This window comes from Rhipicephalus microplus, chromosome 3, assembly GCF_043290135.1.
Source record: "Rhipicephalus microplus isolate Deutch F79 chromosome 3, USDA_Rmic, whole genome shotgun sequence".
Taxonomy (NCBI): Eukaryota; Metazoa; Arthropoda; class Arachnida; order Ixodida; family Ixodidae; genus Rhipicephalus; species Rhipicephalus microplus.
Genome location: NC_134702.1, coordinates 94,832,159 through 94,904,247, shown reverse-complemented (window position 1 = coordinate 94,904,247; position 72,089 = coordinate 94,832,159). Strand labels below are relative to the sequence as shown.

The following is a 72,089-nucleotide window of genomic DNA, read 5'->3' as shown; positions in this document are numbered from 1 at the left end:
TCGGACTGGCCCTGGACACGAGGTGAGCTGGGCTGATGTAGCCTCCCCTGAAAGCTCCATTCAAAAGCAGCTCACACTATTGCAGGATGAGACGGCTAAATTGAGGGCAGAAAATGCAAAACTACGCCTAAAGCTTCAGTCCTTCAAACAACCATCTACCTCCCCACACCTCCCCGCCTCATCTTTCACCCCTAAGCCTATCTCACCAGCACCAGCTCCTCTCTTAACCACCCCTATAGCTAGGCACCCCGCTCAACCATCTGCGCAAAAACGAAAAGTCTGGACTCCCACATTGTCATTCGATGGGCGAGTAGACCAAGTCGAAGCGAAACTAGAGAAGGTTGACAAAGAGAAAGAAAAAGTAACCAAACTTGCGGAAAAACTAGACAATTTTATTACCTTCTCCACAGGTTCCTTGCAGAAGCTACATGAGTCCGTGGCCTCGATACAACAAGCCATGTTACCGATGCAACAAACCCAAGATAGAGTCACGCAGTGGATCGACGCGATCCACGCTAACCATCCAGAGCTTGCCCAACCTAAGCCAAATCAACTTAGCGAAAATGGCTCCTCGTAAAGGCACTGAACTTTGCGTATGGCAATGGAACTGCAGGGGGTTTCACCGAAAAAAGGCAAACCTCCTGCAGTACATCAAATCACAAACTACCTCGCCCCCAATTATTGCGTTACAAGAAACAAATGATGTAGTGCAGCTGCCGGGTTATAGAACGCATCAAAACGCGGCCGATGCCAAACCAAACACTGCTGTCTTAACTCAGAAGCACCTCACAGTTACCTATTCAAAATTTCCTGACATTGACATTGAGCACGACTTTTTCCAAATACTACCTGATAAACTTAACTCGCCATTCTTAAACATTCTTACCGTATACAGTAGACCACTAGAGCAAAGGGACCACTTCGATTCCTTATTTGCCCGAGCTACATCCTCGGCATGCAAACACACCCTCCTCATAGTGGGGGGTTTCAACGCCTCCCACCCAGCGTGGGGTTACACCGCATCTACACCGAAAGGTAGAGCCCTCTGGTCCCATATTAAGGCACATCGTTTTACGCTAAACAACGACTCGAATGAGCCTACTCGTTTGGGGAACAGTGTGAACAAATATACATCCCCCGATCTTACCCTCCCTCACAATGCCCCCACAATGGTTTGGACTTACACCCAAACTTATCTTGGCAGTGGTCATTACATTATTAGCATTACTTTACAACTCAAACACAGACCCATTGCACCTAAACCACTGATGCTCACAGAATGGGACAAATTTAGAGAGACCCGCAGCAGCACCGCTCCCTCACGTATTGCGGGCTTTACCGAGTGGACTCAACAGCTTCAAAAAGATGTTGAAATTCACACGAGAACTCTACACCCCGACACCCCGATAACTACTCTCGACTCCAAGCTTCTCTATATGTGGGAAGCAAAGCAGTCACTTCTGCGACGGTGGAAACACCAGCGCCCCAACAGGAAACTCCGTATTAGGATATCGAAGCTAGACCAACAAATCGAGCGATACACGACTCAATTGGTGGCAAAACAATGGGGTAAGCTTTGTGAAGGAATGCATGACCACCTCAGTAATAAACGAACGTGGCAACTTTCTAGACATCTGCTAGACCCCAGCTCTTCTCACGCACGACGCTCTCACGCTATCACTAAACTGTTACACGAGCACAATGACCATTTAGGACAGCTGTTCGATAACTTCCGCACGTTGCATTTACCTCAATTATGTAAGGATTCTATACCATCTTACACAGGGAAACCTAATGAGTCATTAGATGCGCAGATAACGGAAGCGGAAGTTAGGCACGCCCTCGTAACACTCTGTACCACGTCGGCTTCAGGCCCCGACCGCGTTAACAAGAAATTATTTAGAAATCTTGACCCTATTTCTAATAAAGCTTTGACTGAGCACTTTAATGACTGTTTTCACACGGGCACCCTTCCACCTTCGTGGAAAGATGCCGGAGCCATATTTATACCTAAACCGAACAAATCTTCCTTGGTAGAAAAGCTGAGGCCCATTTCCTTAACATCGTGTCTCAGAAAGACTATGGAGCATGTTGTGCTTGAACGCCTCCAGAGACACGTGGAGGATAATGGACTACTGCCTCCAGAAATGATTGGTTTTAGGGCCTCATTTTCAGCGCAAGATGCGATGCTTCGCCTTCAACACGACATCACAACTCCTAACCAGAGAGAGGATACTCAGGCAATCCTTGGTCTGCACATACATGGAGCATTCAATAGCGTAGCCCACTCGGCTATATATGCTGGCCTCGACTGCATTTCTTGTGGCGCTAAAATGTACTCTTACATCAAAATCTTCCTCACAGACTGCACAGCTACATTTACATTAGCACCAGAACATTCCTCGCCCTATACACTAGGCAGCTTCGGAACACCTCAATGGTCAGTGCTCTTTCCAATTCATTTTAACCTGGTACCGATACCCAACGCTCTTCAACGTATCCCTGACTTGAACTTCTCCAGCTATGCCGATGATATCACCTTATGGGTGAAAGGAGGCTGAGATAAACACATTCAAGACACCCTACAAAGAGCTGTAAATATAATAACATCACTAACATCTCAGATCAATCTCTATTGTACCCCGAGTAAATCAGAGTTACTCCTTCTAACAGCTCATCGTGGGAACAAACACGTTCCAATGATTGAAAGTTAACATAAAGGGTTGCCTTATTTCTAGAGTATCACGCATTCGTGTGCTAGGTTTACTTATCCAAAACAACCGACTTAATACGCACACACTCGAAGCTTTACGTAATACCGTTGAAAACACCCTAAGAATGATAGGAAGAATCTCAGGGAAAAATGGAGGGCTCCGAGAGTCAGAGCTACTTCGCATAATACAAGATTTTGCGATTAGTAAAATCACATATACCCTCCCTTACCTTCACCTTAAATTAGCAGAGGAGGAATCGGTAACACCCTCCTCTGCAGAGTTTACAAATACGCGCTAGGCCTTTCAATCAATAGCTCTAACGCACTACTCCACCAGACAGGAGTCATAAATACCCTATGTGAAATTCGTGAAGCCCATTTAACAGCTCAATACGCAAGGCTCGCGGCCACTAGCGCAGGTCGCCACATTTTATCGTCTACCTGAATTAACTTCACCTCACTCACCAACGCTAAATACAACATTCCCCAAAACATACGCAAACAAGTACTCATACCGTCTCTTCCTGAAAACATGCATCCAACATATTACAATAAGTGTACAATCCAAAGAGCAAAATCTGTTCAGAAAAAATTGCATGGAGCCAATGACGTGCTCTATGTCGATGCGGCAGAATACCCATCCTCCTCATCCTATGCCCTCTCTGCTGTTGACTATAACGGCAACGCGCTCACAACGGCATCCGTCACTGTCAACTCTTCGGAGGAGGCAGAGGAGGCTGCCATCGCTCTAGGTCTATCCATCCCCAATATCACTATGATTGTAAGTGACTCCAAAACTGCCATACGCAACTTCAGCGCAGGTCGCATCTCATCAACTGCCCCTTAAATTCTTAAGAAACATCCTCCCACGCAAGACGTTGCTCTCATAAGGACGCCCGCGCATGTGGTTGAGTGGCAATGAGGCAGTTCATACCTGTGCTCGAGGAATGACCAGCCGAGCGCAGGCCTCTGATGGCGCCTTAGACCACGCGGCCTTTTTCAGCGCGAGAGATTGTCTGTTGACTTTCCACAATATTACAAATCACTACCGCCTACAGCGCACTATATACCCCCCCCCTTACATCATCGAGCTTCGCGCTACCATGAAATACTATGACGCCAGTTACAGACCCGTACGTTTTCTACCCCATCTTTTCGCCATCTTATACACCCTGCAATATACCCCTCCCCTTTTTGCATTTTCTGTCAACAAAGAGTTAACCTAGATCATGTGGGGGTGTACTCGAAACGCACCAATTAATTCTCTACACATTAATAGTAAGGAGCAGTGGGAGGCTGCTATGTGCAGCTCGGCGCCCGAGGTCCAGGACCAGATCTTGGATCGGGCCAAGAGGGTAGCGGAGACCTAGGCTGGGTAGGCTCCTCAGCCACTCCACCACCTCATCTTTCCCTCTAGGGATAAAGTTTTTATCCTCCTCCTTTTAAAATTAGCACAACGTTATGAGATGGAGGTAAATGATGCCATGGCTTCCGTGTGATGATTATCATGTTTGGATGTGCCGTTTCTCTTCGTCATCTATTCACGTCCCGTGATACCAAATTTAGCATATGTGGAGCTATAGCGAAACGACCGCGACGACGCTACTAGCGTGGTATGTTGTCATGTCTTTACATGACACGCGTGTCATGATTATCTAGTTTCCACCAGTCAAATGCTTTGGTTATCCATTGATGTCACTTGACACTGAATTCAAAATATCTCGAGCTAGCAAAACAGCCGCGAGTGCATCATGAAGGGCCCAATATACTCCAAGGTAGCGTTGAAGCGTGCGCACGCTGCATGGGCCAGCGACGCTACTTTAGCGAAATGCGAGAGTGCACTCTATAGTCTGACGCCCGGCGCGACCGGCGCGACCGGCGTCCGTTTACGCGGCCCGACGGCAACTGGTGCGAATTGCGACATGCTGCATTTCGCGCCGATACGTTAGCCTGACAACACTGCGTTTCCCTTTTCTCGTGATGGAGGGACGCCGGACGCGCTGAAACGCGCATGCGTCAAAGCAACGCAGCGTGGCGCGTGCCCGGGAGTATATGGCAGGACCGGCGCCTGGCGTCGCAACGGCGGCGTCACACGTCGAAATGATTGCCGGTGAGCCCGCTCACCGCGCCACGTCTAAATGTATTGGCACCTTGACTGTGGCATGTAGTCATATTCTCACATGACACACATCTCATGATTATCATGTTTGCACTAGACACATACCTTCGTCATTCATTGACGTCACGTAATACTAAATTTGGCTTGTGTGTAGCTAGTGAAACGGCCGTTAGCGCATCATGAGTGTGGCATGTAGTCATGTTGTTACATGGCAAGCACATCGTGATTATCATGTTTGTATGTGTCATTTACCAATGTCGTCCATTCGCGTCGCGTACTACCGAGTTTGGTACATGTGAAGCTAGCGAAGCGGCCGCAAGCGCACCATGAGTGTAGCCTGTAGTCATGTTGTTACATGACACGCATCTCATGTTTGTCATGTTTGCACCAGTATCATACCTTCGTCATCCATTCACGTTCCGTAATGCCAAATTTGGTATATGTGAAGCTAGCGAAGCGGCCGCCAGCGCATCATTAGCGTGGCATGTAGCCATGTTACATAACACATATCTCACGATTTACATGTTTGCAGCAGTAACATACCTTCGTCATTCAATCACGTACCGCAATACCAAATTTCGTATAAGTGGAGCTAGCGAAACGGCCACCAGTGCATCATGAGCGTGGTATGTAGTCATGTTGTTATATGACCCGCGTGTCAAGAGTTTCATGTTACCGTCTGTCGCTTGCGTTCGCCATGCAATCACGTCATATCATACCAGTTTTGCAACATGCCATGGGAACTAAACCACCGCAAGAACAGCAAGACCATGAAATGTTAATCATGACATTCATGACATACAAGTCATGATTTTCATGCGATGACTAGTCTAGTATGCTCGTCATACGGTCATGTTATGTCGTACAAACTTTAGTGTCGATGCCATTATCGAAACGGCCAGGAGAGCTAAAGATCATAGGCGGATAGATAGATAGATAGATAGATAGATAGATAGATAGATAGATAGATAGATAGATAGATAGATAGATAGAAAGATAGATAGATAGATAGATAGATAGTTAGATAGATAGATAGATAGATAGATAGATAGATAGATAGATAGATAGATAGATAGATAGATAGATAGATAGATAGATAGATAGATAGATAGATAGATAGATAGATAGATAGATAGATAGATAGATAGATAGATACGCTCAAAGTCGCCGACGTTCGCTAAGAAATGCTTCGCATTTAAAAGGTACCACCCATCTCATGGCCACTCCGCCTCGGCATACTATATATTGCACCCGGTTCCTAAGGAACAGTTAACCAACCAACCAAATAAAGCAGCCCAGCTTCGCACTTCCTCCAGGCTAAACGCCTGAAGGAAGTGTGAAGTACAAAGGAGGTTTATATGATGATGGTGATCTTCGCGACACGGTGAAGCTGCCTTTTTCAAGACTTTAGTCTTTCTTGGGACCTTCGACGCAAAACTTTTGGTCTGTCTGTCTGTCTGTCTGTCTGTCTGTCTGTCTGTCTGTCTGTCTGTCTGTCTGTCTGTACAATTGTGTGTTTGTCCGCCCTTAACGGTACTGGATACTTTGGTGGTGGTGGTGGTTGTGGTGGTGGTGGTGGTGTTGCAGCAGGCGGGGTTAGCCTGGCCAGCATGGCCGGCAATTGTTCCGTCTGAGCATCTCCTGAATTTGGAAAATGTCACCACGTGTCAGACAACCCAGTGTCCCGCAGGAAGACCAACAAAAGTCGTTGCACGTTCCTCTTAGTTGCCGCGGGTCCTTCAGGAAAGATGACGTCATCAACTGTCCGGTGCCTATGACAGCCTTTTCGCAAGGTGCGAATCATCGCTGCTCTTTGCACATCAAACTGTGGGCAAAGCCAAATGAAATGTTCAATATCCCCGATGTCACCACAGAAGGCACAGAACGGAGAAGCGTATCTCCCAGTCTAGAATTACCACGCCGGGGTGTATGCGGAGCCGGTTTTAATGCGGTACGACAGCGTCGCTTCTTCACGAGAAAGTCCATGAATTACACATGCTTGGTGGGGAAACTTGTAGATCGCCTTGAAATGATTGCGTATCACATCTTTGTTGTTCTGGTAAGTCTTGGGAGTTCTTTCTTTTGGAAACGATGTACGTGCTTCGCATACAAGGGCATCAGCCTTTTCATTGCCCTCATTGCCAACGTGCGATGTGATCCACTGGAACTTTATATTAAAACTCTTGCCATTTAGGTGTTTGATTAGTGCCAGAGATTGCCTGGTGAACTTTTCTCTAGGTAGGCCACGATGCAGTCTTTGTAGCGCGGATTTGGAGTCCATCAGCACTACAACATCTCGTGCAGAAAAGGATCGCAATTTTCGCAAAGCCGCCGTGATTGCACCGCTTTCTACCATTGTGGTCGAAACCACGCGATCCAGGCGGCCCGACCATGATACGCCCAGGCAGGGTATGCAGAAAGCCGCTGCGCAGCTATCCGTCTGTGTGCACACTGATCCGTCGGTGTACACTTGTAGGTGGCCGCGGTACATGGTGCTCAAGTGGTCCAGCGCAAGAAACTTTGCTTCCGCGGCTTGAATGGTGCGCTTCGCTGGTAGATTGGGTACGCTGAAATTGCACGCAACATCCACAAAAGACCATGGTGGGTCCATAGGGCGCAGTTTAGGCAGTTTTAAGCCTAAATATTGAAATGTGTTTAGTGCCGCGTTGAAATGTGAGCCAGTTCTTGCTCTTAGCCACCGGAGAAGCGCCGTGCCTGCGAAGGACTCGCCCAGTCTCGACAGCTGCGTCAATAAGGCCTCAGACGCCAAAAGGCGGAGCGGAAGAGACTCGGCTTCATTGGTGACCTTCGTGTTTGAAGCCGCCTGAGGGACTCCCGTCGCCAAGCGAAGACCCTTTCTGTGCATTGCCTCTAGGCGTTCAAACTGGCTTGGTGATGGTGATATCAGGGGCAGCTGATAAAGAATGCGGCTTGTTATAAGCGCATCATTCAATTTGAGCATGGACAAAGGATTGTTGCCCCAACAGACCCCTGCCATTCGACGAAGAGCGTTGATCCTTTGCACTGATGCAGTGACTATACCATCAACCGCACGTCGCCATAATAGCTTGTTGTCGATGGTAATGCCCAGGAAGCAGACACTTGTTGCACAATGAATTGAGTGGCCTCGAATATTCAGCGACAGACGTGTTGACTTCCGTCGCGCTCCCGGGAACAGCATGAAGGCCGATTTTTCCGCTGATAAAGATAGGCCAAGTGTCAAAAAGTGACGCTCAATGTTTGAAATAGCGCTCTGTGCTATCCGGGCCAAACGTTTGTGCTGGTACCCTGAGATCCAAATGCAGATGTCATCGGTGTAGATAGATATTTCAACTGCTTTCAGAGCTAAGTGCAGAGTGTCGGGAAGGCTGGCCAAGGAAGCGTTAAAAAGCAAGGGAAATAGAACACTTCCTTGTTGGACACCGAAGGAAATGCGTCTCTTTTCGCTCATTACATTTTTAAGCTTAACACGGACACAGCGGTCTCTGAGTTCATGTGTGAACCGAAGAGCATTTCCCGACACACCCATGGCTTGGAGCCCGTTCACGATGCCTGCCTGAAGCACACGATCATATGCCTTGGCAACGTCCATGAAGACGGCGAGTGTCGAGAGTCCGCTGACGCGGTGGTGCTCGATCTGGCTTAATAGGTCCAAAACACTGTCCTGGGCACTCAGTCGTGGGCGAAATCCGGTTTTACACGATGGCAATCGTCTTCCTTGTTCAAGGTATCAAGTTATTCTTGTACCTAATCATCTTTCCATCAACTTAGATACGCATGATGTAAGAGATACCGGTCGATATGACGCAAGGCTCGCAGGATTCTTTCCGGACTTTAGGACTGGCACCACCCATGCTGTCTTCCAAACAAATGGGATCTCTCCCGTGCTCCAGACATGATTAAATAGGTCCAAAAGGGCCCTTTTTCGCTCATATGGTAGATTTGTCAGCATTTGATTGCTGATCAAATCAGGACCCACGGCACAGCGTCTTCTTAATTTGCTAAGTGTCTTATCCAGCTCTCGGAAGGTGAATGGCGTATCCATCGTGTGAAAAAACTGGGGTGACAGAGGGATCGCCGCTCCTGCTGATCTACCAGATATGTACACGTCTGCGAAATCCTCTGCAAGGGTTTGCAAATCTATCCCTTGTTTCAAAGCGAGTGCTTCGAATGACCTGTGTGTTCGGATCTTCCCAGAAAGACTATTTATTACTGTTCATATCTTTGTCAAGGGCGTAAAGGTTGATAAACTCTCACAGAAAGCGGCCCATTGATTTCGTCTTAATTTTTTGTATGACGAAGAATCGCAGCGTTTATCCTGTTATATTCGGTTTTCGCAGACGGGTTTCCTTTTGTTCTCATTATTTCTTGCTCCGCGTGTCGACGTGCTGCGCAGAGGTTCTTCAATTTCAAGTCAGGAGCAGGAAAATGGTCGGGCAGTATCAGCAATGAAGTTGCTCATCGCTTGCTTTGCAACATATCTGCGAACAGCTCACCAGTGGATTTGTCCAACACTTCTGTGTAGGTGTCCCTGCGTGTTAAATTGCAGAATGGTCGACCAGCAGTTCAAAATCCCCGGATATTGGTCAAGATGGGGAAATGGTTGCTGCCCATTTTGCCTGGAGCCATGGTCGATGATACCAGAAGGTACGTGGAGTGAAACGACAAGCTCTATTGCACTCCATGAATATGGTGGCCTGAAAAATGTAGGTTTACCATCATTTGCCACACATAAGTCGGAAGCATCCGCAGCTGCTAGAACTTCCCTGCCTCGAAAACCTACACTCTTATCTCCCCAGAGTGGATGGTGCGCGTTGAAATCGCCACAGAATATTCGAGGAGCGGGACATCGAGTGCAAAAGTCCTTTAGGAAAATCTCCACAGAGACCTTTTTTCGTGGGCTTATGTACACCGATATCACACTCAGTTTTCGGTTTCCCAGGCACACTTGCACAGCAGCAACTTCCAGTGAGTTGGAACAGAGGTCTTGCACTGGTAAGGCGACGTGAGGTATTTCCCGCCGTATGTATATCATTGCGCTTCCATTTGTAAACGACGTTATGCTCGGGTTGCCGTGTCGGGTGTACCCTGGGAGCGTCCTTGCATTCAGTAGACCGGCTTCGGAGAGGCCTAGAATTGGTATTGGAATGTCGCGCAGGAAAAGGTTGAGTTCGCACAGGCGTTTTAGAAGACCGGCGCAGTTCTATTGCATTATTAAGGGCACTTTTGAAGGACGAAATAGACCAGGTGGACGAGACATTGCCATTACTCTACTGTGTGTTTGTGGAAGCAGAGCAAAGTAACACTGACTCTAGAGTCAGGACTGCTTCCAACATATCCTTCGTTGAACTCGCAGGCATCTTAGCGACGTGTGAACGTAGTGCGGTGAACAGAACGCGAATAACGTGCTCGAGGTTTTCTTGCTGTTGGCTTCCAGATGGTACTTGAGGTTGGCTCAGTGCATCAGCGTAGGTGCGCTTGGCGGACTCTTTCCTGATACATTTCTCACCAGCATTGAGCACTTGCGTTGACTCAGTACCAGCTCTTGTCAGATTTAGGCGCGGAAAATTCCCTGCGTACTCGTTATCCGAACCGCCATGTTGTGGCGCGCCGGAAGTCTTCTTTGTGAGCGATTGTTCGTTCACAGTCTTCGGGCCGAGGACAAACGTCTTATTTCTTCGCTGCGCAGCTGTTCGTGCTGGACATCGGCCGTAGCTAGCTGGGTGGTCGCCGCCACAGTTTGCATGCACAAGTTTTTCTTTGCTTGTACCCGTCTTAAAGTCATGTGGCCCCCCACAGCGCTTACACCTTTGTTCCCCACAACAGTGCTTAGCAACATGTCCAAAACGCTGACATTTAAAACAGCGTGGTGGCGTCTCCACGTATTCTACCAGCTCGTGTCTGGTGAAGCCAAGGTTGATCTTCTCTGGACCTTCCGAATTGGGAGCGAATGTGAGAACCACAGAGTCAGTGCGCCTTGATTTCCAATCGGAGGATGAGGTTTGGACCCGTCGTATGATTCTTCTTGCGTGGTATACTCCCTGAGGTCTCAGATAGGTTAACAGCTCTTCGTCCGAGTACCATCTTGGGACCCCTTTTATAATGCATGTATTTTCCATGTAGCTGTGTCGTACACGGGCAGATATGGCAAGGCCGCAGATAGTGTTGGTCTCTAGAAGCATATTAGCTTGGTGTTCTGTCTCTATATCCAAGAGCAGGGCTCCCTGTGCTGTGAAACGGCTCTTAACTGGGGCTTCACCGAGAATCGTTTTAATTTCCGAGTATAGGTCGATAGGATTCACGTGCCTCAAGTTAGCTCCTTCGGATGTTGGAGCAATTAACACAGGAATGCCCACCGTCCTGTCTTTGCGATGTCGCACAAGGCGGAAACCACCCTCGTCCATGTCTTAGTCTGTGAGGTTCGCCCCGTTGTGGTCCCCGACGACAGTTGATTCGTCCTCTGATTCAACGCTGTGTTGTCGCTTGCAGTCAGGTATGCTTGCGCAAACCAGCTGGGGCTTCTGACCTGGTGTCACACCTTGGGAGGTCATGGCAGCGCTCTCCCTGATGCTTGTTTCGTTTCTTCTAGCACCTTTCGACGCGGCGGGCTCCGCAGCACCCGTCGGTCGCCGATACGGCAGGTACCTTTTCGAGTCGTCCGACGTCTTGAGCAGTGCTGAGCCGAAATATAAACAAAAATAAACAATAAATGCAGACAGAGCTACTTAGCCAAGCAGCAGCAGCTTCGTCGTCTTCTTCCTCCTACTGGGTACTTTGAACTGCACCAGTCGATACGCGCAACGGCTGACCCCATCTACAACACCCACCAATGTTGCTCACGATTCAGCGTTCATACTTGTGCGATTTTCAATTAAAAATCAATTATTGCGCATATCAAAGGCACCATAACAATACGTATATATTCCGTATGTGTGTTCTTTACAGGAAAAAGCATGCATAAGTAATTTTAAGGGCCGTAGCATTTATCACGCTGTGCTGACCATGCAAAGCTTGCACAAAAGGCGAGTGTTTCGAACGCTTTGCTAAGACGACATGGTAGTGGCACCTACCCGTCACCTTGCGTTCTACACCTTATCACCTCTGAGACGGGCGCGCACGTCTCAGAGCCGTGCGTTTTGTTTTCCAAGAAAACTGCTAGATAGCGCTCATGTCTCACGTGTGACGTGACTTGATGCGCTCGTTCGCCTCAGCTGCACGCTCGAGGCACTCTAACGCAGCACCTCCAGAATACCATTCACCAATTTTTCGGCGCAGAACGTCAAAGAAATCTCTTGTTCACTCTCTCCACACGCAAGACTATCGTCTTTCGACGACATTTGCAGATTATTTACCATGCAGATGCGGGGCCAATTTTAAAATGTGAAGCATTTCTTAGCGAACTTCGACGACTTTGAGCGTATCTATCTATCTAGCCGCCTACGACTTTTAGCTTTCCAATCTGTTTTGATAATATTATCGATACCGAACTTGGTATGGCATAAAATGACTGTATGAAGAACTTATGTGACTTGTCATAACATGAAAATCATGATCTGTATGTCATGAATGTCATGATTTACATTTCTTGGTCCTGCAGCTCTTGTGGTAGTTTCGTTCACATGGGATGTTGCATAACTTGTATGGTATGGCATGATTGCATGGTGAACAGAAGCGACAGACCCTTACATGAAAATCATGACATCCGTGTCATGTAACAATATGACTACATGCCACGCTCAATATGTGCTCACGGTAGGTTCGCTAGCGTCACTTATACCAAGGAGGAGGAGGAGGAATAAAATAGGAAGGACAGGGAGGTTAGCCAGTTCTCAGACCGGCTGGCTACCCTACATATACCAAATTTTGTATTACAGTACGTGAATGGATGACGAAGGTATGTTTATAAGTGACGCGGCCCTTTCGCTAGTTTTACATGCACGAAACTTGGTATTACGTGAAGCGAATGGACTATACAAGTAAATGACAGATTCAAACATGATAATCGTTACATGCTTGTCATGTAATAGCATGACTACATGCCACACTCATGATGCACTCGTGGCCCTTTCGCAAGCTTCACATATGCCAAATTGGATGACGAAGGTATGTATGACGAAAGTATGTGACTGATGCAAACATGATAATCATGATATGCGTGTCAACATAGAACATGACTACATGCCACAGTCCAGGCGCCAATATAATTCGACGTGACGCGGTGTGCGTGCTCGCCGGTGTTCATTACGTCGCGTCACGCCGGCGTTTCCACGCCAGGGGATGGTCCTGCCATATACTCCCAGGCGCGCGCCATGCTGCGTTGCTTTGACGCATGCGTGTTCCAGCGCGTCCAGCGTCCTTCCATCACGAAAAAAAATGGCAGCATATCCACGGAGTGAATGATGTGGAGTGGGGCGAAGCATTCGCCCGTCCATTCGTTCTTGCTTCCGTCCGTTCCTGCGTACGTCTGTGTAACCGTCCATGCTTCCATCCACCCGTCCATGCGTGCGTCTGTTCGTGCGTCCGTCCCTGCGTTCGTCCATGTATCCGGGCCAGCGTCCGTTCATGCGTCCATCCATGCATCTCTCTGTGTGTCCGTTCGTCCATCTATTCACCACTCCAAGTACCACCATCTGGCATCTTTTCATCATATATTCTCCATATAGAAGCACTGCCATCCATCGGACATTTCAAGGACTAAAAGGGAGGTGGCACATGCACACTTTCTTACGGCTTGCGCTTCGGGTTTACTTCCCACCTTTAACCACCATGGCTATACTAGTTCATGGTATATACTAGTTCACTGTATTCATGGCTATGAGGCGCAACGCTCGCTAAACCTTTCTAAAACCAAGGAGGTTACACCCATCGAGTATAACGTAGCAACCCTTTCTTGTCAGATCGTGCTCAATGTATATGCCAATAGCTGCTAATGGGGATCGCAGCGTGCGCTTTACCTAAAAGCCGAATGCTCCTGTCTCTCATTCTCCCTTAGCAGCCATTACCATGTGCATTGAGCCCTATCTTTTATTGTTCAACAACGCACAGAAGAAATATCTCACAGGAACCACCTTGGAGGTCAAAATCGTAAGGACCGCTATTTCGGCTATGTGCCACTAGTGGTTACGTACTACGACGGATGCACAAGCCACGCCATAAGGAGCTTCGCCCCTAAAAAAGGGAGACGAAGTGTTGTCTGGGTAACGCATCGGCGCGAAATGCAGCATGTCTCGTTTCGCGCCGACGGACGCTGGTCGCGCCTGGCGTCAGACTACAGAGTGCTCGCGTTTTGCTTACGTAACGTCGCTGTGCCGAGCGTTCACGCGTGTGAACGCTACATTAGAGTATATTGGGCCCTTCATGATGCGCTCGCAGTCGTTTTGCCAGCTCCACAAATACCGAATTCGGGGTTACGGGACGTCATTAGATGACGAAAGATATAACTGGTGCAAAGATAATAATCATTACACGCGTGTCATGTAAGAACATGACAACATACCACGCTCATAGCGTGCTTGTGGCCGATTTGCTAGCTACACATGTACTAAATTTGGCATTACATGACGTGAATAGATAACGAAGGAAAATGACACATTCAAACATGATAATCATGACACGGAAGTCATGTACGGCATCATTTGCCTCCCTCTCGTAACATAGTGCTGATTTTAAAGTGGCATATTACATTTCTAATTCCTGCTTCGCATAACATCGATTTCCACTGTACGTGGGATCTGCTTTTTTTATTTTTAGGGGCAAAGCGCATTATAGCGGCACCTGTTCGTCCATCGTAGTCGTAGTCGTAGTGTGTAACCAGTCTTACGCTTTGACCTCCAAGGTGGTGCCGGTGGGAGATTTCTCCTATGCGTTGTTAACATTAAAAAAATCGCAGTGGGCACGTCAACTAAAAGCCGAATTCTTCTCTCTCTCATCCCTTATTAGCAGCCATTGGCATGATCTAGTAGGAAACGTTAAAAGAAGTAGAAGTGTTAAAAGCCGACTTCTGGTGTCTCTCATTCCCAGTAGCAGCCATTGTTTACCTCCAAGGTAGTTTCTGGTGAGATTTCTCCTGTGCGTGAATAAGCAATAAAAACTTTTTGTTCAAAATACCGCTGATTGATTAAATAAACCAATGAAAGATGCCAGATGTTTTCTAAAAGCAAAACAAAAAGACGCCAGATGTTTCTAAGGCGAAATACAAAGAAGACGCCAGCTGCCTAACGAATGACGGCAGGTGTTTTCTAAAGCAATGGTTTTATAATTAAAACCATATCGATACAGGTTTGTAGTTGCCGATACTCGTTGCCGTCGGTGTGTGCTTGTGGTAAAAAAACGCTCCCCTGGAGAGTGTGCGTCATGCTTTGACGTAGAAAATCGGTGTGCGGCTCCGATTTAGTATTTCAAAGTGCGCGGGAATAATCATGATGGTGATAGCGGTAAAACTATGAGCGCGCCTATGCGCGTGCTCGTGAGCGTACCACGTGAAAAGCTCCCGAGCCACGGGGATAGCTCGGCTAACCCCAGAGAGCAGAGAGCAAGGACAAGTTCGTGCCACGCCCCGGCTGCTCGTTCTGATTCTCCGTGTCTGGGCCTCGTTTCGGCGTTGAAGTCCTCGGGTGCGTCCTGGACTGGGCGTCGCCCCACCTCGCCACCCACGTTGGTCTGAAGCGGCGTTCGTCATGGCCAGCTGCTGTTTTGGTCTCGGAGCGAGACGCTGTCCCAGGTCTGTTCACGGCAGTCAGCGGTACGCTGTTTTCAGTGGTGTACAGGCAAGCCCAGGCGTTGACCACCGTACTGGAATGCCCCTGGCGGTTATCTTCTAGACCGGGCCCCGCCTCGGTACGAACTCCGCAAGCACAAGGCACACTGCCTCCTGACTACCAGGGAGCTCAAGGTCAAGCGCAACGTTCACGCTCCAAGAGTAGAACGTGAGTGGACGAACAAGAACATAAACTTCCTTTCACGTAGGACCGTGAACGCGTGTATATATGTGTGAGTTTATGTTGTGTGTATCCCTTTGTCCGTCTTTGTGTATACAAAATGCTCTCGTTGTCCTCGAACGTCCTCTTTCCTCATCTGGCTAACCTGCGCCCACAGTTGCCCGCAAATTTTGGCGAGCCTGCCAGGATAGATCGGCCTTACCTTTTTGCCGAGAGCCAGACGGGCGGGACGAACCGATGGATTTAGAGAAATTACACGCGATCGGAACGGACATGGGTCTAACAGGATCGGCACTGCAGTAATGGGTTGACGCGGAGCGCGTTATCGAAAGGAACCTTCGTGCGCAAGTTCGCGACGAGCGGTGAGACCAGAGGACAAGGAGACGGGGCTCCAATATGCTTCTCGCATAGCAGGTCATTTCGACCGTTGGATGGAGCTGGCAAATGTCGAGAAAACATATGACGCTCTTCGCGATGTAATGATTTCAGAACAGTTCATGAAGGGATGCTCACCCACCCAGAGGGTATTTCTGAAGGAGACGAACTGTAAGAAATTGCACTCTTTAGCGCGAAACGCAGACTGCTTTCTGGAAGCCCAAGATTGTTCAATTTGGGCAAGGATAAGCTATCTAAGAAGAGCTCAGCAGATGCTCGTAAAGCAGAAACTGCCAAGCGCCAGTTCAAGGGCCAAAGTCTCTGTTTCTTGTGCAATAAAACAGGGCACCGGGCATCTGAATGTTGGTCTCGGACAAGAAATAACCAGTCAGCAACAGGCTGGCCGAGTGGCAGAAACAGTTCGTCTGTGGAGACAACTCGAACCCATGAAAAGCAGTTGGCGTCGTGCACGCTGTCACCCAAAAAAGGAGACAACGCTGAGACACCGGAGAAACCGGATGAAGGGTACGTCGTACTCCAGACTGGGGAGACTATCCCGGTCGTGAATATGACGTCGATGCATACGCCAACTGTGGCTGATGTCGGAACTCTGCCTGTAGTGAGAGGATTGCTTGAGGGCAAAACCGTATCTGTAATTCGAGATACGGGATGCAACACGGTAGTGGTACGAGAAAGGCTTGTCCCGAAAGAGAAGTTTACGGGCACTACAAGTCCGGTTTTTCTGCTCGACAGAACAGTGCACAACTTGCCGGAGGCAATCGTTTCTATTGACACACCGTTCTTCACCGGTGTCGTGCGAGTTAAATGCATGAAGAACCCTCTATACGATGTCGTGCTAGGCAACATCGAAGGTGCCCGACCTACAGAGCTAGAATATTCGCCCAAGCCTCAACAGCATCGTGAGAGGCATCGTGATTACAGCGGAGGGAAGGTAGACAGAAAACTCGCTAACTCGCCCGTGCCCATCATCGTGGACGACACGCAAAGTGATGTCGGAAGCGATTCAGGCTACTTACCAATGACAGTAGAGACAACTTGCACACCTCGTAGAACCGCAGTTCAAGTACTACTAGGTTATAGTGCTGCAGCAGTGAAAGAAACACGCGCCACAACCCGGCTACCTGTTCTGAAAGCCACTGCCACAATCATAGATAAAGTGACGCTTGAGGAATACCAAAGAAATGACCCATCGTTACGGCATTGTTATGAGAGTCTTGGTAAAAAGTTAATAGTAAAGAATCGCGAAACCTGCTTCTTTCTTGTAGATGGTATCTTGTACCGGAAACACAAGCTACTCTCGGAGAAGAAACTCGAACAACTGGTCGTACCAAGACAGCTGCGAGAGACTGTGCTCAAACTAGCCCATGAAGGTATCCTCGCCGGACACCAAGGGATATCCCGAACAACTGACCGGATTCTTGCCGAATTCTTCTGGCCAGGTGTTCAATCAGAAACCAAGAGGTTTGTGAAGTCCTGCGATATCTGTCAGCGGACTGTCCCGCGCCATTTGGTTGGTTGGGCTCCGCTAGGTACCATGCCAATCATTGAGACCTCGTTTTCACGTGTGGGCATCGACATCATCGGCCCTTTGTCACCGACATCTTCCAAGGGCAACAGGTACATTCTAACCATGCTGGATTTTGCAACGAGATATCCAGACGCCATCGCACTTCCTTCGAGTGAAAGCAAGGTCGTGGCAGAGGGACTAATAGAAATGCTGTCGCGAGTTGGTCTACCACGCGAAATCGTATGCGACCGCGGGACAAGCTTCATGTCGTCGGTTATGAAGGAGCCCAGCCGACTACTATCTATCAGGCAATTACCGACAACCCCTTACCATCCGATGGCAAACGGGTTAGTGGAACGATTAAACGGCACGTTGAAGCAAATGCTCCGCCGAATGAGTCGGGAAAGCCCGAAAGATTGGTACCGCTACCTCGGCCCCCTCCTTTTCGCGTATCGGGAGATGCCACAAAAGAGTACGGGATACTCGCCGTTCGAGTTGCTTTATGGCCGATACGTTCGCGGCCCAATGACGATTTTGAGAGACTTGTGGACTAACCCAAAGTTAGATGACGTGACCAAGTCAACCTACGAATACATCGTAGAATTGCGGGAACGTCTGCCACGAACCTGTGAAATAGCATCTCAGGACCTTGCGAAGGCACATGTTCGTCAAAAGACTTACTATGATCGCAAGGCGAAGAAGCGGGAGTTAAGCGTGGGTGACAAAGTTCTCGTGCTGCTACTCGCCGATAACAACAAATTGATACTAACATGGAAGGGCCCCTTTACTGTGACAGACAAGAAAAGCCCATTGGATTATGCTGTGGACCTCGGTCACAGAACAACCGTCTTCCACATCAACATGCTCAAAAAGTACGAGCTGCGGAATGCCTCGGACACGTCAACGACGACAGCTGCTGCTGTAACGTCAATCCATCAAGTGGAGTCTACTCTTTATGGACTACGATTTCCACGTACAATACACTCAGGGCTCAGATAATGTCGGTGCCGGCTATCTTAGCCGCACATCTCTTACTACTGACTAGGCTGTCCGAATACTCGTATAGACACACAAAGAACTCATGACGCAGGTAATACGTTGTCTACTCTATGAACATGCCTACCCTTCTTATCCCCACCGTTTCGCTGTTCTTGAACTGGGGGGAAGATGCGGTAAAAAAACGCTGCCCTGGAGAGTGTGCGTCATGCTTTGACGTAGAAAATTGGTGTGCGGGGCCGATTTAGTATTTCAAAGTGCGCGAGAATCATCATGATGGTGATATCGGTAAAACTATGAGCGCGCCTATGCGCGTGCTCGTGCGCGTACCACGTGAAAAGCTTGCGAGCCACGGGGACAGCTCGGCTAACCCCAGAGAGCAGAGAGCAAGGACAAGTTCGGGCCACGCCCCGGCTGCTCGTTCTGACCCTCCGTGTCCGGGCCTCGTCTCGGCGTTGAAGTCCTCGGGTGCGTCCTGGACTGGGCGTCGCCCCACCTTGCCACCCACGTTGGCCTGAAGCGGCGTTCGTCATGGCCAGCTGCTGTTCTGGTCTCGGAGCGAGACGCTGTCCCAGGTCTGTTCGCGGCAGTCAGCGGTACGCTGTTTTCGGTGGTGTACAGGCAAGCCCAGGCGTTGACCACCGTACTGGGATGCCCCTGGCGGTTATCTTCTAGACCGGGCCCCGCCTCGGTACAAACTCCGCAAGCACAAGGCACACCGCCTCCTGACTACCAGGGAGCTCAAGGTCAAGCGCAACGTTCACGCCCCAAGAGTAAAACTTGAGTGGACGAACAACAACATTAATTCCCTTTCGCGTAGGACCGTGAACGCGTGTATGTATGTGTGAGTTACGTTGTGTGTATCCCTTTGTCCGTCTTTGTGTATATAAAAGTCTCTCGTTGTCCTCGAACGTCCTCTGTCCTCATCTGGCTAACCTGCGCCCACAGTAGCCCACAGTGCTCGTATGGATAAGGACGCCGAATGGCGGGCGCGCAGGGCAGCGGCGGCACGCGCTCGCAGACAGGACCCTGAAGTGAGAGCACGCGAGGCAAAAGCGCACCGGCAAGCTGCGCGACGTCGCCGCCAAGATCCTCCTGTACGGGAACAAGAAGCCCCATCAGAAGGCAGCGTCGGCAAGATCCCGCCGTGCGTGAACAAGAAGCTGCAGCGACACGTCAGCGTCAGCAAGATACTTCTGTACGGGAACGAGAGGCCGAGGCAGCACGTCAACATCGCGAAGCAGATCTTGAAAACCTTCGACATTGGGAAGCGGCGAGGAAGCGCGGATATTGCCAGGCGAATTAACGGAAGACAATTTCATGGTATTACTTTCAGGAGCTTCGCCCAATCTCATCGTCATTCACCTCGTGGATCCACCGTCAATTTTAGGGGTGAAACAAAGGGAAGTTTATTGCACTTCTGACAAGTATTCAAATACATAATTCTTCCCCGACACTTATCATGGACACACGTGGTAAACACACCGATGAACAGCAATAGCACATTTAGACTGTACACTACAACAGAAGTGCGATCATTCGAACACTCGTTATACAAAGGTTACAAGAGCGCTGTACGGCCCGCGTGCAAAAGAGCCCATTTCCGTTTACAGGCGAAAAAAAGGGTGCGATAATGGTCGTCGCTGTTCGGGCTCCAGAGAACTAAGGGGCGAATCAAAGGGAAATTTATTGCACTTTTGACAAGTAATCAAATACATAATTCTTCTCCGACACTTATCACGGACACCCGTGGTAAAGACACCGATGAACAGCAAAAACACGTTTAGACTGTACACTACAACAGAAGTGCGATCATTCGAACACTCGTTATACAAAGGCTATAAGAGCGCTGTACGGCCCGCGCGCAAAAGAGCCCGTCTCCGTTTACAGGCGAAAAAGGGTGCAATATTGGTCGCCGTTCTTCGGGCTCCAGAAAACTAAGGGGTTAATCCGTACAGAGAACAGATTCTAGACACATAATTATACAATTGACAGGGTGGGGGCGCATTGGCACTTTCCGTTTGCCGGTCAGGAAACAGTGAGACGCAGTGGGTGGTGTGCGCTTAAAAATGGGTTATAGGCAGGCGTAACTTGCCTTTTTACAGGAGAAAAAACCTCGTATGCCAGCGGCGGAGAAACTTTTCCTCGCCGCTGGCTTCAAGTTGGTCTGAGAGGTGCCGCCACACCATGTGGCGGATACGAGCTACGGTCGGGAAGGCCACTCTGACCGGAGAGCGGCTAACCTCAGCGAAGCACCGTCGCTTCCAGACCACGAACATGGTGCAGAGGGCCACCAACTTTGCAAAGGCACCTTTGTTTCTGTTCAGGGCTGGGGGAGGACGGATTTTAAAATCCCTCGCAGTCAGGCGCCAAACCGGTTTGACCTCTGGGCACTCAAATAAGGCATGTGCCAGGGTCTCATCCGTGCGGCAATTGGGACAGCGGGGTGTAGGCGTGATGCCAAGCTTGTGGAGGCGCTGGCGGGTTGGGAGGACGTTCCAGTTTTTTCTCCATGCGAAGTCTTGGGCGGAAGAAGGGATGGCACGCCCATCTGTTTTGCTTTTCCGCTTCCAGTTCCGCGACCGTCGTCTCTCCTCGGGGGTTATCTGGTTGCTGGCGAATTCTTCCACAGTGCGAGCAGGCGGGGTCTCATCTACGTCGCACGTAGGGGCCTCCTTTTCTAGCATCCGCATGGTGTGTGCGGCTGCCTTATAGAACGCGGAGGTAGTCTCGGCGAGCGGGGCGAGCTGCCGGTCGGCATTCAGGAACGATGAGTTTGTACTGCACCAGTAACGCATTAGGGGCCTCCCCACGTAATCAGGTGCGCGAAACAAGGCCCTTGCGGTCTTCAAGGCAAGCACTTTGCTCGCCGTCCGGACATGCGGGAGCCCGAGGCCGCCCTCTGAAGCTGGGAGTTGCAGGAGGGTTCGACGTAAGGGCGCGGGTTTGCCGTCCCACATGTAGGCACCGATCATACTTGTCAATTGCGTCGCAGTCTTGGTAGGCATCATTCCTATTCGGCTTACATAAAAGGGAAAGACGCAGATGGTTGTCATTGCGGCTATGGCCCTCTCACGAAGCGTGAGATCCTTCGGTTGAAGGCTTGCTATTGCATCCTGTGCCCGCTCGAGCGCTCGTTGCCAGGTTAGGTCGGCGACGCCGCCGCAGCAAAAGTATATGCCGAGCACCTTGACGGCGTCGACCCTTTTCAACTCTCCCAGAGGGCCGTGAGGGAATGTTCCAAATGGTAAGGCCTTGCTCTTCCTCATGTTGAAGGCCGCGCCTGAGACTTCAGTATAGTGTGTGAATGTTCGCCAAAACGCTTGCAGGCTTGCCGGGTCCCTGACGAACAGGGATACATCATCAGTGTAAGCGAGGACCTTAATGTTGGGCTCCCCCGTTAGCGGGAAGCCGCTGACGTGCATGTTCCGGTCGATGTTCACCAGCAACGGCTCAAGCGAGAGTACGAAGAGGGAGGGCCCTAGCGGGTACTCTTGGCGGATCCCTCTCTCGTATGCAAAGTTACTCGTCGGGGTGCCGTTCAGGACCTTGCGACATGTGAAGTTGCTGTACAGGATGGCCATGGTGTCTACGAAGCATGTCGGGAACCCAAACTGGCGGAGTACCTTGATCATGTATCCATAATCCCGGTCATGGTCAAACGCCTTTGCCTGGTCATGGTCAAACGCACCCGGTCAAACACCTTTGCCTGGTCCAAGGAGACAAAGGCTCCAGACAGGGACTTGGCAGACATGTATTCGAAGGCATCCCTTGTTGCGGTAAGGTTGGCAAAAATCGAGCGGCCTGGAACCGCACAGGACTGCCAGGGAGTGACGATGGATGGCAAGAGGAGCTTAAGGCGGCTATTAAGGATGGAAGCAACCATTTTATAGTTGACGTTCAACAGGGTTATGGGGCACCATGCCGACAGCTCCTTCTGCAGGGCTCCCTCTTTCAGTAGGAGGACAATCCTCCCCTCTCCAAAGGATGCGGGTTTCCGTTGCTTCGTAACCACCATGTTCGACAGTGCGACAAGCACTCTCTCTAGATCGTTGAAAAAAGTGGCGTAAAAGTTGGCTGTGAGACCATTCGTGCCGGGGGCCGAGTTCGGGGGCATGCTTATTATCGCGCCCCTAACCTCTTCTGCAGACACTTCCGTGCTCAGTAAGGCAACCTCCTCTCCTTTCAGCCGTGGGAGGTGCTGGCAGACCTCTCTAATCTTATCTTCTCCGCCAGTTTCTCCGTCGCTGTCGGCGTCCCGAAAAAGGGGCGAAAAGTACTCGCAGAAGACATCGCGGATTCCCTCTGGTTTAGTTGCGAAAGAATCGTTCGGGCGTTTCACTCGGGTAATTCGTATGCTTCCATTCCCAGTTGTGTCACTGGGGTGTGCTCCAAGGTGGTTAATGGGTGCGCCCCGCTCCCTAGGCAGTCTGCGCGCGCGCAGTTGGAGCAGCCGGGCATACTCGACCTCCAGGGTGTTCAGGTAGTCACGCTTGCAAGTCGTCATCGTCTCCGCCCCCCTGACGATGCGTATTCTGCGCAGGATCTCAATCAGTTTAGCGGTTATGCGGCGTTTCATGGCCTTGCCTTCGTCTTGAAGGATTCCCTTTAACTCCACTTTCAAGGTGTCCCACGAGCGTGGGGTTAGGTCCGGGGCGTTCGCCACAGAGGCCCGCAGCCGCGCCCTAATGCGCTCGATGCTATCATCGTCTTGCAGGAGCGCTTGGTCCACTCGCCACCCATGGTCATCAGTACGGAGTCCAGGAGAGCCGCTAAGCGTAGTGACAAGGGGGAGGTGACCTGACCGACTCGCTAGGTCTGCCGGAGGGGAAAGGACTTCGCACACCACGAGCTAGGAAAGGAGAAAGTCGGGGAGATACGTCCGATCTAATCGACTGGCTGTGAGGTGAGAGGCTCGAGTTGCGACAAAAAGGTCGCCGTTGGCGATGAGCCACGCGTCGGATAACCGAAGGTGTCGAAGAGTCTTCACGAGCTCTCTAGCATAGTACGTGGACCCCCCTCGGCCCGGTCCCCTGAGGTCGCGCTGCGAGTCCACGACGCAGTTGAAGTCCCCCAGCAGGACGTGCGGGACGGGTTCCGAAAGAAGGTCGTGCAGCTGTTGAAAGAAGGTGTTTGTGTTCTTCCGCGTCGCCGGGGCGCCCACGTTCACGAACCGAATCCTTGTTTCGCTGATGTAGAGGTCCAACATGAGCGACCTGCCGTCAGCACCGAAGATGCAGAACGCCTTTTGCCGGAAGCGTCGCGTAGTAAAGACCACTCCCACTCCAGAGGCCCTTGACTTAGTTAGGGAGAAGAAAGCGTCCACCTGGAACTCGCGTCTGAAGGTTGAGACCTCTAACGGTGACCGGAAGTTAGTCTCTTGTAAAAAGAGCACATCAATACCCTGTGGTTAGGCGAAGGTCAGAATGTCTCGCTGTTTCGATTTGTCACAAAACCCGCGGACGTTCCAGGTGGCAAACTTGAGAGTTGACATGATCTGCTCTAGTGGGCGTGGGGAGACGAGTTGGGGTGAAGGAAGCGGTGGGGGCGACCGCCTGGGCAGGGGCGGCACGCTCGAAGGAGCCGAGCTTACGTAAAGGCGCGGGCGGTGCGGTTGCTAGTTGGGCTAAAGCCCTTCTTGGTTTAAGTGATGCGTCATAAGAGCCATGGTGCCGATTAGTCGCAAGCGCAGCAGACAGCTGTGCAACAGATAAGCATAAACAAAAACCATTGCCGTGGCTTCGGCTGGCGAAAGGAGCAGAGGGGGAAAGGGAGTAGGTGGCGCGGCCACCGCTGATACCAGAAACAACCGTGGGGGGGGGGGGGGGTGTTGCGTCATGTTAGAAAGAGCGGAGCGGGCGCGAGGAGGCGGAGGGGGGAGGGGGGACCGTGTTGCTGTGTCGCGGCGCCCGCTCTTGTGTTCGCCTTGAAGCAAACACGGAGAAGAAAAGAAAGGGAGGGTGCTTTGGCGAAGAGCCTATCTTTTTTCGCTTGCGCTTGAGGGCAAGTGCCCTTTCGCTGTCGGTACTGCGTCCAATTTCGGCGACTTCGCAATGGGAGGGGCATCGCTGTCGCTGGAACAGACGGGTGCTTTGGAGCGCCGAGGCTTGTTTTCAAGGTTCGCGGGTAGGCTTGGCGGCACGCCGGGTGACTTGTCCTCGCCTCTTAAAGGAGACCTAGATCTCGAACGCTCGCGCCTATCGGTCGGTGCTGCGCCGGCAGTTTGCATCTCGATGGAGGTGCACTGGTCCGTGCTCAAGTGGCCAGTATCCGGCAAGACTAGCGGCCAGAGCTTATGATGGGCACCTTCTCAGGGTTGGGGGGGAGAGCCGTCGGGGGTGGAAGTGGCGGGAAACTAATCTCGTCAAAACCAGAGAATGCAGGCTCGTCGTTCTCGGGGCTCGGCGCCTGTGTTCGCACTTCTTGTTCCTCGCTTGCAGGTTGCTACAAATCCCAGGAGTCGCGGGTGGATTCTGGAGAGCCGGATTCATGGCCGCTCGACTCCTCCAGGTCGCCATCTGAACTAGTATTGCTCGTGTCGTCCCCCGCTTCGGAGCCTGCGTTCAAGGGAGTGGGGGTCGCTGATACGGTGCGGGCGTCTTCCGTCTCTCGGGCTTCTTCAAACTGCCAGTGGTCCAGGACATTCGTTGTCGTGTGGGGCCGAGTCTTGGGTCTTAGGATCTGAAGCCCTGATGTCGGTTCAGTCCCGGTAGGCGGGCGAGAGGCGCTGGGGTGGTCGTTACCAGTAACTGGCCGCGTCTCGGGTGGAAGGCCGCGCGCTGCCGCAAGGTACGAGCGTTTGCGGAAACACTCGCGTGTGCCGTGCCGCCCGCAGCATCTCTTACACTCCTCAACACCCCCTTCGGTGTCATGCCCAAAAACACCACATCTCTTGCAATAAGCGGCTGCGCACGCCGTGGCCATGTGCCCCGGTTCGTTACACCTTGCACACACTCTGCGCATACCGCGGTATTCACACATGACACGGTGCCCCGCAATGGTTGTGAAGTTTGGGACTGGCCTGCTCATTTCCATGCGCACTACTCTAACCCCATGAAGCTTGTTTTGTCGGTTAGAAACTGATACAAAGGAAACACTTATCTTGCCGTACTGTGAAAGAGTGTTAAACAAGACCTCGTCTGGTATATATGCTTGAAAGCGGTATACGTTAAGAAACGTAACTGGGGGTCCTACCCCTCCTACTGTAACGTGCTCCCGGTTAACCTTGAAGCCCTCTGCGACCATAAGCTTTGTGGCCTGAGTCGCGTTTCGGGTACACACAAGGAACTCCGCGCCCCCCATGTGTTGCAAGACTAACACACTATCAGGTCCGGCTGTCTCTTCAACTGCATCTATAAGGTCGTCAATACACACGTCCCCATCGGGGGCGGTGAACAGAAAACAGTTCTACCTCACCGCGAGGTTGCTTGGGCTTGCCATGTCTGAAGGGGGCGTGTCCACTGGTCTCGCGGGCGCTAAGCCGGCGGGACTAGGAAGGGCGACTTGTTGGTCTGGTAATGTGCAGCTTTCTCTGCACTCTAGTGCACAGGGCGGCTCAGAGACCGCTCAGCGTCAGGTGGCACCAGGGCAAAAGGCTTCCGGGGCAGCAGACGACGTCCGAACACCTTGCGATGCCTGGCATAGGGGTGGGAGGGGGGCTCCGGGCGAAAGATCCGAGTCCAGGCGGTGGCGGCCGCTCGCGGTAGGGCGCGACGACTCTGCCACAGGTTGCTTCCTTTTTCCTTGAAGGGGACCGGAGGGGCAACGTCAGCGTGATGTGGCCCCGGGTACAGCTGTGCGACTGGCGCGGCGAAACGGCTTGCTTGGACTTTTATCTTATCGGCACCCGTTCGTCCCTCGTAGTCGTAGTCGTAGTCGTAGTGTGTAACCAGTCTTACGTTTGGACCTGCAAGGTCGTGCCGGTGGGAGATTTCTCCTGTGCGTTGTTGAACAATTGAAAATTTATAGCGTGCGCGTTAACTAAAAGCCGAATTCTCCTGTCTCTCATTCCCCATTAGCCGCCATTGGTATGTACATTGAGCACTATCTGACAAGAAAGGGTGGCTACGTTATACTCGCCGGGCGTAACCACCTTGGTTTTAGAAAGATTTAGCGAGCGTTGGGCCGCAGTGTCATGAATACAGTGAGCTAGTATATACAATTAAGTCGAGGTGGTGAACGGTGGGATGTACACCCAAGGCGCAAGCTGTAAGCAAGTGTGCGTGTGCGACCTCTTGTTTAGTCTTTGGAATGTCCGCTGGATGGCGGTGCTTCTATATCGGGAATATATGATGAAAAGATGCGAGATGGTGGTACTTGGACTGTTGAATAGATGGACGAATGGACACACAGACAGATGCATGGACAGACTCACGGATGACTGCAGCGAAGGATAGACGCATGGACGGACGCAGGGGCGGATGCATGGACGAACGCAAGGACAGACGCACTGATGAACGTGCGGACGCTCGAACAGACGCAGGCATGGACGGGCGAATGGATGCACGGACGGGCGAATGAATGCACGGACGGTCAGACAGACGGACGCATGGACGGACGGATGGTTCGCTCACTCTTCATCATTCACTCCGTGGATATGCTGCCAATTTTTTTTCTCATCTCTATTTTTCTTTGCGTCTTTGTTGCCTTTGTTCATCTCTGTTTCTGTCTCTCTCTATCTCTAAGCCCTGCCTTCTCTCCCTTCCTGCCCCGCCGCGGTGGTCAAGTGGCTAAGGTACTCGGCTGCCGACCCGCAGGTCGCGGAATCGAATCCCGGCAGTGCCGGCTGCATTTTCGATAGAGGCGGAAATGTCGTAGGGGCCGTGTGCTCAGATTTGGGTGCACGTTGAAGAACCCTAGGTGGTCGAAATTTCTGGAGCCCTCCACTACGGCGTCTCTCATAATCATGTGGTGGTTTTGGGACGTTAAACCCTACGTATCAATTTTTTCCCTTTCTGTCTCTTTCTCTCGCTTTCTCTTTGTTTCTGTCTTTGTCTCTAGTTCTTTCGGCTGTCGCTTCTCGCTATTTGTGCCTTTCGCCTTTCTATTTTATGCATTGTTTTCTTCCTGGCTCTTCACCCTGACTCTCCCTCCTCCTCGCTATTCCTGGTAATGCGGTATTCCTGGTATTCCTGGTAATGCGTGAGACATGCGTCGTCATGGTGCCGGAGCAGAAGGCGTGTTTATCCACTCCTGGTTAGGCTCTACCACGAGTACAACAGAGAACAGCAGACAAGATCAAGAAAAAAGCACAGGCACACATAGGCTAATCTTAATATTTCGGAATATGAATGAATTACAAAAAACTGATGTACGAGTTCCGTAGAGCACAATCAAGATCAATGAACGGAGTAGAAAAATATGTACGCCTATGCTGTGCCCTACCAGCGTGCCTGATATCCAATGGTTTCAGATGCTCGCCTATAGATCGCGATAGAAGATAATATGTATATGTATGTATATATTGTTGCGCATACCCGGAAATAAAACGAAGATGGTTGCTAAGCTACCAAAGTTTCTGGCGGTGCTGCCACAGTAGATGACCACAACAAGGCTGATGCGTATTGACGGCCTCGATATACGAAGTGAGGCTGGCAGGTAACTCATTTAGATCCGATCTCACGTAACTTTCCAAAACGTTGGTTTAAGAGAACATGGCCGCTCCAGGTAGACTTTCGGCACCACTTTTTACGGGCGAAGCTCCTTAAAGCGGCACCCATTCATCCCTCGTCGTGGTACGAAACATGTTGTGATGATGTGGATTGTGTGGCCCGTGACGGGGCGAAGAGGGAACGGCAGTTCTGCTCTGCGGTACGCCTTGGAGGCGAAGACGAGGAAAAGGAAGCGCGAGCGGGGTTGCGGCTCGAGCAGTTGGAGCGTGACACAGTTGGAACGGCAGCTGCTGGTCGGCGGTTCGGGTCGCGACATCGCTTAACCAGGCGTCCGGCAGCCTTGCAGACCTGGTGAGCTGGCTTCCTGCTTCGGGCTGCGTCACTCAACCAGGTGTCCGGCAGCCTTGCGGACCTGGTGAGCTGGCTTCCCGCTCTGTGGCCGGCGCTGACACGGGGACCGGCAGCATAGTCTGTTCGTGGCCTGAGGTCCTGGGGCCCGAGTGGTGGCACGAGGTGGCCGCGGCTCATGTTGGCGACGGGCCATTAACCTGCACTGCAGTGGCCTGGTGATCTACCGGCCTGCAGCGCCACCATCACCACCACCACCACCCCGCCACGATCAAGGCAGCGTGACTCCACAAGGAACACTGGTGACGACCGACCTCGCCGCAGCGGCAACAGTCATAACGGCGAGTAGGACAGTTCGTGTGCCGAGGCGCGTAGGACGTTTGGCATGTAAATAAGGAACGCTATAGTGTGTTGTGTGTGAATTGTAAGAGTTATTGGTTGTGTTAAAGTCTGTGATGTGTGTACAGAGTCACCTGACTGCCGGTTTATTTATTCCGGATCCTGGGCCCACATTACACCATCACACATGTCTTACGCTTTGACCTGCAAGGTGGTGCCGGTGGGAGATTCCTCCTGTGCGTTATTGAACAATAAAAAATTCGCAGTGTGCGCGTTAACTTACAGGCAAATTCTCCTGTCTCTCATTTCCCATTAGCCGCCATTGGTATGTACATTGAGCACTATCTGACAAGAAAGGGTTGCTACGTTATACTCGCCGGGCGTAACCACCTTGGTTTTAGAAAGATTAAGCGAGCGTAGGGCCGCAGTGCCATGAATACAGTGAGCTAGTATATACAATGAAGTCGAGGTGGTGAACGGTGGGATGTAGACACAAGGCGCAAGCTGTAAGCAAGTGTGCGTGTGCCACCTCGCCTTTAGTCCTTGGAATGTCCGCTGGATGGCGGTGCTTCTATATGCGATATATACGATGAAAAGATGCGAGATGGTGGTACTTGGAGTGTTGAATAGCTGGACGAATGGACACACAGACAGAAGCATGGATGGACGCACAGATGGCTGCAAGGACGGATGAATGCATGGACGGACGCAGGGGCGGATGCATAGATGGATGTGCGAACGCACGAACAGACGTACGCACGGACGGGTGGATGGACATACGGACGGTCACACAGACGGACGCATGGACGGACGGAAGCAAGAACGAATGAACGGACGGATGCTTCACCCCACTCTCCATCATTCACCCGTGGATATGCTGCGATTTTTTTTTCGTGTTGAGAGAACTGCCCATAGAAGCTCCCGCCTGCTGGGGGGGCTTAAAGCGCGCACTTATTGTTGCAGCGACAGCGCGGCAACCATAAGCGTGCCCCCCTTTCCCCTTGTTCGCTTGCGAAATACGCGCACGCGCAGACGAGCTCCACAGAAAGAGGAGGCGAGTGCATCCTTCCCCGTTTATGTATACATACATATACATTTACGAGAATGATGGCGGCGACGGCGGTGGCGGCAAAAACCAGTTGAGACTGTCTCTATACCTGCTACTGCAATAGTATATTTTACCGCTGATTTGTGTGCACTCTTGCACACAAAATCCAGAAAGTTCTGGCGTGAAGTGACATGGTTACATTACACTATGTAAACCAGTTTTAACCCTGGCTGTTGCTTTGTCGAGTTTATAACTGGCGCTCTACGATAAGGGTGTTTTGACCAAGAAAAACTTCTCTCTCATGGGTGTTTTGAAACACTAAAAGATCCATGATATGATAAATAGACCCTTATTGTAGGGTGTTAGTTATAAACACGGCAAAGCACCCTTAAGGGTGAAAACTGGTTCACAGTGCATATGGCTGATAATTTTCCTTTGTCTGCATCTGAATGTGCTTCAGCCGTCAATTCATTTTTTTTTTCTCCGACTTTACCAATGAAGCTCTTAAATCGGTTCCCTGCGTCCTTGATCTTTAGTACTGCTTCATGTTTTCTATCAGTGTTACTGTAGGAGGTATATCTGAACTTATAAACGGTCTAGAGTTGTCTACATCACGTGGTGTGGACAATAATAATTTCGAAGTATTTAAAAACACGTCCGCTTCGCCGAGCCACACTTTACGCTACAATTTTCAACAGTATTCGTCCACTGGTTAATTTCTCATTGAATCGAAGACTGGAAAAGTCATTACAATATTTAAAGACTGGAACAAACACTCCTCCGGTAACTATAATCCCATCTTGCTAACATGCATCTCTTGCAAGCTGCTTGAACACACCATCGCCTCCCATATTTACAGCGATCTTGAGTCAAATAACTACTTTGTAAATAAAAAAGGTTTTTGCTGAAGGTTATTGTGTGATACTCAACCATTAGAATTTACGTCAGAAATAAATAATGCTAGGAGCAATAATAATAATAATAATAATAATAATAATAATAATAATAATAATAATAATAATAATAATAATAATAATAATAATAATAATAATAATAATAATAATAATAATAATAATATTAATAATAATAATAATAATAATAATAATAATAATAATAATAATAATAATAATAATAATAATAATAATGATAATATATAATGAATAATATAAATCGTTATTATTATTATTATTATTAGTAGTAGTAGTAGTAGTAGTAGTAGTAGTAGTTACAAGCTGCCACTCTAGCGTCGACGGGAATGACAGCAGGTTAGTTCGTTTCGTACGCAAGCAGAGACGATGAAGAGATCAGTGACGTGAGAAAACAAAACAAACTTTACTCTAGTGATATTGCAGCACACGGGATCTAGTACAACACTTCAATACAACTAACAAACTACATCAACACTTGATACAGCTAAAAATACATATAAAAAACAATAAATCAGCTAACGAGAGAGAACTATTACAAACTACACAAACTAACAACAATAGAACTACGGAGGAGAAAGTTCGAAGATATAAACAGGTGAAGGCATACGTGTGATGACCGGCGGCGTTGCGTCCCCGACGATCGGATGCGAGAAGTCGAAGAGAGTTCTGGCACGACTGCGATGTCGGCGGTGTTGCAACGCTGGTGGCTCCGGGAGGCTAGTGCTTGCAGGTGACCTCGGGCAGGTTGAGCTAACTCGTGGCGAAGTCCCGATGTCTAGGTTGCAGACGTTAATATCGCGTCACAACTAGACGAACGGCTAATTTTAGGTGGCCAGCCGATACAGAGCCACACTAAAGACTTCTAGAAGAGATACTTGTTGATCTGTTTCTAAACCATGTTGGTCAGCGACTAGACTGCCTAGCAGGGCAAACTCCTGCGCTTAAATCCCCCTCGTGTCCCCTCGCTCTCTTCCTTAGGGACAAGCAACCTCTACATGGGTCCAATCATGCGCGTTTCATTGATGGAAACTCCGCCCAAAAATATATTGACCCCACCTTTTTTTAATTAGGAGAGGACCCTCAACCAGCGAGAGTGACAACCTGTTGGGGTGCTGTCATACGACTTGGCCACCACAGGTTTTTCCACGGTTTTCCCGTGGGAACGGTCAGACAGTTTGGCTCTCAGCCGGTGCGTCCCGTAGCCTAATCCTTGTCTGGGGTACATCGCGGCCTTCCACGACCCAGCAGACACCGCCGCAGGTACAAAATATCAAACGTCGGCGGCGACGTTTGAAGAAGTGCACCCTATTCTGCTCTTCTCGGCTCTCTTTCATACGCCCGCCGTTCCCACGGTCATCGGGGGAGTACGGCGCCCGTTAATTGCCGTGACGCGGGGTCGCCAAAAATGGCCGTCCATGACATTATTATTATTATTATTATTATTATTATTATTATTATTATTATTATTATTATTATTATTATTATTATTATTAATTTTATTATTATTATGATATTATTGATTGCATCTTGCTCGGCTTTATGAAAACATCCAACAGAGCTGCCTACTGTCACCGAATAGCTTAACTATTGGCACTTAGATTCTAATATTCAACATTTTATACCTACAGGAAAAGGCTGCGCTGCAAAGTTGAAGACGAAAAACCGGACTGTCACAGCGAAAGCGCCTCTGACAACTGAAGTTTATTGAAACAAATAGCAAAAAAGGTGTACAAGGGGGTGAGCACTGCAAGCAAACAACGCATGATATTATCGGGTTGCTATCTATGTCGTAATACACGTGCTTTTATGTGCTATCGGTGTACCATAAATGAATAAATAAATATGTATGTGCCAATACAGCCTTGTTTGAGCTAATTTCAGTTCAGAATTCGGCCACTTTCGGAACAAAAAAAAAAACTCCTCGTATGTTTCAAAACAGTTTATTACTGCTCTTTAATATGCAATAGAGTTGATATTTTATAAGAAATGCATCTAGTGGCTTCATCAGATCTCAAACAGCATTGAACGCGTCCCTGCGGCAATATTCTGAAACCAAGGCACCAAAGTTTAGCAGAATTTGCACCGCCAAACCATACCTACCTTTAAAAATGGAGTAACTAGAAACATTTTTCAAGGTAAAGAGAAAATATGCATACTCCCTCTTTTTCTTCCAGCGAATCGATCATGATATTTAACGCGTGTTTTCTTCCTCTCGTTGTTCAAGCGCTTGATGGTAATATTGACGAAAGCAAAATCACATGTACCATAGCATAGCCTCCTTTATTTTCTGTGCCCGCGCAGTCAGTCCGCCGGGCCCGTTCGGCCGCCTCCCGCATCCTCCTCTCTTTTTGCGTCTGCTGTCCGCCAGGGGCGCTCGCATCCCAGAATCGAGTCGGCGCATTCAGCCGCGGCGACGCATCTCCAGGAAACCTTTGTTCATGTCGCATACGTTTGCAACACCAATTATTTACGACCAAAACGGTACGTAGTACTTTCAGAAAGTATAATTGTAACTGTTGCTTCATTGTGTTGCGTGAGCAGATGACACGCGGCATTAACTGAGTGCGTATAAACAAACAACGTCGTTTGTACCCCGCGTTTGCACGGCCGTTGTCAAGCGCGGCTATCATTTTTCGCGCTTCTTTCTGGCAATACTTTTCCGCGCACCTATCTTCGCAGCGTAGTACTTTCAGCAAGTATGATATTTAACTGTTGCTTCATTGTGTTGCGTGAACAGATGACACGCGGCAATAAGTGAGTGCGTGTAAACAAACAACGTCGTTTGCACCTCGTGTTTGCAGGGCCGGTTTCATGCTTTGCTATCATTTTTCGCGCTTCTTTCTCGTCAGGCTTTTCCGCGCACCTATCGGCGAATTTCGCTAAGTAATCAGGAATGTTAGTTTACGGTTTCTCTCGTTTCTGTCTCGTGCAGCGGCCTACGCACACAAGTCTCCGTGGTTCATTCGGCTGTGATGACCCGCGTCAGGTGCGATGGCGTACTGTTGCGTGCCCGGTTGCAAGTCTTCAAGCAAAAAGAAGGAAGTAGGAATTTCATTCCACGAAATTCCAAGCGACGAGGAGTTGCGGCAAAAGTGGATAAAAGTCATTTCACGAGACAATTGGACGCCGAACACCACTTCCTGCTACTCAACCGTGCGCAGTCGTCATTTCGCTGCTTCTGATTTTAAGCAAGGATGTAAAACACGAAGGCTTATGAAAGGTGTGGTGCCTAGCGTATTCGAAGAATATCCGCGCTACTTGCAGCCTTCGACAAAAGCCCCGAGAAGTGACGCGGCGATCAGAAAAAAAAATTGTGATTGCTAAAATTGTGATTGCTGCTTGTGAACAGTGTCAACGAGGGTACTAAAGCTCGTCAGACTGTGTGCGTGTGAGGAACGTTTCGATCGACGCCCTCTTGTTCGTTTCCGCAGGTTGCGAATGAATTAATACGCAATAAACAAGTTTCTCTACCGTTTCCTTGAAGGTATGGTGTTCTGTTCAATGTGCTATCTTGCGTACTTGTTCTTTCTCTCTTGCATATGTTCTCTCCTAAATATTTAAGTGGCACACGGGAGTGGTATTACACTTTTGTTTTTTAAGCTTGCCGCGCTTACAAACGCGCAACGAAGGACCCACCCGTCAGTGCCGGCGGTAGCACCGGAGTCAGTGAACAGGCTTTGCCGGTTCTGGGAAGGCAGCGCCGCCTGGTGGTGATTGCGGGAACTCAGCCTGACGGTCGGCTCCCTTTGATCCCGGCGGCAAAGCGCAGGCACAGAAAATAAAGGAGGCTATGACCATAGTCAAATGTGGCTTATTTGGCACAAGCTGGCTGCAAATAGGCCTTCTTTGTCTTGTTTTTCGAGTGCGTTGATGGTTATAATAAATGTGGACATCACTACTATAGCTAGGTAAACACGAAAACACAAAGCACGAATAAAAATTCACAAAGGAAGCAAGTGAGAAAGAGAAAAAAAACAGTGGAGAAATTCAAAATACGTAGAAACAAAGATAAACAAGAGAAAAACTTGTCAAGAGAACATTGTATACCCAAAGGAGAAAAAAAGCAAAAAAGCAGGAAGAGAAACGAAAAACGCACAACTCATTGCTAAACTTATCTGGAATGCAAAACATTTTTTTTTCTAAAAAAATTGCCAGATCCCCTGTACAGTGGGAATCGATGATAAGCGAAGCATGAATGAGAAAGGTTTGTATGTCCTTTTAAAATCAGAGACGCGCCATAGACGCCACTGGGAGTGGCCGCGTTTCGCAAGCGCTCCGGCGAAACTCCTGTTTCTGACTGCTTAAGTCATTCAATGGCAACTTGAACAAATGTGAAGCTTTCTACGGAATCGACCGCATCATCTGAAGTGATTTCAAGTGAGTGATTTTCAGTTCGCATCCACGAAGATCGACTTTTTGGCGTCGTTCGACTACCTCGGTGGGCCTACCGGCTAGGCCTAGCGGCTAGGCCTACCAACATGGTCATCTACGAAACAGAGGGAGAGGAGCTTCCCTCCTCCGAAGCTCTCGACGATGATGAAGGCAGCTGGCATCAAGTGTATGCCAGGGCCAGAAAGCCCGCTTCATCCCCGAAGAAATCAACGTCTGACATCAACACTTCACAACAAGAGTCACAGAAACTCTCCCATCGACTCGTTGGACTGCCCCCAGACCCCCTCCACTTCCAGTGGACGACTACAAAATAGTTCTGCGAATACGTGGAGGCCTCAGATGTGCTGACACTCCACTTCTGAAGCTCGTCCATTCCGTCCTAAAAGCGGCAGCGCTCACAAGCTCCCATGACCAAATACCGCATCAACTCTGTAAGCAACATTCTGCTCATAAGCACACCGGACTCGGCATACACCGAAGCATACCACCGTATCAAATCCATCAAGATGGACGAGCGCAGCTTCGAAGTGGTCCCCCACATTACCTATCCATCGAATACCTGCCGAGGGGTCATCCGTAATATTCCTATAAAACACGCATCAGAAACCATCTTGACAAGTCTGTTGGACTATGACAGACAAGGCCTCATCCTGACCGGACGTCGCATGGGTTCCACAACGTCCATCTTGGTCACCTTCAGAGGTACGCGCCTGCCTTTTTACATAAATTATCAATGTGGCATCACCAGATGCGTACCCTATCGCCATAAAACGGAAGCCTGTAATCTCTGCCGCAAGCTTGGCCACAGGCCAGACGTATGCCCAGGCACCCCTCAGCCTTCATGTCCAATGTGTGGCATTCCGAACCCACTCCTTGATCACGAATGTGAACCTAAGTGTGTGGTGTGCAACAGTGACCACCCCACCGGCTCGCCCCAGTGCCCACAGCTCTACAAGCTCAAACCAAAGCACGCACCCTCAACTTTTCAGCAAGATGCAGCTCCATTCCTCGACCCAAGCCCATCTTTCAAGAACGCTCCTAGAGGACGCTCACCAAGTATCACAAGACAGCAAAGCCGGAAAAGCCGCAGCCACAGCAGAAGCCGCAACAAAAGCATTCATCAAGACCCCAGCCCTCGGACTGGCCCTGGACACGAGGTGAGCTGGGCTGATGTAGCCTCCCCTGAAAGCTCCAATCAAAAGCAGCTCACACTATTGCAGGATGAGATGGCTAAATTGAGGGCAAAATGCAAAACTACGCCTAGAGCTTCAGTCCTTCAAACAACCATCTACCTCCCCACACCTCCTCGCCTCATCTTTCCCCCCTAAGCCTATCTCACCAGCACCAGCTCCTCTCTTAACCACCCCTATAGCTAGGCACCCCGCTCAACCACCTGCGCAAAAACGAAAAGTCTGGACTCCCACATTGTCATTCGATGGGCGAGTAGACCAAGTCGAAGCGAAACTAGAGAAGGTTGACAAAGAGAAAGAAAAAGTAACCAAACTTGCGGAAAAACTAGACAATTTTATTACCTTCTCCACAGGTTCCTTGCAGAAGCTACATGAGTCCGTGGCCTCGATACAACAAGCCATGTTACCGATGCAACAAACCCAAGATAGAGTCACGCAGTGGATCGACGCGATCCACGCTAACCATCCAGAGCTTGCCCAACCTGAGCCAAATCAACTTAGCGAAAATGGCTCCTCGTAAAGGCACTGAACTTTGCGTATGGCAATGGAACTGCAGGGGGTTTCACCGAAAAAAGGCAAACCTCCTGCAGTACATCAAATCACAAACTACCTCGCCCCCAATCATTGCGTTACAAGAAACAAATGATGTAGTGCAGCTGCCGGGTTATAGAACGCATCAAAACGCGGCCGATGCCAAACCAAACACTGCTGTCTTAACTCAGAAGCACCTCACAGTTACCTATTCAAAATTTCCTGACATTGACATTGAGCACGACTTTCTCCAAATACTACCTGATAAACTTAACTCGCCATTCTTAAACATTCTTACCGTATATAGTAGACCACAAGAGCAAAGGCAGCGCTTCGATTCCCTATTTGCCCGAGCTACATCCTCGGCATGCAAACACAACCTCCTCATAGAGGGGGTTTCAACGCCTCCCACCCAGCGTGGGGTTACACCGCATCTACACCGAAAGGTAGAGCCCTCTGGTCCCATATTCAGGCACATCGTTTTACGCTAAACAACGACTCGAATGAGCCTACTCGTTTGGGGAACAGTGTGAACAAATATACATCCCCCTATCTTACCCTCCCTCACAATGCCCCCACAGTGGTCTGGACTTACACCCAAACTAATCTTGGCAGTGGTCATTACATTATTAGCATTACTTTACAACTCAAACACAGACCCATTTCACATAAACCACAGATGCTCACAAAATGGGACAAATTTAGAGAGACCCGCAGCAGCACTGCTCCCTCACGTATTGCGGACTTTACCGAGTGGACACAACAGCTTCAAAAAGATGTTGAAATTCACAAGAGAACTCTACACCCCGACACCACGATAACTACTCTCGACTCCAAGCTTCTCTATATGTGGGAAGCAAAGCAGTCACTTCTGCGACGGTGGAAACAGCAGCGCCACAACAGGAAACTCCGTATTAGGATATCGAAGCTAGACCAACAAATCGAGCGATACACGACTCAATTGGCGGCACAACAACGGGGTCAGCTTTGTGAAGGAATGCATGACCACCTCAGTAATAAACGAACGTGGCAACTTCTTAGACATCTGCTAGACCCCAGCACTTCTCACGCACGACGCTCTCACGCTATCACTAAACTGTTACACGAGCACAGTGACCATTTGGGACAGCTGTTCGATAACCTCTGCACTTTGCATTTACCTTAATTATGTAAGGATTCTATACCATCTTACACAGGGAAACCTAATGAGTCATTAGATGCGCCGATAACGTAAGCGGAAGTTAGGCACGCCCTCGTAACACTCTGTACCACGTCGGCTTCAGGCCCCGACCGCGTTAACAAGAAATTATTTAGAAATCTTGACCCTATTTCTAATAAAGCTTTGACTGAGCACTTTAATGACTGTTTTCACACGGGCACCCTTCCACCTTCGTGGAAAGATGCCGGAGCCATATTTATACCTAAACCGAACAAATCTTCCTTGGTAGAAAAGCTGAGGCCCATTTCCTTAACATCGTGTCTCAGAAAGACTATGGAGCATGTTGTGCTTGAACGCCTCCAGAGACACGTGGAGGATAATGGACTACTGCCTCCAGAAATGATTGGTTTTAGGGCCTCATTTTCAGCGCAAGATGCGATGCTTCGCCTTCAACACGACATCACAACTCCTAACCAGAGAGAGGATACTCAGGCAATCCTTGGTCTGCACATACATGGAGCATTCAATAGCGTAGCCCACTCGGCTATATATGCTGGCCTCGACTGCATTTCTTGTGGCGCTAAAATGTACTCTTACATCAAAATCTTCCTCACAGACTGCACAGCTACATTTACATTAGCACCAGAACATTCCTCGCCCTATACACTAGGCAGCTTCGGAACACCTCAATGGTCAGTGCTCTTTCCAATCCATTTTAACCTGGTACCGATACCCAACGCTCTTCAACGTATCCCTGACTTGAACTTCTCCATCTATGCCGATGATATCACCTTATGGGTGAAAGGAGGCTGAGATGGACACATTTAAGACACCCTACAAAGAGCTGTAGATATAATAACAGCACTGACATCTCAGATCAATCTCTATAGTACCCCGAGTAAATCAGAGTTACTCCTTCTACCAGCTCATCGTGGGAACAAACACGTTCCAATGATTGAAAGTTCACATAAATGGTTGCCTCATTTCTAGAGTATCACGCATTCGTGTGCTAGGTTTACGTATCCAAAACAACCGACTTAATACGGACACACTCGAAGCTTTACGCAATACCGTTGAAAACACCAATAAGAGTGATAGGAAGAATTTCAGGGAAAAATGGAGGGCTCCGAGAGTCAGAGCTACTTCGCATAATACAAGCTTTTGTGATTAGTAAAATCACATATACCCTCCCTTACCTTCAACTTAAATTAGCAGAGGGGGAATCGGTAACACCCTCCTCCGCAGAGTTTACAAATACGCGTTAGGCATTTCAATCAATACCTCTAACGCACTACGCCACCAGACAGGAGTCATAAATACCCTATGTGAAATCCATGAAGCCCATTTAACAGATCAATACGCAAGGCTCGCTGTCACTAGCGCAGGTTGCCACATTTTATCGTCTACCTGAATTAACTTCACCTCACTCACCAATGCTAAATACAACATTCCCCAAAACATACGCAAACAATTACTCATACCGTCCCTTCCTGAAAACATGCATCCAACATATCACAATAAGCGTACAATCCAAAGAGCAAAATTTGTTCAGAAAAAATCGCATGGAGCCAATGACGTGCTCTATGTCGATGCGGCAGAATACCCATCCTCCTAATCTTATGCCCTCTCTGCTGTTGACGATAACGGCAACGCGCTCACAACGGCATCCGTCACTGTCAACTCTTCGGAGGAGGCATAGGAGGCTGTCATCGCTCTAGGTCTATCCATCCCCAATATCACTATGATTGTAAGTGACTCCAAAACTGCCATACGCAACTTCAGCGCAGGTCGCATCTCATCAACTGCCCCTTCAATTCTTAAGAAACATCCTCCCACGCAAGACGTTGCTCTCATAAGGACGCCCGCGCATGCGGGGTTGAGTGGCAATGAGGCAGCTCATACCTGTGCTCGAGGAATGACCAGCCGAGTGCAGCCATCTGATGGCGCCTTAGACCACGCGGCCTTTTTCAGCGCGAGAGATCGTCTGTTGACTTTCCACGATATAACAAATCACTACCGCCTACAGCGCACTATACACCCCCCCCCCTTTCATCATCGAGCTTCGCGCTACCATAAAATACTATGACACCAGTTACAGACCTGTACGTTTTCTACCCCAACTTTTCGCCATCTTATACACCCTGCAATATACCCCTCCCCTTTGTGCATTTTCTGTCAACAAAGAGCTAACCTAGATCATGTGGGGGTGTACTCGAAACCCACCAATTAATTCTCTACACATTAATAGTAAGGAGCAGTGGGAGGCTGCTATGTGCAGCTCGGCGCCCGAGGTCCAGGACCAGATCTTGGATCGGGCCAAGAGGGTAGCGGAGACCTAGGCTTGGTAGGCTCCTCTGACACTCCACCACCTCACCTTTCCCTCTAGGGATAAATAAAGTTTTTCTCCTCCTCCTTTCAAAATTAGCACAACGTTATGAGATGGAGGTAAATGACGCCGTACATGGCTTCCGTGTGATGATTATCATGTTTGGATGTGCCGTTTACCTTAGTCATCTATTCACGTCCCGTGATACCAAATTTAGCATATGTGGAGCTATAGCGAAACGACCGCGACGACGCTACTAGCGTGGTATGTTGTCATGTCTTTACATGACACGCCTGTCATGATTATCCAGTTTCCACCAGTCAACTGCTTTCGTTATCCATTAATGTCACTTGACACCGAATTCGAAATATCTCGAGCTAGCAAAACGGCCGCGAGTGCATCATGAAGGGCCCAATATACTCCAAGGTAGCGTTGACGCGTGCGCACGCTGCATGGGCCAGCGACGCTACTTTAGCAAAATGCGAGAGTGCACTCTATAGTCTGACGCCCGGCGCGACCGGCGCGACCGGCGCGACCGGCGTCCGTCGGCGCGGCCCGACGGCAACCGGTGCGAAATGCGACATGCTGCATTTCGCGCCGATAAGTTACCCTGACAACTTTGCCTTTCCCTTTTTTCGTGATGGAGGGACGCCGGACGACCTGAAACGCGCATGCGTCAAAGCAACGCAGCGTGGCGCGTGCCCGGTAGTATATGGCAGGACCGGCGCCTGGCGTCGCAACGGCGGCGTCACACGTCGGAATGAATGCCGGCGAGCCCGCTCACCGCGCCACGTCTAAATGTATTGGCACCTTGACTGTGGCATGTAGTCATATTCTCACATGACACACATCTCATGATTATCATGTTTGCACTAGACACATACCTTCGTCATTCATTGACGTCACGTAATACTAAATTTGGCTTGTGTGTAGCTAGTGAAACGGCCGTTAGCGCATCATGAGTGTGGCATGTAGTCATGTTGTTACATGGCAAGCACATCGTGATTATCATGTTTGTATGTGTCATTTACCAATGTCGTCCATTCGCGTCGCGTACTACCGAGTTTGGTACATGTGAAGCTAGCGAAGCGGCCGCAAGCGCACCATGAGTGTAGCCTGTAGTCATGTTGTTACATGACACGCATCTCATGTTTGTCATGTTTGCACCAGTATCATACCTTCGTCATCCATTCACGTTCCGTAATGCCAAATTTGGTATATGTGAAGCTAGCGAAGCGGCCGCCAGCGCATCATTAGCGTGGCATGTAGTCATGTTACATAACACTTATCTCACGATTTACATGTTTGCAGCAGTAACATACCTTCGTCGTTCAATAACGTACCGTAATACCAAATTTCGTATAAGTGGAGCTAGCGAAACGGCCACCAGTGTATCATGAGCGTGATATGTAGTCATGTTGTTATATGACCCGCGTGTCAAGAGTTTCATGTTACCGTCTGTCGCTTGCATTCGCCATGCAATCATATCATATCATACCAGTTTTGCAACATGCCATGGGAACTAAACAACCGCAAGAACAGCAAGACCATGAAATGGTAATCATGACATTCATGACATACATGTCATAATTTTCATGCTATGACCAGTCTAGTATGCTCGTCATACGGTCATGTTATGTCGTACAAACTTTGGTGTCGATGCCATTATCGAAATGGCCAGGAGAGCTAAAGATCATAGGCGAATAGATAGATAGATAGATAGATAGATAGATAGATAGATAGATAGATAGATAGATAGATAGATAGATAGATAGATAGATAGATAGATAGATAGATAGATAGATACGCTCAAAGTCGCCGACGTTCGCTAAGAAATGCTTCGCATTTAAAAGGTACCACCCATCTCATGGCCACTCCGCCTCGGCATACTATATATTGCACCCGGTTCCTGAGGAACAGTTAACCAACCAACCAAAGAAAGCAGCCCAGCTTCGCACTTCCTCCAGGCTAAACGCCTGAAGGAAGTGTGAAGTACAAAGGAGGTGTATATGATGATGGTGATCTTCGCGACACGGTGAAGCTGCCTTTTTCAAGACTTTAGTCTTTCTTGGGACCTTCGACGCAAAACTTTTGGTCTGTCTGTCTGTCTGTCTGTCTGCCTGTCTGTTGGTCTGTCTGTCTGCCTGCCTGTCTGTCTGTCTGTCTGTCTGTCTACAATTGTGTGTTTGTCCGCCCTTAACGGTACTGGATACTTTGGTGGTGGTGGTGGTTGTGGTGGTGGTGGTGGTGTTGCAGCAGGCGGGGTTAGCCTGGCCTGCATGGCCGGCAATTGTTCCGCCTGAGCATCTCCTGAATTTGGAAAATGTCACCACGTGTCAGACAAGCCAGTGTCCCGCAGGAAGACCAACAAAAGTCGTTGCACGTTCCTCCTAGTTGCCGCGGGTCCTTCAGGAAAGATGACGTCATCAACTGTCCGGTGCCTATGACAGCCGTTTCGCAAGGTGCGGATCATCGCTGCTCTTTGCACATCAAACTGTGGGCAAAGCCAAATGAAATGTTCAATATCCCCGGTGTCACCACAGAAGGCACAGAACAGAGAAGCGTATCTCCCAATCTTGAATGACCAGGCCGGGGTGTATGCGGAGCCGGTTTTAATGCGGTACGACAGCGTCGCTTCTTCACGAGAAAGTCCATGAATTACACATGCTTGGTGGGGAAACTTGTAGATCGCCTTGAAATGATTGCGTATCACATCTTTGTTGTTCTGGTAAGTCTTGGGAGTTCTTTCTTTTGGAAACGATGTACGTGCTTCGCATGCAAGGGCATCAGCCTTTTCATTGCCCTCATTGCCAACGTGCGATGGGATCCACTGAAACTTTATATTAAAACTCTTGCCATTTAGGTGTTTGATTAGTGCCAGAGATTGCCTTGTGAACTTTTCTCTAGGTAGGCCACGATGCAGTCTTTGTAGCGCGGATTTGGAGTCCGTCAGCACTACAACATCTCGTGCAGAAAAGGATCGCAATTTTCGCAAAGCCGCCGTGATTGCACCGCTTTCTACCATTGTGGTCGAAACCACGCGATCCAGGCGGCCCGACGATGACACGCCCAGGCAGGGTATGCAGAAAGCCGCTGCGCAGCTATCCGTCTGTGTGCACACTGATCCGTCGGTGTACACTTGTAGGTGGCCGCGGTACATGGTGCTCAAGTGGTCCAGCGCAAGAAACTTTGCTTCCGCGGCTTGAATGGTGCGCTTCGCTGGTAGATTGGGTACGCTGAAATTGCACGCAACATCCACAAAAGACCATGGTGGGTCCATAGGGCGCAGTTTAGGCAGTTTTAAGCCTAAATTTTGAAATGTGTTTAGTGCCGCGTTGAAATGTGAGCCAGTTCTTGCTCTTAGCCACCGGAGAAGCGCTGTGCCTGCGAAGGACTCGCCCAGTCTTGACAGCTGCGTCAATAAGGCCTCAGACGCCAAAAGGCGGAGCGGAAGAGACTCGGCTTCATTGGTGACCTTCGTGTTTCAAGCCGCCTGAGGGACTCCCATCGCCAAGCGAAGACCCTTTCTGTGCATTGCCTCTAGGCGTTCAAACTGGCTTGGTGATGGTGATATCAGGGGCAGCTGATAAAGAATGCGGCTTGTTATAAGCGCATCATTCAATTTGAGCAAGAACAAAGGATTGTTGGCCCAACGGACCCCTGCCATGCGACGAAGAGCGTTGATCCTTTGCACTGATGCAGTGACTATACCATCAACCGCACGTCGCCATAATAGCTTGTTGTCGATGGTAATGCCCAGGAAACGGAGACTTGTTGCACAACGAATAGAGTGGCCTCGAATATTCAGTGACAGACGTGTTGACTTCCGTCGCGCTATCGGGAAGAGCATGAAGGCCGATTTTTCCGCTGATAAAGATAGGCCAAGTGTCATTAAGTGACGCTCAATGAATGAAATAGCGCTCTGTGCTATCCGGGCCAAACGTTTGTGCTGGTACCCTGAGATCAAATGCACATGTCATCGGCGTAGATGGATATTTTAACTGCTTTCAGAGCTAAGTGCAGAGTGTCGGGAAGGCTGGCCATGGAAGCGTTAAAAAGCAAGGGAGATGGAACACTTCCTTGAGGGACGCCGAGGGAAACGCGTCTCTCTTCGCTCGTTACATTTCCAAGCTTAACACGGACACAGCGGTCTCTGAGAAATTCATGTATGAACCAAAGAGCATTTCCCGACACACCCATGGCTTGAAGCCCGTTCACGATGCCTGCCTGAAGCACACAATCTTATGCCTTGGCACGTACATGAAGACGGCTAGTGTCGAGAGTCCGCTGACGCGGTGGTGCTCGATGTGGCTTAATAGGTCCAAAACACTGTCCTGGGCACTCAGTCGTGGGCGAAATCCGGTCATACACGATGGCAATTGTCTTCCTTGTTCAAGGTACCAAGTTAATCTTGTACATATTAATCTTTCCAACAACTTAGATACGCATGATGTAAGAGATACCGGTCGATATGACGCGAGGCTCGCAGGATTCTTTCCGGACTTTAGGACTGGCACCACCCATGCTGTCTTCCAAACAAATGGGATCTCTCCCGTGCTCCAAACATGATTAAGTAAGTGCAAAAGGGCCCTTTTACGCTCATATTGTAGATTTGTCAGCATTTGATTGCTGATCAAATCAGGACCCTCGGCACAGCGTCTTCTTAATTTGCTAAGTGCGATATCCTGCTCTCGGAAGGTGAATGGCGTATCCCTCGTGTGAAAAAACTGGGGTGACAGAGGAATCGCCGCTCCTGCTGATCTACCAGATATGTACACGTCTGCGAAATCCTCTGCAAGGGTTTGCAAATCTATCCCTTGTTTCAAAGAGAGTGCTTCAAATAGCCTGTGTGTTCGGATCTTCCCAGAAAGACTATTTATTACTGCCCATATCTTTATCAAGGGCGTAAACGTTGATAAACTCTCACAGAAAGCGGCCCAGTGATTTCATCCTAACTTTTTTGTATGGCGACGAATCGCAGCGTTTATCCTGTTATATTCGGTTTTCGCAGACGGGTTTCGTTTTGTTCTCATTATTTTTCACTCCGCCTGTCTACGTGCTGCGCAGAGGTTCTTCAATTTTAAGTCAGGAGCAGGAAAATGGTCGGGCAGTTTCAGCAATGAAGTTGCTGATCGCTTGCTTTGCAGCATATCTGCGGACAGCTCACCGGTGGATTTGTCCAACACTTCTCTGTAGGTGTCCCAGCGTGTTACAATGCAGAATTGTCAACCAGCAGTTCGAAATCCCTGGATATTGGTGAAGATGGGGAAATGGTCGCTGCCCATTTTGTCTGGAGCCATGGTCGATGATACCAGAAGGTCCGTGGAGTGAAAAGACAAGGTCTATTGCACTCCATGAATCTGGTGGCCTGAAAAATGTAGGTTTACCATCATTTGCCACACATAAGTCGGAAGCATCCGCAGCTGCTAGAACTTCCTTGCCTCGAAAACCTACACTCTTATCTCCCCAGAGTGGATGGTGCGCGTTAAAATCACCACAGATTATTCGAGGAGCGGGACATCGAGTGCAAAGGTCCTTTAGGAAAGTCTCCATAGAGACCTTTTTTCGTGGGCTTATGTACACCGATACCACACTCAGTTTTCGGTATCCCAGGCACACTTGCACAGCAGCGACTTCCAGTGAGTTGAAACAGAGGTCTTGCACTGGTAAGGCGACGTGAGGTATTTCCCGCCGTATGTATATCATTGCGCTTCCATTTGTAAACGACGTTATGCTCGGGTTGCCGTGTCGGGTGTACCCTGGGAGCGTCCTTGCATTCAGTAGACCTTCTTCGGAGAGGGCTAGAATTGGTATTGGAATGTTGCGCAGGAAAAGGTTGAGTTCGCACAGGCGTTCTAGAAGACCGGCGCAGTTCCATTGCATTATTAAGGGCACTTTTGAAGGACGAAATAGACCAGGTGGACAAGACATTGCCATTACTCTACTGTGTGTTTGTAGAAGCAGAGCAAAGTAACACTGACTCTAGAGTCAGGACTGCTTCCAACATATCCTTCGTGTAACTCGCAGGCATCTTAGCGACGTGTGAACGTAGTGCGGTGAACAGAGCGCGAATAACGTGCTCGAGGTTTTCTTGCTGTTGGCTTCCAGATGGTACTTGAGGTGGGCTCAGTGCATCAGCGTAGGTGCGCTTGGCGGACTCTATTGTGATACATTTCTCACCAGCATTTAGCACTTGCGTTGACTCAGTACCAGCTCTTGTCAGATTTAGGCGCGGAAAATTCCCTGCGTACTCGTTATCCGAACCGCCATGTTGTGGCGCGCCGGACGTCTTCGTTGTGAGCGATGGTTCGTTCACAGACTTCGGGCCGAGGACAAACGTCTTATTTCTTCGCTGCGCAGCTGTTCGTGCTGGACATCGGCCGTAGCTAGCTGGGTGGTCGCCGCCACAGTTTGCATGCACAAGTTTTTCTTTACTTGTACCCGTCTTAAAGTCATGTGGCCCCCCACAGCGCTTACACCTTTGTTCCCCACGACAGTGCTTAGCAACATGTCCAAAACGCTGACATTTAAAACAGCGTGGTGGCGTCTCCACGTATTCTACCAGCTCGTGTCTGGTGAAGCCAAGGTTGATCTTCTCTGGACCTTCCGAATTGGGAGCGAATGTGAGAACCACAGAGTCAGTGCGCCTTGACTACCATTCGGAGGATGAGGTTTGGACCCGTCGTATGATTCTTCTTGCGAGGTATACTCCCTGAGGTCTCAGGTAGGTTAACAGCTCTTCGTCCGAGTACCATCTTGGGACCCCTTTTATAATGCATGTATTTTTCAAGTAGCTGTGTGGTACACGGGCAGATGTGGCAAGACCGCAGATAGTGTTGGTCTCTAGAAGCATATTAGCTTGGTGTTCTGTCTCTATATCTAAGAGCAGGGCTCCCTGTGCTGTGAAACGGCTCTTAACTGGGGCTTAACCGAGAATCGTTTTATATTCCGAGTAAGGTCAATAGGATTCACTTTCCTCAAGTTAGCTCCTTCGTATGTTGGAGCAATTAACACAGGAATGCCCACCGTCCTGTCTTTGCGATTTCTCACAAGGCGGAAACGACCTTCGTCCATGTCTAGATCTGTGAGGTTCGCCCGGTTGTGGTCCCCGACGACAGTTGATTCGTCCTCTGATTCAACGCTGTGTTGTCGCTTGCAGTCAGGTATGCTTGAGCAAACCAGCTGGTGCTTCTGACCTGGTGTCACACATTGGGAGGTCATGGCGGCGCTCTCCCTGATGCTTGTTTCGTTTCTTCTAGCACCTTTCGACGCGGCGGGCTGCACGGCACCCGTCGGTCGCCGATACGGCAAATACCTTTTCGAGTAGTCCGACGTCTTGAGCAGTGCTGAGCCGTAATATAAAGAAAAATAAACGATAAATGCAGACAGAGCTATTTAGCCAAGCAGCAACAGCTTCGTCGTCTTCTTCCTCCTACTGGGTACTTTGAACGGCACCAGTCGATACGCCCAACGGCCAACCCCATCTGCAGCACCCACCAATGTTGCTCACGATTCAGCGTTCATACTTGTGCGATTTTCAATTAAAAAGCAATTCTTGCGCATATCTAAGGCACCATACCAATACGTATATATTCTGTATGTGCGTGTTTTACAAGAAAAAGCATGCATAAGTAATTTTAAGGGCCGTAGCGTTTATCACGCTGTGCTGACCATGCAAAGCTTGCACAAAAGGCGAGTGTTTCGAACGCTTTGCTAAGGCGACACGGTAGTGGCACCTACCCGTCACCTTGCGTTCTACACCTTATTACCTCTGAGACGGGCGCACACGTCTCAGAGCCGTGCGTTTTGTTTTCCAAGAAAACTGCTAGATAGCGCTCATGTCTCACGTGTGACGTGACTGCTGCTAATGGGGATCGCAGCGTGCGCGTTACCTAAAAGCCGAATGCTCCTGTCTCTCATTCCCCCTTAGCAGCCATTAACATGTGCACTGAGCACTATCTTTTATTGTTCAACAACGCACAGAAGAAATATCTCACCGGAACCAACTTGGAGGTCAAAATCTTAAGGACCGCTATTTCGGGTATGTGCCACTAGCGGTTACGTACTACGAGGGATGCACAAGCCACGCCATAAGGAGCTTCGCCCCTAAAAAAGGGAGACGCAGTGTTGTCTGGGTAACGCATCGGCGCGAAATGCAGCATGTCTCGTTTCGCGCCGACGGACGCTGGTCGCGCCTGGCGTCAGACTACAGAGTGCTCGCGTTTTGCTTACGTAACGTTGCTGTGCCCAGCGTTCACACGTGTGAACGCTACATTAGAGTATATTGGGCCCTTCATGATGCGCTCGCAGTCGTTTTGCCAGCTCCACAAATACCAAATTCGGTGTTACGGGACGTCATTAGATGACGAAAGATATGGCTGGTGCAAACATATAACATTACACGCGTGTCATGTAAGAACATGACAACATACCACGCTCATAGCGTGCTTGTGGCAGATTTGCTAGCTCCACATGTACTAAATTTGGCATCACATGACGTAAATAGATAACGAAGGAAAATGACACATCCAAATATGATAATCATGACACGGAAGTCACGTATGGCATCATTTGCCTCCCCCTCGTAACATAGTGCAGGTTTTAAAGTGGAATATTACATTTCTAATTCCTGCTTCGCATAACATCGATTTCCACTGTACGTGGGATCTGCTTTTTTTTTATTTTTAGGGGCGAAGCGCATTATAGCGGCACCTGTTCGTCCATCGTAGCCGTAGTCGTAGTGTGTATCCAGTCTTACGCTTTGACCTCCAAGGTGGTGCCGGTGGGAGATTTCTCCTATGCGTTGTTAACAATAAAAAAATCGCAGTGTGCACGTCAACTAAAAGCCGAATTCTCCTCTCTCACATTCCCTATTAGCAGCCATTGGTATGATCCAGTAGGAAACGTTAGTAGAAGTAGAAGTGTTAAAAGCCGGCTTCTGCTGTCTCTCATTCCCAGTAGCAGCCATTGTTTACCTCCAAGGTAGTGTCTGGTGAGATTTCTCCTGTGCGTGATTAAACAATAAAAAATTTTTGTTCAAAATACCGCTGATTGAATAAATAAACCAATGAAAGACGCCAGATGTTTTCTAAAAGCAAAACAAAAAGACGCCAGATGTTTCTAAGGCAAAACAAAAAGAAGACGCCAGCTGCCTAACGAATGACGGCAGGTGTTTTCTAAAGCAATGGTTTTATAATTAAAACCATATCGATACAGCTTTGTAGTTGCCGATGCTCGGTGCCGTCGGTGTGTGCTCGTATGGATAAGGACGCCGAAAGGCGGGTGCGCAGGGCAGCGGCGGCACGCGCTCGCAGACAGGACCCTGAAGTGAGAGCACGCGAGGCAAAAGCGCACCGGGAAGCTGCGCGACGTCGCCGCCAAGATCCTCCTGTACGGGAACAAGAAGCCCCATCAGAATGCAGCGTCGGCAAAATCCCGCCGTGCGTGAACAAGAAGCTGCAGCGACACGTCAGCGTCGGCAAGATACTTCCGTACGGGAACGAGAGGCCGAGGCAGCACGTCAACATCGCGAAGCAGATCTTGAAAACCTTCGACATTGGGAAGCGGCGAGGAAGCGCGCATATTGCCAGGCGAATTAACGGCAGATAATTTCATGGTATTACTTCCAGGGGCTTCGCGCAATCTTATCATCATTCACCTCATGGATCCACCGTCAATTTTAGGGGCGAAGCTCCTTATAGCGGCACCCGTTGGTCCTTCGTAGTCGTAGTCGTAGTCGTAGTGTGTAACCAGTCTTACGTTTTGACCTGCAAGGTGTTGCCGGTGGGAGATTTCTCCTGTGCGTTGTTGAACAATTGAAAATTTATAGCGTGCGCGTTAACTAAAACCCGAATTCTCCTGTCTCTAAGGACCCATTAGCCGCCATTCCCCATTAGCCCATTAGCCGCCCCATTCCCCATTAGCCATTCCCCATTAGCCGCCTTTGGTATGTACATTGAGCACTATCTGACAAGAAAGGGTTGCTACGTTATACTCGCCGGGCGTAACAACCTTGGTTTTAGAAATGTTTAGCGAGCGTTGGGCCGCAGTGCCATGAATACAGTGAACTAGTACATACAATGAAGTCGAGCTGGTGAATGGTGGGATGTAGACACGAGGCGCAAGCTGTAAGCAAGTGCGCGTGTGCGACCTCTTGTTTAGTCCTTGGAATGTCCGCTGGATGGCGGTGCTTCCATATCGGGAATATATGATGAAAAGATGCGAGATGGTGGTACTTGGAGTGTTGAATAGATGTACGAATGGACACACAGACAGATGCATGGACAGACTCATGGATGGCTGCAGCGAAAGATAGACGCATGAACGGATGCAAGGGTAGATGCATGGACGAACGCAGGGACGGACGCACAGATGAACCTGCGGACGCACGAACAGACGCAGGCACGGATGGGCGAATGGACGCACGGACGGTCACACGGACGGACGCATGGACGGACGGATGCTTCGCCCACTCTCCATCATTCACTCCGTCGATATGCTGCCAATTTTTTTCTCATCTGTTTTTCTTTGCGTCTTTGTTGCCTTTGTTTATCTCTGTTTCTGTCTCTCTCTATCTCTAAGTCCTGCCTTCTCTCCCTTCCTGCCCCGCCGCGGTGGTCAAGTGGCTAAGGTACTCGGCTGCCGACCCGCAGGTCGCGGAATCGAATCCCGGCCGTGCCGGCTGCATTTCCGATAGAGGCGGAAATGTCGTAGGGGCCGTGTGCTCAGATTTGGGTGCACGTTGAAGAACCCCAGGTGGTCGAAATTTCTGGAGCCCTCCACTACGGCGTCTCTCATAATCATATGGTGGTTTTGGGACATTAAACCCTACGTATCAATTTTTTCCCTTTCTGTCTCTTTCTCTCGCTTTCTCTTTGTTTCTGTCTTTGTCTCTAGTTCTTTCGGCTGTCGCTTCTCGCTATTTGTGCCTTTCGCCTTTCTATTTTATGCATTGTTCTCTTCCTGGCTCCTCACCCTGACTCTCCCTCCTCCTCGCTATTCCTGGAAATGCGGTATGGTATTCCTGGTATTCCTGGTAATGCGTGAGACATGCGTCGTCATGGTGCCGGAGCAGAAGGCGTGTTTATCCACTCCTGGTTAGGCTCTACCACGAGTACAACAGAGAACAGCAGACAAGATCAAGAAAAAAGCACAGGCACACATAGGCTAATCTTAATATTTCGGAATATGAATGAATTACAAAAAACTGATGTACGAGTTCCGTAGAGCACAATCAAGATCAATGAACGGAGTAGAAATCTGTGCACGCTTATGCTGTGCTCTACCAGCGTGCCTGATATCCAATGGTTTCAGACGCTCGCCTAGAGATCATGGGGCCGTGCGTGCTCAAAGACGATGATGATGATGATGATGATGATGACCTAAAAGCACCGCTCACACGCACTCTGGGGGATAGGCCAAGAAACGAGTAATCAGCTAGAGGGGATCACATGGTCGATCTCGTTCTTCTTCTGCTTCTCCTCTTCTCATGGCTCATACCCAATGCAGGGAATTCGCAGTGTTAGGTGAATTTTTCAGGAGCGAAGCATCTTATGGCGTAGGTCGCGTCGCTCTTTCGTATGTATGTATGTATGTATGTATGTATGTATGTATGTATGTATGTATGTATGTATGTATGTATGTATGTATGTGTGTGTGTATGTATGTATGTATGTATGTATGTATGTATGTATGTATGTATGTATGTATGTATGTATGTATGTATGTATGTATGTATGTATGTATGTATGTATGTATGTATGTATGTATGTATGTAGTGGTGACACACACTTGCTCTAAGCGGGTATTTGCCACAGAGGTTGCGAGATGGAAGATGGTGGTACTTGGAGTGTTTACTAGATGGACGCATGGACGGACACATGGACAGACAGATGGACGCATGCATTGACGCGCAGATGGTTGCGTGGACGGATGGAAGCAAGAACAAACGGATGGACGGAAGCACGGACGGGCTGATGGACGCTTCGCCCCACTCTGTGGATATGCTGTGCTTTTTTTTTTTCAGTGTTTTTTCGCAACTTTTCTTCGAATCTCGTTCCACACAAAATTCAGCCCCCAGAATTTCTTCTTTTCTTTGTCTTCATTGCCATCTTTTCTCTTTCTTCCTCTGTACTGGTTGTTTCGCCCAAGAGAGTGATTGCACCGCGTGCTCAAGAAATCGGTGCACGTGTTCTGGGAGCGAAGCAGTAGAAGAAAATCACGACGATGAAGAACAGAACGAGAAGAGCACGTGCTAGTTCATAATAATAATAGCATTCTGTTTCAGACCCACAAAATATGCCCAAAAAACCTCTGCTTTTAAAATTATATTTAAATTTATATAAGTTATCAGCCCAAGTGTTTCACTAGTGTGAAGACAGATAACCAGAGAAGCAAGCGGCTTCGGCTTCGCGTTCAGAGGCATGTAAGGATCATATAGCCCCGAGCACTGAAATTCTTAATGCTTCAAACTGCTCCGAAACTCCCATCGACATCACCAGCACAGCCACTGCATGTGCATAATAGGCGCGCACTCAGGAAGAAAAAGAAGCGTGGGTGCACAAGTGAGGTCTCGATTCTTGGGTTCTATCCTGTGGAAGAAGGCATATCACTTGGGACTACGTGAACTAAGCCGTCTATCTGCGGGACAATGGACAATTCAGCCGCCCATGTAAGCAGTTTTCTTCTTATGCCCTAGTAACAAGGGCATGATTAACTGAATGGTGTTCTACCTTGGTTATCTGGACGCAGTATGACGCCGTGACATGGTGCAAAGAAAAATGTAATTGCGGCAATATTGCAGCTTTCCGCTAATTACGAAGACACGCCAAATCTTTCAGAACTTTGGTGGGTCTAACTGCATTAATGCATTTATTTGCCTTGTCTGGCAAGCTTGTAGCTTATCTCGTCACCAACATGTCTTGTAGAATCTGTGTAGTGTGAAACAAAGGTTAGGTTGACACCCTTGAAGGTCGGCCTGACAACCCGGGTCTCATTTTTGAAAACGGACTACTTTGCCGTCTTAAAACATGACGGCTTAACTTTATATTACGGAAGGGAATGCAAGTGTTTGTGACACAATACGCGAACAGCGCTGCTCATACATTATGCAATCTCGAAGAGAACAGTTGCGTGGAGCGTCTCTAGCTACTGCGTAACGGTGAAATCGACTCTTAATACAATAAGCGTGAACAGTACGGTGACTACAGTGGCCAACCAAAATGTTTTAGACAGCATTGTGGAATTCCACCACCTTGAAAAGCCACTCATCAGCAGCAAACGCAAATTTTTTTGTAGAATGAACACTGAAGTCATCTAAAATTAAACACGCCTTGCCAGAGCTTTACAAAACATTTTGCATATACAGTTCTAGCCTTTCTCTAAGTAACAATGTAATATTTTCAGCTAATGAATTGAAGCTATAAAGCTAAGAAATTTATTTCTAGGGCTGCAAAATTTCAACCTAAACACAGCCTGCAACAAGGAACGCTGCACCTACAAATTCAATTTTATACGAGGTAAGGCAAGCGCCTAAGTTCTGTAGAATCCAACTCGGCTTGACAAAACACCTTCGCACGCGCACACGCACACACACATGACTGTATGTGTGTGATGTGCGCGCGTGCCCGAGTTCTCAGGAGCTTCTGCTAGCTCTAATTCACGAGCGAATAATGAACTAAATTACCATTTATTTCATTTTTTCCACGGCTGGATAAAGAATCATTGAACTTCTCGTTTTCTGAAGGGAAATCCACCACCCTGTGTGCTCAGGCCGCCAAAACAGTCGTCGCCGTCAACTGTACCGGGAACTTCCACTTCCGGAATCACGACGCAACTTGCCAAACCTCCTGCGGCGCGCCTGTGCCATTTAGTTCGCAGGTCCGAGTATGACGGCTATGGGTTTAAACTGATTCCGGCCACGCAGGGCTATCTTCCACGGGTATCAGCCGTAGAACCCGGAAGCCCAGCTGAGGCCACTGGCCTGCGATCCAATGACACTGTCGTTGAGGTGAGACGCCACTTTGTCCTTCTCGACGTTAGATGTAGACTCAAGGAATATTTTTACCACAGAGCACCCAAAAGCGTGTGTCTAAATGTTTCACCTGAACCTTATCAGTGGTCACGTCTGGTGCCATATTTATTAATATTGTTCAACGAAAGTACTCAAACGCAAACAGCTTTGAATAAGAGAATAGGTCATTGCGTGTCCGAAAGCACATGTCTTGCCCGTGCTCTTTTGTTGACCGGTTTGAGTTCTTCCCTACACATAGTTGCTTAGTGTTCTTACTCTGTGTGCTGAAGTCCTGAAGATGTTTATTGTCTTCAAATATGACAAGGCTAATTTTTGACATCCAACTTTTAAATGATTAAAAAATGTATACAACAGCCAGAAGCAAAGAAAACTTCTGTTAATAAGTACCGTGGTATGTCCTTTCATAAAGATTTCTACAAGGTTTACTAAGATCAAGATTGAACATGTCAAAAGCTTACGCGCTCGTGGAGTAACACTGCCTACGGTGAATTCATGCGTTAGAGTTCACCTGTATTTTGTGCCACGCATCTACCAAGCAGGTAAATGGGGTGATCTTGGATGGCCTCGGACATGAAGATGTGGTGCAGCTGGTCAAGTCCACACCTAATGAAGCTCGACTTTTGGTCGTAGACGACGAAACAGCTGCCTGGTACAAGAGGCGCGGCATCGCCCTCCGCGGCGACAACCTCAACGTCGTTCGCACGAGCTCCAAAAAGTCATCGATGAAGGTTCGCTCGAAGGGCAGAACGACATCCGGGAGCATAAATTGGTCATCAGGAAGCCTGACATCAAGCGTAAGCGTTCCATGTCTGACCGGGCAAGTTTATGTCCCCAAGTGCGCTGACCAGTAATTGTAGTGACCAATAGGGCGCTGACTGTCAATCAAAGAACAGTGAGTCAGATAAATAGAGCCGGCGATCTTGAATGCTCGCTTTGAAACGTAAATTTCAAGAATATCATCCAAATTAATGATGGAACTTTCGTAGATCTTACAGAAGGCGAAATCATATCTGTTTCATGTGGCCTTTTAAAAGCCTCCAGTAAGTGCGTTAACCTGCTACTTATCATTGTTGCGGTTCAGCTTTCCTAAACCACACGAAGATTATGAAAGACGTCGTAGCAGATGCTTCTGAAAATTTCGACCACATAGATTTTTCTAACGTACACCTAAGTTCTATACCGGCCTCTAGCCTTCCCGCCTCTACCTAGAGTGCGCCTCGCATGCCCAATATTCATCCCAACAACCTTCAGGTCACCAGTTAAGCACCATAACACCACCATGGTCGTTGGCGCGTAAGCTTGTAACGTTTAGTAAGCGCTAAAACAAACACCATTCAGAGCAACTAAATGTCAACCTGCTGTTGTGTGCAGGTCATCCAGGCTCTGATATACGAACAAGAGACAGCTTTGATGCTCCGCTATAGTAGAGTACTTGTAAAGCGTTTTCACGTTTTCCAAGCGATTTTCCGGCAGTTGTAAGTGAAGTGCTCATCATCAATTTTTGAGCACACCTACATAGGGTTCTTGCAGCGTTCAATTGTAAGTGTTCGAATTGCGCACATTTTTTTCGCTTGCATATTCGTGCTCAATCCTACCACGTATCGACTTCTGTATTTAAATTATCGTTCACAGACGGACATTTCAAAGCTATATGTAGACAGCAACCTCCAAACAACTTTTTCTTTAGAATTACTAAGCTTCGTTTCGATAAATATATAACCTCCAAACAACTTTTTTTTTAGAATTACTAAGCTTCGTTTCGATAAATCCAGAAAACATCAGTATATTCATGTGCCATAGAAGATGCTGCAAACGCACAGTGTTTATTCAAAAGGAGGCTAAGCAGACAGGCTAGAGGCTTACACTGCACAGTTGTATATTAACCTTTATTAGCTAAATAGCGCTCCTATAGGCCGTATTTCTTCATAAAAGATTGCGCTTTCTCTTAAAAAATTGATTGTACCGCATGTTTTCCTAAACGAATACTAAAACTCGCCTATGGAATCAAGCTATCAAGGCATCATGATGTCCGCCATCTCTGCGACCTAGGAATAGACAGTGTGCGATAATCTGCAAGTTGGCTTTCCTGTATGGCTTGTTTTCCAACCAAGAACTCTCGTTCACAGACTGCTTTTCTCGCTCATTGTGCAGCGAAGGCACGCGAGCACGCAAGTACACCAAAATGTCACCTCCTCGAATTCCAGCGAGGCACGCGAGCACGCGACTACATCACAATGAGCGAGAAAAGCAGTCTGTGAACGAGAGTTTTTTGGTTGAAAAAAAAAAACCTTCAAGGAAAGGCGTTTTGCAGATTATTGCAAACAGCCCATTGTGAAGCTTTGTGGTAAGGAATTCTGTGACAGATAGGCAGACCTTCGCGCACTTCCATAAAAATGACAAAATTAAAAAAATAAGTCACAGCTGTGCCGCAAAGCCAAAGCAATGAACACGGCAGCAACAATTTGAAAGGTCGCGCGCCGAATGGAAACGCGCCCCGCGTTTCTCGCGCACAAATTACGCATGAAACGTACTCACAGGTACGGATGCACGCGAATAAGCGTCTCATTTATTACTTCGCTGAGTCTGAAAATCGCGCGCTTTTCGCGAACGGAGACTGCTATGATTGCAGTGACGTTTGCGTGCCCGGTAACTACAGTGAAATTCGAGGCCAGCCAAGGCGTACGATCTTCCCCTCCTCGCCACTGCGAGATAAGGGCGCGCGAGGGAGCGTAGCTCTCCTTTTCTAAGCCAGGCAAAGTACGCGTAGGAGATTAGAGTGGGCCCTGCTGCGCGATGTGGCGACGTGCGTTCATTGCGCCATCTTTCTGGTAATGCTGAAAACACAGCAGCGGTAAGTGGTAGATATAAATTGCTTGCCGTTTGAACGGTTCAGAACGTTCTCCAGGGTGGCTCAGTCGTTAACGTCTCGCTTTCACGGCGCAGAGGTCCCACGTTCGATTCTGCGTGCCGGAGTGCTTTTTCCTGGATCTTTAGCGGCGAAGCTCCTTAAGGTGTAGGCTGTGCGTCCCCTGTATGTACTACCTCTCGTTTAGTTCTTGCAGTGTTCATTAGATGGCGGCACTTGTAGCTGCTGATGAAAAGGCGCAAAATGTTATAAACTAGACGCCGGTAGTTGTTGTTGATGATGGAAGATGTGAGATGTTATAAAGTAGGAATCATGTCACATATGGCGCGTGTCATTGGTGGAAGGCAAACGTTCGATTTCGTGCGGTGACGTATGCTAGGGAGAGCGTTGCAATAAAATCTAGTGGGCAAAATGTACGGAGGATTCATAATTTACCAGGTTTACCTCCGGAGCTTCGCCCACTCATCATCATTCACTTCGTGGATAAGGCGGCACTTTTTTCTTTTTTGCATTTTCATATATATAGATAAGTATGCATATACGGTACAAGACATGGACGCCGACGCTGGCGACAAAATACAGCCACGAGTGTCCATATAACTGCTATCGCAATAAAAGAGAAGTGGCAAGACATAAGTCTAAGTCGAGATCAACCTCGCAATAAGGCAACAGTATAATTTAACGTGAACACAGCTATCCACTGTACCCACTGATTTTTTGTTCTTCCCAAGCCACAGGAAGCGTGTCATAACCACCCCTAATTTACTCTAATTGAAAGTCTACGGCAAATGCAAGAACGTTTCAAACGTGAAAATTATGGTATAGAAGGCAATAGTACCCAGCTGTTCCCTTTGTTTAAATTAATAAATATATGAGCTTATGTGATTTAGCGTAGCTGAATTCGAAAAAGCGCCTTTATTTTACTTTATTGAAAGACTACGGCAAGTACAAGCCCGATTCAAGACTCAAATTTATTGTATAGAAGGTAATTGTAGCACGCTATTCCTGTGTATTTAGAAAAAGTTGTGTGCTTAATTTTGTGTGCTTTAATTTGTTTAGAAAAAGTTGTGTGCTTAATTAAAAGTTGTGTCCCGTGGGCTTAATTTTAGCGCGTCCTAGGCATCAAACAAAGGTAATTGTAGCCAGCTGTTTCTTCTATTTAAATTAATAAACATATGAGATGATGTGACTCAGCGGAGCTGAATTCGAAAACCCAGAAATTCTAGTTAATAACTTGAATACGTGCTCTAATTATATTTCTATATTTGAAGCAGCTGACCGATCGCAAGGCCTTTTAGTTTCACTGATGTACGGGGTTCCAAATAACGTCTGCTACACTTGTTGACACTGTTTATTGGAAGTGAAATAGAGAAAGTACTTTATAAAATAAGACAATGGGAACGAGAGAAATTGTGGAATGAAGTTTGTTTTCAGCTCATGCCTAGAAAATATTTTCTTGTGTTTATTACAGCATTTTTAGATATCTTACTCTAAAACGGGGAAAAACTCATCAGGTCTCGCGCATCGGAGAGGTAATTTATTGCAACACATTGACCAAGTAACAGCTTATGCCATATTTGTGTTTTTTTTGGACCAAATGTTAGCAGACGTATTGATGAAATTGCATAAATTGAGTAGTTGTGCGTATATCGCGGGCTCACAAAGCTGGTACATTGATCTATTAAGTTGAGGGTAGATGTTGGTATAACATCACGTTGGCTTTCACGTTAAAGCGCAGACGTCGCGTTTATCACGAAGATTCGCACATCATGGTGTGATGATACGCATATGGTCTGGTCTAGGGGTTTTAATATGGAAAGTAACTGTCAAGATAGATAGATAGATAGATAGATAGATAGATAGATAGATAGATAGATAGATAGATAGATAGATAGATAGATAGATAGATAGATAGATAGATAGATAGATAGATAGATAGATAGATAGATAGATAGATAGATAGATAGACAGACAGACAGACAGACAGACAGACAGACAAATAGATAGATAGATAGATAGATAGATAGATAGATAGATAGATAGATAGATAGATAGATAGATAGATAGATAGATAGATAGATAGATAGATAGTATGCTACAAAAAGCCCAAGTGCTTCTGGTTCACCAAGAAATGCCTAGTATTTAAAACGATGTTGTGTACCGACATCCTTTTTCAAGCACTATTTTTTTTCACTTCACTAGCCTTCGTTATATACACAGGAGCTTGCGGGGGGTCTTCGCTTGTGCTACCTGCGCAAGTGGCCGGACTATGAGGGGTACGGCTTCAGTCTCCGAGAAGACGAAGAGAACTTCTTCATCACGGCCGTAGTCCCCGACAGCCCCGCCGAGCTTGGTGGACTTCGCAATGATGACAGGCTCATCGAAGTATGCCTACGAGAGATCACGTGGCTTTCTTTCACGGGTCGCCACCTGTGTCTTTTGGGTTTACTGTATATGTTGTCGCGCGTTGCATGACGTACAGATTCCCTCCCATGGCAAGCCTCCTGATTGTCTTGGAAAACTTTTTACGTAAATCATGTAAGGTGCCTATAGTGCGTGGACTTACAGTGAAGGATAGTATTGATGAAAACAATGTTTTAGAGAAAGACGCCTAGTAATACGAAACTTGTTGGAGAACAGATAGGCATAGCTATAAGCTCGCAAACAGCAATAATAGTCTCGAATGCTCCTGATTAAAAAGCTTCGCATGGAATAATTGGGCTGCACTCCTGTTCCCCCTAGAAGGTTTCCCGCTCGGCCAATGTTTAAAGTGCGATTTCTATCACGGTAAGAGATAACACATAGATAACACACTTGCTGGATAAAGGTAAGGCTTGTTCGAAGATGTGCATGGGTTATATAAATTATTAGTCACACTTTGAGCTTAACACGTTAAAGCATGCACTAACAAATATGTGGGAAGGCAAGCGTTTAGCAAAACCGAAGTCCCCATGCTAGTCCTATAATACAGAGCTGTAAATATTGCGAGGTTATTGTTTGCCCCCATGTACTTTGCAACTGTGCAGGTGAACGCGGTATCAGTGGAAAACAGGAGCTACCAGGAAATAATGTGGCGCATAGGCAAGGAACCGGACCAAGTAGACTTGCTGGTCATCGACCGTGAGACAGACGAGGCCTTCGCGAGCCGCCACCAGAAGCCCAGTGGTCAGGCGGACGGTGTCCTGAGGCGCTGGACACCAGCCCGACGACCTCGGTTAACTTTTATGAAAACGAATAAACAGGTATGGCAAGTCATTATTAATATTCCACAGTGATTTGCTTTTCCAATAAATTATATTTATGGTTAACTGAGACATAACAGTAGCTGTACGTAAGTCACAGTTTCAGTGCTGAGCCTCGTGATTTAAGTTCCGACTGTTGCCATGAATCACCTTTTGATACATAGTAACCAAGTGGGCTCATATAAGTTATCCTCGTAGCATTTATTTTATGGCTTCCATCTCTATATATCCTTTTTTTTTCAATTCCAGACGCCCAAAGTGGAAGCCGCAGGCACTGGGGGAATTGTGGTTCCCCACGCCATCGAATCGACGAATGAAGCTGAACATTACAAGGCTATCAGCGAAGAAGACCTTGTCGTGAAGGAAGGCGTGGCCAAACATCATTGGCGACCACATCTTCCTGCCACCCAGTCCATGTTCCTGAACTGCGCCAGTCCCATTCCCACCCCGAGAAAGGACAACACCATTAACAGCGGATACTCGTCCATCAGCGTCGGGTCATCGGAAACCATGTCACCTGCTGTTAGTACTCTGATCTATTTTTAATAATATTAGTTGTTGCACTCTACAGGCATTTGTTAAGATAAAAGCCTTGTGTGCCCCGAGCAAACATCTCCGAACCAGCTGCCACTTTTTTACGGCGTTTCAGCGACTAGAAAAAAAACATCGTTGTTCCCTCCACCATAGGAGCGTTTGTATAAGATAAAAGCGAACCATGTTGTCACAAGAGCACAATTTATTGCTGAATATGCTACGCTGTGATGTATGAGAACATGCACAGTATCTATTGGCTTTTGCCAGCTATTGGACCATTTGTGGTAAATAACGGTGACGCCTTGGAGCATCTACACCCCAATGACTAGGGCCAAATATCATGGCTCCACCCTTGTGTTAACTGAAGTAGACAAAATACATGACAACTATATATGTGCAGGCGTACACACCTTAATAAATAATACGCCCTATTCTGCACAAAGGTGGCATCAGCAACCACATAACACTGGTACTCGCCTTTCGCTCATTAGAAGCGTCGTATTTTGACAAAGGTAACGCGAAGGATTCCGCCCCTGAATAATGGTGTAACCAGCCCATCCGCTCATGCATATGCCCCGCAAGATTTTACGAATGCGATGCAGAGTTCGTAGCTCAAGCCTTGAATGCGTGAAAGCGTTCCGCTTCAAGCTGGCGTTGGGCGCCTAGATGGTAGCGCTGTTTCATGACAAGTAACGCTTCCAGAACTTCTCGTCAAGGATCGTAAACGGTGACACCAGCTAACACCAGCCAGGCATGTTCATTGCGAAAGGGGGAACTTGTAAGAGGTGAAGGGCACGTCGGTGAACATGAGCATTGGTAGTGCAGTGGAAACCGCGACCGCCACCACTTGTCGCTGACCGAAGGCTTGTAGGATCGATAATCTTGTCATTCAAATGAAAGGAACTTTGTAGGTGAAAAGCACTTAAAGCGCGAAGATTGGCCACTGTTCGTTGTCACAGCTACATTATGTATGGCCACGCTCGAGTAACGTGTGCTATTGTCGAAACTTATGTAAGACACAGAAAAAGGTTAGACTCATAATAATCATTCCGACAGAATAATATAAAGCACCTGCAAGCAAAACCCTTTATACTACTGGGTGACTTCAACGTAGCTATTATGGACTTTAAGACCTTGCACCGTCCACTCGTCATGATTCACTTCGTGGGGATACTTCGATTTGTCTGCAATCTGTATTTCATTGACGCACTAGAGAGAAATAAACCAGTTACTTTTATTGCGAAAGCAATTATATTGTCACTCTCTGCTAGATTTTACCGCCGGCGTCGATGTCATGTACTGTATATGTATACGTATATATATATGGGAAAACGCAAGAAAGAAAAAAATCCAGAAAAAAAAACTCCGGCGCGCGAAATTGAATGTGAGATTCCTGCGTCGTGAAAGTGAGGCACTTACCACTAAGCCACCCCGGAGAACGTGCTTCACCGTTTAAACTGGAAGCTATTTATATCTACCACTTACCGCTGCTGTGTTTTTGGCATTACCAGAAAGATGTCGCAACGAGTGCACATCGCCACATCGCACAGCGGCGCCCGCTCTAATCTCCAACGCGTACTTTGCTCGGCTTACAGAAAGGGAGCTACCATCCCTCGCGCGCCCTTATTTCGCGTTGGTGAGGAGGGGAGGATCGTACGCCTTGGCTGTCCTCGGGCTTTACGTGGAACGATTCTGCTGTAGTTACCGAGCGCACAAAGGTCACTGCAATCATTGCAGTCTCCGTTCGCGAAAAGCGCGTGCTTTTTAGACTCGGCGAAGTAACAAAGGAGGCGCTTATTCGCGTGCATCCGTACCTGTGAGTACGTTTCGTGCGTAATTTGTGCGCGAAAAACGCGGAGCACCTTTCAATATGCTTTCCATTCTGCGCGTGACCTTTCAAATTGCTGCTATCGCGTTCATTGTTTCGCCTTTGCGGCAAAGCTATGAATTTTCATGGTAACCGGGAACATGAAGCACCTACAATTTAATACAGAAAAAAGCTGATTTTCTCTCCAGAACAGCTCTCTCGGTATGACTTGTGCGTTCATTTAGTGTTCGCTTCGCTTGGTTTACTTTCGCCAACGAAGTAACACAGAAAGGGCGTGCTACGCAACCATCTTGGTAGGAAGCGCAGCCACTATTACACAAAACACACGACACAAGCGCCTAACTTCAACTAAACGTTTATTGCAAACGTCGAGTTTATAAAGGAGGAGAAAGAGACAATAATAATAATAATAATAATAATAATAATAATAATAATAATAAAAGGCAGACCAACAAAAACGACACGTGCCAGTCCCGTACATTACTTATCTGTTTTTATCTGTCAAACCATCCAAAAAACAAAGTTCTTTCCGCATGAGCGAGATAGAGGGGGCACTAACACACTGAAAATCATCACGTGTAATTTCCGAAGCTTCTACTATCAAACAGGTTAATAAATCTCTGTCCCGATTTACACGCAAGTATTATCAAAATACGGCACACAACAGCACTCCTTACAGTGGATCGCCAAGTGACCATCGGTACCCTTTTGCACTTTCCTGTCGTGCTCTTTTAACCTCTCATTTATGCATCTTTCAGTTGTTCCCGCATAAACAAGACCACATGACAAGGGCACTCTGTAAACAACCGATAGTGCACACTCAACTTATTTATTGCGATGCTTAATTTGGCATCCTCTTTTTTCTTTCGAAACAGGGCACTGTTTGAGTGTGGGAACAGAATGAGAATAGTAAGGAATAGGAGTTAATGGAGAGTACCTTAGTAACCTGCGCTTCGCCGATAACACTGCATTGCTGATTAACTCAGGGGACTAATTGCAACTCATGATTACGGAGTTAGACAAGGAGAGCACACAGGTGGGTCTTAAAATTATTCTGCAGAAAATGAAAGTATAGTACAACAACCTCGGAAAAAAGCAGCGCTTCGAGATAGGTAATAGTGCACTTCAAGTTGTAAAAGACTATGTCTACTTAGTGCAGGTAATAGCCGCGGAGTCGAACCACGAGACTGAAGTAACTAGAAGAATAAGAATGGGGTGGAGCACATTTGACAAGCGCTTTCAAATTAGGATAAGTAGATTGCCACTTTTTCTCAAGAGGAAGGTATATAACAGCTGTGTCTCGCTGGTACTTAGCTACAGAGAAAAAACTTGGAGACTTACAAAAAGGGTTCAGCTTAAATTCAAGGCGACGCAGCGAGCAATGGAAAGAAAAATGGTAGGTGTAACCACAAGAGGCAAGAAGAGAAAATAGTGGATTAAAGAACAAACGGGGGTTGAGGATATTATAGTTGAAATTAAGAAGAGGAAATGGACATGGACCGGGCATGTGGCACGTAGACAGGATAACCGCTGGTCATTAAGGGTAACTAACTGGATTCTCAGAGAAGGCAAGTGGGTTAGGGGGAGACAGAAGGTTAGGTGGGCAGGTGAGATTAAGAAGTTTGCGGGTATAAATTGGCAGCAGCAAGCACAGGACCGGGTTAACTGGCGGAACATAAGAGAGGCATTTGCCCTGCAGTATACGTAGCCAGGCTGATGATGATGATGAATGTACGGGACAGGCGCATGTGCTTTTTATTGATCTGCCTTTTATTATTATTATTTTCTCTTTCACCCCTTTATAAACTCTCACGTTTGCAAAAAACGTTTAGTTGAAGTTAAGCGCACTTGTTTTGTGTTCTGTGTAATAGGGGCGGCGCTCCCCACCAAGATGGACTCATACCAACTGGTTCGATACAATTGTTTATTGTGCTACGCAAGACGCTCAGCGAGGACTGCAATGTACTGGAATGGTATTCTAGTACAGTATAGCTAGGGCCTACTAGGTTTTGTCAAAAACTGGAGAAGTAAGTGACAGGAAAGCAGGCTCTTCAAGCATCAAATGCTGGGTACCACGAGTAGAACGCCTCACCAGTTTCTGAAAGAATGTCTCAGTCTTTAATATATCGGCATGCAAGCTTTCGTTGGCAAATCCTCTTAAGAATAGTGTAAGCGATACTAGTAAATACCTATTTCCTCGCAGAGCTGTGTTCCTTCAAGTTTTCCATTTTAGCAACACTGTCAAACATAACGCATCAGAACCACCTAGACCCTGTTTCTTCGTTCATTTTGCTATAGGCAACGACTACGCAAATGTGCTAGTAGCAGAGTGGGGAAAATTACTCGCATAATAAACAGAATCATTTAGCGCTGGCTGTTTTCAGGTAGCTTCTCCGACTGCCTTAACGAAACGAAAAATCGGCTCAAGCCACCTGTACAGCTGCCGTGCAAACGACACGACACGGACAACAATGGCGTGAAGCTCGTATGTGTTTCACCGTATTTAACACCACCTGCACCAACTTGCAGGAATCTGCGGATGGGCTTCGTCTCTGCCACTTGTCCAAGTGGCCAAACTTCGAAGGCTACGGATTCGCCTTGAAAGCCGAGAGGCTTCGAGATGGCCAGTTCGTTGCACACGTCGACCTCGGCAGCCCAGCCCATCTGGGTGGGCTGCGGAAAAGGGACAGGATAGTCGAGGTAACCTTTTCTTATTATATTTGAGGAGTACAGACTAACATTCTAATGAAATGTCGTTTCAATGCTGCTAAATTGGTTAACGTAATGTATTACAGTCCTGAGTACCTTTCACACGAACGCTCCACCACGTGTCCCGTTGCACTTTTATTGACGCTGACACCACGTGCGTTTGGGTTCTGCTGCCAAGATGCTAACCATACATGCCGACATGCTATCCAAGCCTACCGAGGTATTATCAAGGCAAAAGCGCCCAGCACTTCGCAGCTGGCATCAATCAAACAAGGCCTGGCAACGCATCAAAGTGTTCGTGTTAAAGGTGCTGACGGCTGTACGTTAAGACAAGAATGGAAAGTATCAAGTTGGACACAATAATTGTAGAAGAGTCAAGTGCCGGCTTGCAGTATCTACACATAAGCATCTCAAGAAACCTTCGCCCGCATATCTTGCATCATGATACAAAAGCGATCTACCTGTTACCACCCCTACCTGTTTCTGATTAAGTGGCAGTTTCTGCACCATGATTCTGAAGCATGTAAAAGAGCGTAAAAGACAAACAAGATGAAAATACGAGTGCACAGGAAGAAGACTACACAGGTGCTGCAGAGCATGGTTCTACCTACTAATACATCCTGTGTCCAACTTTGTCCTCGTTTTTTTTCTTTTTGGCGCTGCTTTACGATGCTGTACTGACTAGTTAAGCCTCCTGTACTAAAGTAGGTCAGCACGTTGTCCGCGCAGGTGAATGGCGAATCGGTAGAGGGCGCCAGCTATCGGGATGTCGTGAACCGTATCAAGCTGGATCCTGGCAAGGTCGCCCTTCTCGTCATCGACCGCGAGACTGACGAAGCATTCGCTCATCAGAACCGGACTCCCAACAGCCGAGACGACTGCGTGGTTGAATGCAGGACACCACCTGTGCAGCCACCGCCGTATGCCACAGCTTCAGGCTCGAGAAACCATGTTCTGGTACGTGTCCTGTGTTTTCTTTGTTAAAGCTTGAGACGCTAGATAAATAGAATTGGACGAAGCAACTTGAGCGTCATGTTTTGAGTAACTGAGATAGCCGTTACATAAAATTTATCTCTGCGCGCACATTTATTAACGGGAAAATTGTAGCTGCCTCACTAAAGACAAAAAGTGGCTGTTGGCATCCGCATCAACATGCTTTTAAACGATGGAACTGAAAATCAACCGGCGCGCCTTCTGGCATCTAACGTAAATTAATGAATAAAACATTTTTATTGAGTTCAAGTGGAAAATTGACAATAACCATACTTTAACTTCGGGTAATTAGGTTGTAATAGAACGTAAAGAGCCCTAGAAGTATAGGAAAGCAATCGGTGTTAAATATGTAGTAATTAACAGTATTTGGCAGTGACGTATAGTTATGTAAAGTATGTTCGAGCGTTTGAAAGTAAATGCAAGACCACGTAGAAAGAATAAAGACCTTTAAAATATTCAGCCGTAATGACTGCCGCTGTCAAGCTGTCTTCACCTGTCAGTCTTCACATAGTCACGTAGCGCGACCTCTTTCACGTTACGTGCAAATACATCTATTTGTTAGTAGGAAAACCATGGTGCTGCATGTAGCAGACATCTGTAAGCGCAAGATCACGTCAGTCGCAGAAAAGATCATCTTGAAGTCTTGTAGAGATTAGCAAGATTATACATCCTCCGAGACGACTTCTATGTGCCCGCTCTTCTCTGAAGGTATAGCTTTTTTTTTACGTATTATTTGGATGCATCTACTAGCTTCGTCTAAGCTGCACCACCAGAGCAGCCACACATGATGCCACTCTATCTATGCACACATCTTAAATAAAACATGAGTATCGTTGAAAGAGCGAAGAGATTTGTTTTCAAGTGATATTCTTGGTAAGCACATGCCCACTTTCCTAATGTTTGGTGAACGCGGGCGTGAAGTGATAGGCTCATTGCACTGCAATACGGGGCAACACAACTGTCTTATCATTAGTATAGTTTACTTTATTATGAGTATACAATACTTAGCACAAATAAACATATAGGTAACATTATAAGAAGACTCGCAGAACAGTAAAACTGCAATAAATGCACACAACTGCACATACAGTGCACAATGTGACATGGTAGTAGTTCCCACAGAACTTCACGCCGGACTGCATGAACCGAGAAAAGAAAAGAAAAATACTGGCTTACATGGCATTACTGGTTTACATCGCACTTTAACGAAAAATTCACGAACAGTTGCCGCAGCTACAAACGAGAAATTTTAGGTGTCCGATGCAAGTTGTTATCGTGGCAGGATTGTTTATTGAGAAGTTTACGTCCTAGCTTTAGAGAACATATATTTTCTACCTTTACGACTTCTCTCTTATTGCGATCGGTACGAGAGCTTTAAGCAATTTGCGAACGCCACAGATACGGATACTAAGCATAAATGTAATTTTCCCACAATCACACTCATGAGCTCAATTCGAATACTGCATGTACCAGCTCAATGAAAACCTTCAACGTGGGCGGTGACTCACTTTCTCGAGCCAAGAAACGATTTTATCTCAAACGTCCTCTACCGCATTCCAAACGGCTTTTTTTTTTCATTTCAAGCAACCCACGAAAATAATACGCAAAGTGAATATCGATATGTGAGGTTTAACGTCCCAAAATCACCATATGGTCATGAGAGACGCCGTAGTCGAGGGCTCCGGAAATTTCGACCATCTTGGGTTCTTTAACGTGCGCCCTAATCTGAACACAGGAGCCTACAGAATTTTCGCCTCTATCAAAAATGCACCTGCCCCAGGCAGGATTCAATCCCGCGACCTAAGAGCACACAAGAAAAGCTCTCTGCGCCGAACAGCGCAACGTGACAAATGTGCTACTTCAAAGATTCAATCAAGAGTGCAATACGAACATCACTAAGTAATGACGTCGTTCGTACCTAGCAGCAGCCAAGCTGAGAGGCCGACGAAAGAAGCGAATACCACGACGCACGCCGGGCACGTTATCGCACATCTTTTATCGCGTCTCTCCGCTGCTGTCTGTACTCCCTCTTGGCCTTACATATTCATGAATACGGAGCGCGACAACGTTGCCGTCGCGTAGACGCCATGTGCTTGTCTCTCGCATTTGATTCATTGCCTGATCCGGCCCGACGATATCGCACCATCCAAACGCACCGCAATGCCCACCGTCTTGGCGCAAACGATGACGACGATATCAGAGCCACAATGCGGGCAAGTTAAAGCCACATTTGCAGCCACAAAGACACGTAGATGTATAATGTGTACTGGGGAGCTATTCTCACGGTGTCCAATTCGGGAACATATCTAATTCGGCCTCCCATGACTGGCTAGAGCGGGCGAGCAGCGCATCATCTTTTCCCGGTCTTTCTTTCGCAACGTCATTTTGACGCAACGCAGCTTTCACAACTTTCGACACCAATGAGAAAGACGGAATACGTTTGGCCATAACGAGTGCTGCCTCCAGAGAACCGCTTTTGGACGCGCATCTCTGAAGCCATGCATGGACTGCAATCACGTTAGCCCTAGTCTTAGGTTTAACGCGGAAGCCCTCCTAACGCCCCTGAAAAGTCCTTTCGCATTCCTTGTAATGGTCTTCAAACATCTAATTACGTTTGTACGCATGTTCAGACTGATCAAGTTTGTTAAAAAGTCCTCTTACTCTACTATTCGTCCACTCAGCCTCTTTTCGCGTTGAGAATGTGCTAGCGGGTTTGGACGTAGGCAGTCGTGCTATGACGCCATGACTTAATGTTTTTTTTTGGGGGGGGGGGGAACTGAATAAGCTCCGGCAAATTAGACATGTCCGCGAATCGAACACCAAGAGAATAGCTCCTATGGAAAAGGTACTCTAATAAACAACTAGGATGCGCGCTTTTTGGAAGGCAGTGAGTGTTGTGTTGCCATGTTACGGCTGGCGTGAAGCTGCGTAGCGCCGCTGCTCCAGATCAGATATTTACTATCACCGTGTCAACCTCAGGTGCACTTCTGCTCGTAGTCAGTCAGGCGAAACCACATCAAAATGCTCAAAATGTTCTTCTTAAATATTTTTTCGATTATTACTCTTGTGCGCCCTATGTCGTACGTCTTCAGCAGTAGCGCTTATGCGGTTTCGTTTTATGTTATACGTGCTGACAAAAACAGTGAGAGGCGCAAACAACTAATATACTAGTACAGAGCAACTATCGTCTTTGTACCTCTGCATGAACATCGGTTTTCTATACTTTTCCCTTGCGTGGCAGGTAGTTATCAATGAAGTTATTGTAACACCATTTGCTACACTCGCAGCATCGATATGTATCGTGAATATTGCAGGAGACCCCAAAGACCCCACTAGAGTCCGACGTGTCCACCGTCGCTTCCAGCGACAAGCTGAATGACCGGAGTACCACGGCCGAGAAGCCACAGGAAAACAGACTGATCAATTCTTTCTGGCCCCCTAAACCTGCATCGCAATCTGTACCGCTTCTCGTAGCTCGACCAATGAATCTAGTAGCCCCGAAATCACGTCAGCATGAAGACGAAGACGACTCACAGCGTGATCAGCAGCCGAAACATCAGCCGGCCAAGACGAAGCTTCACGGTATTGCGTCGAAGCCCTTCCCCAGCATGTCCAACACCAACGAACCGTCAAGTCTTCCAATACCCGCATCGTCCACTTTTATGACGTCTCATAATCCCGCTTCGGCTGAATTGCACGACAATAGTTCGCCTCTGCAATCTCCCACAAGGAGCGCCTCAGAGTACTTCTCAGCCCAAAAGGTGTTGTCCTCCGTTCCCAGCTCGACGAAGTTCTCTCCTACTGAAAGCTACACTCCGATGGATTCGCCATTACGCCTAATGTCCTCGACAGCCAATCGCACGTCGTCGGCACCTGGTTCAGTGGGTTGCACGTTGAACCAGCATTGCGACCTTCACTGTCCGGTGCAGAGCTGGTCATTCCAGTTGCCTTACGCACCGCTAGAGATGGACCTCCAGCAAGAGCGGACGACTACATACGCTCCTGGTTACTCTGACTTCCTGTCGATGTACTCAGGCTACGCAAGTAGTGAACCCCTCAACAGTGCCACAGAAATGACCAATGCGGACCAGGCAACGACTGAACGTCACTGCACAGAAGACGCCGAAAAATCATGTAACGTGGTGGGCGCTCAGTCAAGCTCTGCGAACACGGGCGTCCATGAAGAGCCATAGCACAACGCTCATGTTGTGTGAATGTGCACGAAGACGAGATAGCGGAAGAGACGGTGGATAAGCTCGACCGGGCTAACGTCGATTAGCAATATTTTTGCCTTTCTCCCACTGTCGTGTACTCAATACAAATAACTGCGCTTTTATCATTTTATTTAATGGCAGCATCGTTTCTGCACTGGCTTCCCACGCTATGCTGCAGTTCGTATTTCTAGAAGTTCTGCTTGTTATATTTAAGGCATTAAGCGACCTAATGAGAAAGCTCTTGGACGACGCTATGAAGTGTACTTCCTCATCGACAACAGCTTTCTCATTATTTATTTCAATAGACCTGATTCCGGCCTCAAAAAGTTCATGTACTGTGATGATACACTATATTGGAGCTGTTCTTTGAATGGCCCGCTGTTCAAGAATTTGTTGGTATTTCGAGCCCAGCACGCTTACTGTTAGCGGCTTGTTGTCGGCATTGCCGCTTTGCCTTTCGCAGGTGAGAGCACTTTCACGTTCGTTTTGATAGATGGCAGAAAAAGTGCGTCGTCTGCAACACCCTTCTTTTCCATCGTCATCAATGTCATCGTCATTATCATAACAGGTAGCGGGCACCTTTCATGGGCTGCGCCATGATGGCCAAGTGGGATTGGAAGCGTGCTTATTGGTCATCGTGGTCGCTTATAGTGAATGCCTTGCATGTGCTGTGACTTGTTGGCAGCGTCATTGCCATCGGGCACCTCGCATGTGCTAAGGCGCGTATTCTATCGCGCTGTCGAAGCGTATCTCTCTAAGTCGCGTAGAATGAAGCGCGTAGTTCTGATCTTTTCCGCCTGAGTCACTCTATGGTGTATTAACTGCCACGTAGACGCGCGCATCGAGGAAGCTGCTCACAGGAAAATGGTCTGATGTTCGGGCGAACCGATGGGCCTTTTCTGGGTACAGTAGTGTGCGCACGCGTGCTAGCCTCGAGGAGGCACGTTTTTGGTGGCTGATAACGCGACGACACGTGCAGACCAAGCGACATCTCGTGCCACAAACATGCGATTATTGGTCTCCAAGAGAGGCGTAAATGAAGGCCTCCGAGATTGCGTACCTACATGTGGCGGACAGTTTCAGAGTCCAAAAGCCACCAGTTTTGATTTCGGCGACCTCCACTCTGGGTG

General features: G+C 48.1%; 1 protein-coding gene and 1 long non-coding RNA gene across 2 annotated transcripts; both read left to right on the top strand.

The window, feature by feature from the left end:
• Positions 1-33,383: 33,383 nt before the first annotated feature.
• LOC142803265 (uncharacterized) lies at positions 33,384-34,426 on the top strand. The gene is made up of 2 exons (XR_012894032.1): positions 33,384-33,424; positions 33,876-34,426. It is a non-coding gene; the product is annotated as an uncharacterized LOC142803265 (long non-coding RNA).
• A 1,316-nt stretch (positions 34,427-35,742) lies between these two features.
• Positions 35,743-71,058, top strand: LOC119182683 (uncharacterized). Its single transcript, XM_075887947.1, has 9 exons — positions 35,743-36,037; positions 54,413-54,549; positions 55,113-55,301; positions 59,660-59,824; positions 60,466-60,681; positions 60,931-61,203; positions 65,573-65,743; positions 66,482-66,709; positions 70,060-71,058. Exons 1-9 carry the CDS (start codon positions 35,743-35,745, stop codon positions 70,936-70,938), a joined length of 2,553 nt encoding a protein of 850 aa, XP_075744062.1. The 3' UTR covers positions 70,939-71,058.
• The last annotated feature ends 1,031 nt before the right edge of the window (positions 71,059-72,089 follow it).

Excerpts from the sequence above, each read along its gene's own strand:
- LOC119182683 (XM_075887947.1), top strand. The coding sequence starts at position 35,743 with ATGACCAAATACCGCATCAACTCTGTAAGCAACATTCTGCTCATAAGC. Across the intron at positions 60,682-60,930 it reads TTATGAAAACGAATAAACAG|ACGCCCAAAGTGGAAGCCGC; the intron begins GTATGGCAAGTC and ends TTTCAATTCCAG. Across the intron at positions 66,710-70,059 it reads GCTCGAGAAACCATGTTCTG|GAGACCCCAAAGACCCCACT; the intron begins GTACGTGTCCTG and ends TGAATATTGCAG.